At 38.0% G+C, this 72,089-nt stretch overlaps 2 protein-coding genes and 1 pseudogene across 3 annotated transcripts; 1 reads left to right on the forward strand and 2 right to left on the reverse strand.

Annotated features, from left to right (window-relative positions):
• Window positions 1-2,057: 2,057 nt before the first annotated feature.
• Window positions 2,058-2,866, reverse strand: LOC149258191 (arabinogalactan protein 20-like). The gene is made up of 2 exons (XM_089370944.1): window positions 2,611-2,866; window positions 2,058-2,510 (listed from the first exon to the last, which is right to left on the reverse strand). The coding sequence occupies exons 1-2, from the start codon at window positions 2,726-2,728 to the stop codon at window positions 2,407-2,409; spliced, it is 222 nt and encodes a 73-aa protein (XP_089227070.1). The 5' UTR covers window positions 2,729-2,866; the 3' UTR covers window positions 2,058-2,406.
• A 31,333-nt stretch (window positions 2,867-34,199) lies between these two features.
• LOC149258192 (E3 ubiquitin-protein ligase PUB23-like) lies at window positions 34,200-34,715 on the forward strand. The gene has a single exon (XM_089405687.1). It carries the CDS (start codon window positions 34,200-34,202, stop codon window positions 34,713-34,715), a length of 516 nt encoding a protein of 171 aa, XP_089261813.1.
• Window positions 34,716-44,307: 9,592 nt separating this feature from the next.
• LOC149258193 (MD-2-related lipid-recognition protein ROSY1-like) lies at window positions 44,308-45,432 on the reverse strand (annotated as a pseudogene). Its single transcript, XR_016246014.1, has 2 exons — window positions 45,008-45,432; window positions 44,308-44,885 (listed from the first exon to the last, which is right to left on the reverse strand). The product of XR_016246014.1 is annotated as an MD-2-related lipid-recognition protein ROSY1-like (transcript).
• Window positions 45,433-72,089: the final 26,657 nt, after the last annotated feature.

A 72,089-nucleotide genomic window follows, 5' to 3' on the forward strand; every position in this document is an offset into this window, starting at 1 on the left:
ACTTTGAAAAGCTCATGAGCCTTTATCTATTTCTTGAATTAGCAAAAGAAATGTCCACTTATTCTCCTCCCAACCAAGAGTCATTTCTTATTTTAATGGAGTGGCTCAAGGAACCCCTTTTTTGTTCTAACTCTTATTCCATCTTATTCCATATAATTTTCAGCTATATTGAGTTCCTTTTCAAATAACTTTGAAAAGCTCATGAGCCTTTATCTATTTCTTGAATTAGCAAAAGAAAAAGGCCTTCACTCCAATATTCTTTTTTGGAGATTCTCATGTGGCTATTTATTGGAAGAGGGTCTAAATTATTCTCTTCATACCCTTTTTCAAAGGGTTACATGTTTACAAGCAATTTCACTTTCACTCTTCAAACTAGATTGCTTTGGATAGAGATTGCTAGAATTATTCCATGCCTCCTAGATTAAGGCATGTCTCCTTTCAACAACTATTTTTCTACAAATAAAAAATAAAATATGAAAAATTTAAATATCCCATTTCATTTATTTAGATCATAATGAATATTTTATTCCATCTTATTTGATATAATTTTCAGCTATATTGAGTTCCTTTTCAATATAACTTTGAAAAGCTCATGAGCTTTCATCTACTTCTTGAAATAGCAAAAGAAAATAAACCTAAATTCCATTAAATTTTTTAGAGATTCTGATTTGGCTATTTATTAAAGGAGGGTCTAAACTATTCTCTTCATACCCTTTTTCAAAGCATTACATATTTACAAACAATTTCACTTCCACTCTTCAAGCCTAGATTGCATTAGATAAAAATTGCTAAAATTATTCCATGCCTCTTAAATTAAGGCAGGTCTCCTTTCAACATCTTCATCTTTATGATAAGTTTATTTAAAATTATTATAATTTTGTTATTATAAAAAATTTACAATAAATTTAATATTTTTCTACAAATAATAAATAAAATATGAAAAATTGAAATATCCCATTCCATTTATTTAGATCCTAATGAATTTATTTTTACAAATTAAAAACATAGTGTTTAAACTTTTAAAAAAATAGGCATTACACATATCATTATTTAATTTGCTAGGTTGGAAATTAAAGGCTATTTATTTCCCCAAAAAAATAAAAAATTAAATATGGTTGTGTGTGAGAGGTTCACACTTTTAAACTTATCAATTTATAATTAAGGTTGTATTTAAGTTTATTGGATTATTTTAATTTGAAATTAATTTTAGAATATGGTTTAAAATGATTTATATAGCACTAATTATTTATATTGTTTTAAATATTATAGTATTTAAATTATAGGTTTAAAATTATTTTTTGCTTACTTAAAAGGTTTTTTTTTTTTCATTTGGTAAGAGTGAAAGCTTGTCTCTTGAATAATAGTGATAAGTTAATTTACATTTACTAATAAGAAATACTATTAGTATGACTACTAAATTATAATAGATTTTCCCATTGTTTAAGAAAAATTATCTTTTTTTTTTTATTAATTTAAATAATTATAAATTAAACCACCTTTTATACACCCCTACAACAACAATTCACATTATTATTATTATTTATAGCATTAGGGCTAACCCTTCTTAACCTTAATTTAAATTGGGGAAGAAAAACAACTTGGTCTACTAACGCCGAGGATTTCCCAAACTCTTGCAGTTTTGATGGTGGAAATAGATTCAGCACCATCAAAAACCTCTGATGCACGCAAAATCTTAAAATTTAAAAGCTGTAACCTGGATTTACAAAAAATCTTACCTGATTTTATCAAAATATTACAAGAATTTACATTATTTTCCAGAAAAAAATTTATGTAATTATCCTGCCCGATTTTATCAAAATACTGGAGGAATTTATATGAGTTTTGGGGAAAAGAACAGTATAGTTAGACTACTTAAATAAACCAACATACAAAATTCGAGAGAAACAATTCTGAGAGTAAAGTGGCATTCGTGCCCAGCGATAATATTCTTCCAAAGTTCTCAACTTCTGACGTATCTATATGCCACATATCACAACAACTGCACAGGATTTATTATGATGGCGCATCAATAATTTATCATGTCTACGAAATACACGTATCCAAACAACTGCACAGGATTTATTATAATCATGTATCAATAATTTAACACGTCTGCGAAATAGCCGCAGTAAATGAAGACTGAACTTTGAATATCATTCACTGATATGTCTGGCCCAAAAATTTGTAAAGATTACATGGCAATGTGAAAAATAAGTTTAAATCAGATGCATGTACATACGCAAAACAAATAAAAATGGCAAAAATAAAATAAAAAAAATCAATCCGTCGGATCAGCCGGGCACAACATCGATGGGTAAATCCAGTGCTCATGGTTCCATCTATAATACAAAGGGCCAGGCCCTTTCCCCTTCTCTGTCGAGAAACGGATAACGGTTCGCCAGCAGCTCAGAAGATATTGGAAGGGAAGGCGTCCAGGGGATGGATGAGGTACGTCAGAGCCAGCGCCAGGAACATGAGCACGTACGCTATCCCTTGGTCGATGGCGGCGCCTGCAACAACAAGATACATCCGTTAAATTATCGCAAGATCGCGTAACGAATCCCGTAAATAGCCACATTGTCGAAATAAAATGGAGGGGCGAGATGTTACCGTCGGACGTGGGAGCAGGGGCGGGAGCCTGCGCATTGCCGTAAGGTGCGAACAGATTCATCACCAAGAATGCCACGAAGAGCACCTGTAACGCAACGGAGACTCTGGAGAAGGCCATCTCTGAGAATAAGGAGAAATGTCGCTGTCTAATACCAAGAAAATCAAGAAATGTCGCTATCGGATACCAAGAAAATCAAGAAAGAAGATCCCAACGCCAAGAGAGCGCAAGAACACCCTTGCAAAACACACACAAATACGCTGCCTCTTCTCGCAATATAAACCATCCAACTGCCGTCTTGGCCAGATACTGGAACAGCGCAATTCACGCAATCATCTTCCCTCACACGCTTACGTGTCAGACCCACGATGTCAGACCCAGCGAGATGGGTTCTGTAAGTCCGCGTGCCAGCTGTGTATTCGTTAGAGCATCTGGAATGGGGTGCATGGATGCCATGCCTCTCTGTTTGCAGGCAGGCACTCATGTGGCCTTCTTCCCATTAGCTGTTCTCATTTTATTTTTTAATGTATATTCTTGACAGCTGGAATTCCTGCGTCTGCCAACGGTTACTATTCCAACGTTCATTTCTTCATTCCAACTTCATCAACACGTGGTCGATAGGGCAAAGAAATTTGAATAATTACGCACCCAGTTGTCAGGGGTGGGCGAGGTATATTCTGCTTTTCGTGTTTTAATTTAATTTAATGTTCAGTTTTGATGGGATAACTACTAGTCTGAAAACGGCTGTAAATGCGCTAAATTTGGATTTGCAAAGCGGTGAATCACAACCGCCAGCTTAGCGATACTTGCGACTAAAGGCTGACTCGTTTTATTTATATGATTTTATAATATTGTTCTAATCTCTTTACTTAATTTAAGTGGAGTAGTTGAGAGCCAACTAAAACCTGGCCGTCAACTGAGTCATCGAAATTCGAAATTTCAGTTGCTAGTCATTCTGCATATTTATCTTAAAAAATTAAAATGTTTAATATACTTTTTTATTTAATTATAAAATAAAAATTAATAACTATTGAGATTAAATTTAATTTATCAAGCTTTTCAAAAATTGATGTGATTTAATTTATTTTAAAATTTCATTTATAAAAAAATTAAAAACACTCTTATAACACTGTAATTTCAATGAATTAAAATGTTAAGTTTAATAATATTTTGAAATTAAAATTTAATGTGTATTTATAAAGTGTTTCATTATCAATCATTTTCTTGTTTCAGAGATATAATTTTTTTTACTCACTAATGTTTTAAGAATTATCAAACATCTTTTTTTTTCTTTTTTCTTTTTGGTAAAAAACTCAAGAGGGCTCATTATTATTTTCATAATAATTTTTTTGTTTTTTATACTATTTAAAACAAAGACAGTTTTTTTTTTAACTTGAAGTTATTCGATTTTTTAAAATATTTTTATTGTATATTATTTTTTAATTTTATTATTTTTTCCAAATTTAAATATAGTAGATTTTGATATTTTCTATAATTTATAAAAATAAGTTTTTTTTGAAAATTTTCAATGATTTATTCAAAATTTAATATTTTAAAATCAAATTATAAGTGATTTTGACTATTTTTCCAACTCAAAATACAATTTAAAAACAAAACTAAATACCTATTTCATTTATAAAAATATAAATAAATATAATACTTATTAAAATAAAATTATACAATTACATAACTATAGTTTTCTAATATTTCTTTAATATTAATTTTTTAATAACAAAAGTGTCTTGCCCTCTTCATTAGCTAAATATCTCAAATTCGAGTTCAATATTTTTAGGATGTTTATGGGTTACTACAAATCCAACATCAATATTTTCTCAAATGTTTTTAGTTATTTTACAAGGAATTGGTTTTTATCTTAATTTTTTCAATGTTAGTGTATTATGATAACTTCACATAAAATATCATTAATCAATATTTTATAAATAACATAGGTAATTTGTTAAATGTTTTGATTTATCATTTTAGTTTAAGATTGAGATTCATATGTAATTAGTTGGTCATAAATCTGTATATGATACTTAATTTTTTCGGTCCTAGTGTATCATGATAACATCACATAAAATATCATTCGTTGAATTTTTATAAATAACATAGCTACTTTGTTAAATGTTTTGATTTAATATTTTGATTTAAGATTCATATTCATATCAATAAGGGTTGGTTTTAAGTTCAATCCCCACACTCATGCATCATTACAATTCCACATAAATTTTATTTGTTAAATTTCTACCAATACACCTGTACCCTAAGAAATTCCCTATTATATCTCTATTACAATTCCATATTACAATAGTTTGATTAAGTGCTTGGTTTTACAAATAGTTGATATTGACTTTGATACTCATATGATGTTAATATATAATGTTCCAACTTTGCATATAACACCATGGACTGATTTCTACCAATAGTGTGGGTATTTAGCTAAATATCACATTTTTATTAAAATCCCATATCAATAACAGCATGATCTATCTAATAGAGTAAATGGTCCTTTTTGAGTTTTTTTTGGTCAATTTTGTTTGAAATCCAATGAAGATTTTTAAGAATCATAAGTTTCACTAATCCAGATGTTTTTTAGGGCACTAAATTTATTTATACATTTAAAAACACTTTTAAATAGCAAGAAATCACAAATTTTCTCATCATCAAATTCTAGTGAAAAAAACCATTTCATTTATTAATTAAACCACCTCTATCAAAAAAAAGTTAAGTTAACCCACACACTTGTATAAATAATTCTTTTTTTTTACTAGGCCAAGCCTAGGTCACAGTGAGTTTTCTCATAAGAATGAAGGATTTACTCACTAATGGGATGCTATTCACTAGGTTTGTATGAGGCTCGAAGTCTGACCCTGGACGCCCCTCATGAAAGTTTTTAACTACTTTTCTCCAAAAGTAACTTCCACCCCTCTCGCTCTCCATAAAAGTTGAACCAATAACTTAGTATAAACTAAACCCCACACAAACCAATTAATCTATACCTCATAATTACAAATAACTAATTTTATTTTCATTTTTATATAATATTTATAACCACTACAACATATCTAACATAAAAAAATTAAATATTTTAACCTATAAAAAGTTAAAACCAACCATATAAAAAGTTAAATATTTTTACTGATAAAATAAATACTTTACAAAAATAACTCAATCCAACCGAATTGTATTTATAATTATGGCAAAGAAAGAGGGGGAATTTTTAAAATTAAAAACATTGGATTAAAAGTGAATGTAATGATAGATTCAATTTTTCAAGGGACAACCATGCAGTTACGGAAATTCTTTTTATGTGTAACGGTCTCCCTACCGGGTTACAAGTCAAAATTCCACAACGCAATGTGAAAGTTAATTGTACATTCCACGAGACAATGGCCCACCAACATAGTACACATGTTGTTGTTTATATTTTCATTGATAATTGTTGAATGAACGTTGTTGATGTTGTTAATTTAGTTTGTCTTCATATATTTTAAATGAAATGATGGCGTGAAATTCAAAAATTAAGCATTTGGTTCATGTGAACACAACGAACAAATTTTATAAAATTTATTTTGACATATATTTAAATATTTCACAAATTTTATAAATATATGTATTTATGAAATTCAATTATTATGTCACTTTGTGACATTTAGGATTGATAAGGAGGTATTACTTTACTTGGATGTAAGTTTTTTTGGTTTCTTACAAAGTTGATATTGGTTGTGTATATAAATTTTTAGTTGTCATCATTTCGTTGCTGCGTCGCGACTCCAATAGTCGAGGGATGATGACACTTGCTTTTTGTTCCTATTCGCATCAATCTAGTCCCATTTGTCAGTTCACAATTTATAATATTTGATGTTTAAACCTAACTGGTCTGACGACACCTTGAACTCTCTTAGCCACACATTTGGGAAGTTTCTGTATATCGGGGAGACAAAACACTCCTTTCATGATAAGAAACAATGATTGTTTTATGGGCAATGGCTGCAGAACATGGTTAGATCACTGCTACACATACGCCAATCCATCATCCAATTGACTGATCTACAATATGCATCATTGACATTTTCATCAAGTAATATAGTAACAATTGTTTTTGTTTAGGTACATGTTTAAATATAGATGAGCATATAATGTATACAGTGGAGACCATATAAATTAACAATTTAACTGACCACAGCTACTGAGAGTTGAGATGGAAGACAATGGAGAGCTTCTTTAGTTGTTGACTAAAGGATTATAATGCTTTCTATTTCCGTAAATGGGTCTCGTGAGTAGATACATTTTTCAAAAGAAAAAAACAAACTCTCTTTTCATTAAAAAATGAATTTTACAAATACATATGATTTTTTTCAGTAATATCCTTCCCACCATGAACCCTTTTTCTTGTAAATAAAAAACGAGAGACTTGTAAATATTTGATGCTCCATCTATAGATATTTAAAAACATTTGCTAATCTATCTAGTATCAAACTATGATAGATCTTGAAACAGTATCCAGAAATAAAAAGAAAAATGACTTTCAACTTATTGATGCAGATAGGGTTGAGCCCCAACAACATAAAAAAGACAAAAAATACAAAGAGACTACCCTCATATCTCTATTTGACCAGGCCTTTGAAAAGTGTCATTAGAGAAAACGTGGTAACATATCTTGCCGAGGATTTCACTGCACCCTCTTTTGACAATTAATCGACCACCACGTTCTATTCTTGGAATATGTGTGAGACCAAAATTCTAAGGAAAGACAACATCAAATGCCTAATCCTATTCATCCAGTGTGAAAAGGTTGGTACCTATAAAGTGGATCGTTGATTAGCCCACTTAGTGACGCCTTGGAATTTCCAAACACAACAATATCAACAATGTCCAACCACTTGGCATAATAGAGGATTCCCCATAATGCCAATGACTCTGCTCTAATATTAGAACCACTTATGTTGTACCATTTAAACATGTAAAATTCACCAGGCCTCATGAAAATCATCATCCCATTGCCACATCTCCTTGAAGATGATTCTCCATCAAATAAGCCAACCAGGAACCTACTCCAAATAACCTTCATAATAATGCATCTTTTTGGATTCTTGACAATAACAAGACCCTTCATTAAAAATAAGATAGAGATCTTAATGTTAGATACCCTCACATCCTACTCCTTTTGGTCAAAATTATTAGCTTTTCTCTGTAACAACCCGAGTGAAAATTCCATGTAAAAGTTAATAAAGGAAAAATAAGACCACGGTTAAGGGACACTTATTCCAAATTGAATATTGGGCAAATATATCCTAATAGGCATCACTTGATGTGTTTATGGCTAAAGGAAATTAGCAAAGGCAAAGGCAAAGGCATTAAAAAGGCAAAAAGGCATTTTTTGCACATTTATATATGAAAATAAAGGAAAATAGGAGAAAAAGGAGGTGAAAGGTCACAGGTTGCATGTGAGGAGGACAATGAAGGAAAAGAATGGAAATTGAAGAAAACAGAGGCCTCATGAATAAAAAGGCTTTTGAGGATCAGTTCGCAAGATTTTGTTCTGGCTTGGTTAGTGTAAGCTTGGTCAGATCAATTTTGAGCTCTCACATTATTCTCTCTCTCTCTCTCACTCTTGGACACTTAGAATTTTCTCAGAGCACTCTAGCTTCAGAGCAAGGAAGGAAACACAAGCAAAGGGAAAGGATGGAAAGAAAGGAGCAAGCAAGGAAGAGCAGGATCAAGAAACTCAGGAGGAATAATTGCAGGTAACATGTTGCATGTCTAATTTCCTAGCTGGTTTTGAATGTTGGTGTATGGTTCTCTTGTTGTTGGTGGCATGGTTTTGTTGAGTTATGAAAATGGTTTTTAGCCTAGCCTTGCCTTTTTTCTGGATGCCATGGTGTGTTGGGATTTTGATCTCGATTTTGAGCTTTGGAATTGCCAAATGGATTTTGGAATCTCAGGCAGAGGTGGTCTCAAGGTTCATTCCCAAAGGCCTAGGAATCCCTCGACTGGTTTTGGCAGAATACACGGTAAATCTCGAGGGAGGTGTCTCAATTTAGGGCCTAGTGATCCGAGATTGGACTATGGTAAAGCCTGAGAGACAAGGAGATGGAAAATTCCTCAAGGATAGTGATGGATTCCTGATGGCATTCCAAGTTCGGTTTGATTTTGTGATCACAGAACCGGTTTGGGTGTTATCACAGTTTGGTGAGGGTGGAGGTGGTTTAACCTTTGGATTCCCTTGGGTGTTTTTGGATTGTTTTATCCATGAGATCCCACACTCATGCTTGGAGTATGGCATGGGGGTGACTGGCTAAAAGAAATATTTGGTTCAGCAATGTCTACAGTCGAGTGGTATGTGGAAGTCCTGAACCTGGTCGAATTTGCTTATGTTTAATAAAATCTAAGTTCTCTTGATTTTGTACTTGTTTATGTGTGGATTTAATGGTTATTATCTCACTATTATTTCCATGGTTTTATGTTGGTTATAAGCATGGTTAATTGACTGGTTCATGTCATGGTTATTTCATGTATTTACTTATAATTGTTAAAATGATGGATGCAAGACCTAATTGATATCAAAACAGTTCAAGGGAGAAGGTGGTGATCCTTCTTTTCATATCCCATAAGAGTTTTCAGTCATTCATGCTCTCTCTTGTATCCTAGACCTGCATATTGCATTGATGCCAAGTGTTTGACAGAATGTCAGTCCTAGTTGGGGATGGTTAGGCCTAGTCCTGGAGTTAGTTTTTGGTTTATTAGTCTCGTCATCATGTGTTTAATTGATTCTGAAAGTTACATCAGGTTCTGGGAAGTAGCAGAAATTCTGGGCTTGAAAAGTGCCTTAAATTTCGTGGACTTTGGCACAAGTTTGCTGGAAATAGTCCTTGGACATAGACATGGAGGCTTGTGGGAGCATCCAAATCTCTTTGGACGTTTGCATGCCCATAGCATGGGAGCGTCTAGAGGTTTAATAGCTTAAAAATTCAGTGCGACCCAGAGCATGATACCTGTGTGGTTTGGGTGGCTCTTGGGAGTGTTGTTGCTGATGTGGAAGGTATGTTGGATGGGTTTCCATCAATTCCACTTCCTTGAGGATACCTAAGAGGTTGAATCATATTATAGTAGCCTCTCGTCACCCTTTTACCCTGATTTGACGGTTACTTGGATAGATATGGGAGGAGGGTGTTATAGAGTGGCATTAGAGTAGGTTGCACTCTATTTGGGTCATATTTGATACCATAGCGTGGTATCAGAGTGGGTTGTGATTTCTTTGGGTCATATGTGATACCACAGGGTGGTATCAGAGAATAGTTCACCCCTTGGACTAGATGGGCGTTGTGTTGGCCATGCATTCATGTCGGTTGCATATGTGTTGCTTATGCTTGTAGTCCATATGCGTGTTGCATTTACATGGTGTTGATCATGGTTGTAGTGATGTCACCATGTGAAGGTTGAGGGCGTTGTTGTGGGAAGTGTTGTCATGAGTGTATAGTTGTATATGCATTTGTTATGCATGTATGGTAGGTTAGACATTCATTGTGAGGTCATTGTATTCACTTTGGTCATCATGATGTTGTTGGTTGTTATGATGCTGATGTGTTGGCTGAGAAAGAGTAGGAGATGCAGATAATTAAAGTGAAGTTGCAACATTGGACCTTGAGGCAGGAGCATGTCATCATATAGGTTTGGATGTTGGGCATGAAGGTATATTAGATAATGGATTTTTGTATGCATTAGGGTTATATGCATTAGGTTTATGTACATGTCTATTGATGTTATGGTTACATACATGATAGATGCTAGTTGATTAGTGTAGTCATATGCATATGTGTCAGATAGTTATGAATGATAGTAACATGTGGTTGTATGCATTTCTATTGTTGTTTTATGTTAGATAACTTGATGATTATGTTATATGTTGTTGATGAATATGTTATAGGTTAACTTATTGTTGTTATATGATAGTTAGCTTAATGATTAGGTTATATGTTGTTGATGAGCATGATATATAACTTGTTGTTGTTGTATGCTATTAACTTGATGATTAGGGTTATTGCATTAGGATCTTGATGTTATATGTATCATGCTAAATTGGATTGGCCTATGTAGATGGTTAAGGTTATGACATTCAAGTATGAGTCGACTTATTTGTGACATTTTGTTGTACTAATCTAAATTGATCATACATATGTGATTGTTATGTGTGAATGACAATTGTTATGAGCTTATGGTGTGAACATGTTAGTTAGTTACTGTTATGAGTATCATGACCTTATTTATTTTTGAGTTGATATGTCATGAAGTTATATCATGCTAATCTGGATTGATTGTGCAGACAACATAGCCTCCCCTGAGATACATTAAGGTATGAACTTGCTTATGTCATCTAATTTGTGATTGAATGTTTGATTATGTTGTTTAATTGGTGTTTGAGTGTTGGTGTCTATTATGCCACCTATCTATTGTCTGAATGTTTGATTACTTGCATGATATGAGTATGTGTCTGTAAGATTGCCTGAATGAACAATCTTGTTTTAAGATGATTGTACTAACACATATGTGTTGATATAGCTAACATGTACTTGAGTGTAATAGGTGACAGTCGTAGTATTATGTCTAATGAACATGCAATGAATATAAATTATGACATGATTTCTAATCTTGGTAAAGATTGATTTCAAATTGATAGATATGACTGTCCTGATATTTGGAACATGTGTTTGACATGTGTAAAAGTGCAGGAAACATGCTTGGTATTAGTATGACAATGTAATAGTTGATGTGTTTATACAATTACTAGTTGGGTGATGTGATAGTGCATAGTAACACTCAATTGCAGCAAGGAAAAGGTTAAAGAAAGGAATTGGGCAAGAATTCTCTTGGCTATGTTTGGAAACCCTAATTTCAAACGAATGAGTGCTTCGCATATAGGAAGTCTTTTTAACCATAATTTTTTTGTAATTATGTGGATATGTGATATGTTCATGGACATGTATTTGACATGTATAACAGATGGTGTCTAGTTATAGCTACATTTGTCAAGGAAATTGGAGTTCCTTTAGAGATGGTGTGCATGGGTTTAGTTGCAAACAACTTGCTTGGCACAACATGATAAGATAACTAGTATATTGTTATATTTATTTATGCACTGACATTTATGTGTTGATGGCAGTATGATGCAAGGGATTGAATGGAAAAGAGGCTTCCATGAAATCTCGAAGAAGGCTCAGGTTGAGCTTTCCCTTGGAGGCTTTGGGAACCATGGGGATGAAGTCATGGTGTTTGTTGCTAGTCTTGTGCTTTTGGTCTTTTGGTGATCTGTTGTGCTTGATTGCAGTTTTGTTTGCATCTTGTGCATGGCCATGGCACCTTATTTGTGGTGTCATATTATTGTTGGTTTGCCATTGGTTTCTTTTTGTTTACTTCTCGGTATTGCCTATATTATTTTGAGAATCTTGGGAATTGGTTGGGGAAGGAGGAAGTTAATTGAGTTCGGTGATATTTGTGTAGTACCCAACCGGTGATGTAAGGCCCAGATGAATCTCGATGCATGATTAAGGGAAATTGAAGGTAATAATATGACAATTAGTTGTTTTGGTTCAGTCCATTGGTATAAATGGAAAGTGGCAGTACAATCATGAGAAAGGTAATAGAAAAGGTGAAATAAATGGATCCGAGACATCAAATGCCTTGGCTATGTTGGGAACGATTGTTCTTAATGTTGTGCGTGGTGTGCAGAGATAAAGGGTGTACTCTTAACCTTGATCTTATGTTATCTGGTAATTACATTATGATCATGATTGTGCTTATTTTTATATATGTATACATGTATGTATGTATGTATGTATGTATGTATGTCATGTCTGACAGGGTCGTCATGGATCCTGGTTGTTAATGCTAATGTTTATATGTATATGTGTGTGTATGCATATCGTAGTATGAGAGGATCATGATGGTTGTATGTTAATGTTTATGTATATATATCCATGTCTCTATGTATCTATGTCACTATCTGAGAGGGTTTTCAAGGATCATTATTGTGTTGGGTGTGGAGCCTGATTATCTTCTTTATTCAGAGGTATCGCCACATTGGACCCTAATTCATAATGGGGTAGAAAAATCACCTATTTTTCATCACCAAGGGGGGCGACGTCGATTTTTAGAGCCCCCCTAAAAATAGATGTAAAATTGCCTTGTAAAATATTGCAATTTCGTAGTCAATCTGGGTTGTTCATTAGGCGGATGATATGACGGTAGAAGTTATTCTTAATTTAGGGTTTTTTTCCCTATAAGGAAACCCCTCGCTATATATGAGGGAATTGTATTGTGTCTATGTATATGTATATTCTGAGCGAAAAAAGAGAGAGGATATTGTGTGAGAGCGAAGAGGAAATTACAATGGATTTGATGTAGGTTGTATCTCTCTTGTTTTATGTGTTTCTGTGTTTATATTTCTGCAATATTTTGTGTGTTCCATTTCTCTGTAATATATAATTTTCTAACAACTGGTATCAGAGCCAAAGGCCTATTTGGATGATAAAATGGCAAGAGAGAAGGGTTTCTAGTTCGAGTGGGAGCAATGGCGGGAGATGGTAGGTTTAGGGTCGAAAAATTTAACGATGAAAATTACCAGCTGTGGAAGATGCATATGGAAGATTATCTGTATCAGAAAGATATGTACCTACCATTGTGTGGAAAGACAAAGAAGCCAACGAGTATGAAAGACACATAATGGGATATTCTCGACATAAAGGAACTTAGAACAATACGGTTGTTCCTAGCGGTGTTGGTAGAATTTAATATTTCAAAGGAAATGACAACAAAGGGTTTAATGTTGGCATTGGCCAAACTATATGAAAAACCCTTGGCCTCAAATAAGGTATTTATTATGAAGCCTTTTTTTGATATGAAAATTTCAGAAGGTGATCTGTTGTTGATCATTTAAATGAATTTAGTACGGTTACCAGACAGTTAAGTTCTGTAGGGGTAACTTTTGATGATGAAGTTAGGGCTCTGTTATTTCTGTGCTCATTTCCAGAAGTTGGAATGGTTTAGTTATGGAAAAGATCCAGTGAGACATCGGGTGATGCTTTGACTGCAAAGACTAGGGGAAGAAAAATGGAAAGACGAAAGAGCCCAAGATATCGTAGTAAGTCAAGGAAAGGTAGATCCAAGTCTAGATCGAGGATAATGTGCTAGAAATGTGGGAAGAAAGGACATCTGAAGAAATATTGTAAGTCTCGGAAGGAAAAAGAAGGAGATGCACAACAAGAAAACAATCATGAAGCTATTGTGACAATTGATGTGTTGCAAGATGCTTTGATTATTTCATTAGAAAATATTATTTATGCCTGGGTGGTAGATTCAGGGGCTTCATTCCATGCCACACATGATAGGAAACATTTTCATGTTTATGTTCAAGGATATTTTGGACATGTTCGTTTGGGTGATGATAAACCCTATAAAATCATTAGAATGGGTAAAGTTTTCACAAAACAGAAGAATGGAAACCAATGGCTATTAAACGAGGTAAGGCATATTCCATATCTAAAGAAAAATCTAATTTCAACAAGGCAATTGGGAGGTGAAGACTGTGTAACTACTTTTACATATAAAACTTGGAAGGTCACTAAAGGAGCCCTGGTAATAAAAAAAGGGGAAAAGGTTGGTACATTGTATTTATGCAATGGTATTTCTAATTCTGTTAATCCTTTAACCTCTACAAGAGAAAATGCAACATTGTGGCATCATAGGCTCAGACACATGAGTGAGAAGGGGATGAATATTCTTCACTCAAGAAATTTGTTGCGAGGTTTGAAGCATGTTGATTTGGAATTTTGTGAGAATTATGTTTATGGAAAATATAAGAGAGTCAGATTCCTCAGAGTTGGGAAAGAAAAGAAGAGAGGAAAATTAGAACTTGTGCATACATATGTATAGGGACCTGCTAAGGTATCATGTCTCTGTGGCTCTCACTATTATGTTACTTTTATTGATGATGCAACCAAAAAAACCTGGATTTATTATATTCGAAATAAATCTGATGTATTTGATACTTTGAAGAAATGGAAAGCTTTGGTTGAGAATGAGATAGGAAAAAGGTTGAAGTGTCTCAAATTAGACAATGGAGGTGAATATTGCATAAAAGAGTTTTATAAGTACTGTTGAGAGCATGGAATTTGTAGACAGAAGACAGTTCTAGGAACACCACAAGAAAATGGTGTGTCAGAAAGGATGAACAAGACAATAATGGAGCATGCAAGGTGCACAATATTGCATGCAGGATTGCCTTTACAATTTTGGGCAGGTGCTCTAGATACTGTTGTTTATCTAATAAAGAGATGGCCTTCAATTTCCTTGGATGGAGGTATTACAGAGGAGGCATGGACAAGTAAAAAGGTAAGATATTCATTTTTAAAGACTTTTGGTTGTGAAGCCTTTGTCCACATTAATACAAAAAGTAGAACAAAGCTTGAGGCAAAATCAAAGAAATGTACCTTTATTGGAAATGGTGTTAATGATTTTGGTTATCGCTTATATGATTATGAAAATCATAAAATCATTAGGAGCAAAGATGTCATATTCAATGAAAAGGTTTTGTATAAGGATCAAATGCGGGAAAAGAAACAAGAAAAAGAAAACATAGAATACACAGTGCTTGATGAGATCATAGAAAAAGTAAAGGTTCCTTAAAATCATAATGATCAACAACTAGACAACAACAACAACAACAAGCACCTCAAATACCTGAAAGTGGTGTTAGAATATCTACCAGGATAAGTAGACCCCCTGAATGATGCTCCCCTTCATTATATTTATTGTTGACTGACTCTGGTGAACCAAAATGTTATGAAGAATAAGTGCAGGTAAATACTAGGAAGAAGTGTGAGCTAGCCATGAAAGAAGAGATGAACTCCTTGGTACATAACTAGACTTGGGACTTAGTCAGGTTACCTACGGGTAAAACAAAATTGTAGAATAAATGGGTTTATAGGTTGAAGGAATAAGATGGCGGTATAAAAAGGTATAAAGCTAAACTTGTGGTGAAGGGGTTTGCACCTAAAAAAGGTATAGACTTTGATGAGACATTTTCTCTTGTTTTTAAAATGACTTCAATCAGAACTATTTTAAGTCTAGTAGCAGCTGAAGATTTAAATCTTGAGAAGTTAGATGCAAAGACAACCTTTCTCTACGGGGATTTGGTGGAAGATAGCTATATGCAACAACCACAAGGAAATGAGGGCAAAGGGAAGAAGAAACTAGTGTGCAGGTTGAAGAAGAACTTGTATGGATTAAAACAGACTCCAAGGAAGTGGTATCTAAAATTTGATAGGTTTATGTCTGAACAAGGTTATACTAGATGTCACTTTGATCATTGTGTTTATCTCAAATGGAAAAATGATGGAAGTTATATTATATTGTTATTGTATGTAGATGACATGCTTGTTGTAGGTTCTAACATGTAGGAAATAAATGTGCTCAAAAGAAAATCAACAAACTCATTTGTAATGAAGGATTTGGGTGCTACAAAACAAATCCTTGGTATGAGAATAAGTAGAGACAGGAAAAGTCGCATATTAGCATTGTCTTAAAGTGAGTACATACAAAAGGTGTTGAAAGATTTAATATGTAGAATGAAAAGCTAGTTAGTACACCTTTCTCTAGCCATTTCAAACTAAGGAAGGAGATGTATCCCAAGAGTCAGGAATAGATGGATTATATGTCTAAAGTTCCATATGCATCAACAGTTGGAAGCTTAATGTATGTAATGGTCTGCACAAGGCTTGATATTGCACATGTAGTGGGAGTTGTAAGCAGGTACATGAAAAATCCAAGAAAAGAACATTGGATGGTAGTGAAGTGGATTCTTAGGTATTTGAGAGGTACTACATATCAAGAATTACGCTTTGGTGGTTCAAACATTTCTCTATAGGGATATGTTGATGTAGATATGGCAACTGATAGAGATAACAAGAGGAGCACCACAGGGTATGTGTTTGTTGTAGGTGGAACAACTGTCAATTGAGTTTCAAAATTGCAAAGTGTTGTTGCACTCTCAATAATGGAAGCAAAGTATGTTACTGCTACAGAGGCTCGTAAAGAAATGATTTGGTTACAAAGGTTTCTGGATGAATTGGGTAAGAAGCAAGAGTTAGGCAGGTTATACAGTAACAGCCAGAGTGTCATTCATCTTGAAAATAACTCTACATTTCATTCCAAGACTAAACATATACAAATAAAGTACCATTTCATACGATTAGTGTTGGAAGATGGACAATTGAAGTTGGAAAAGATACACACTAGCCAGAATCCTGCAGTTATGTTAACAAAAGTTGTAAATAGGGAGAAACTGAGATTCTGCTTAGTTTTAATTGGCCTTCAAGTATGATGATGAAGATGAGAAAAAACCAGGTCCAAAGTGGAGTCATTGTCTAGAAAATGAAGCAGTAGTGGAGTTGCTATAATCAGTCTCTAAGTGGGAGATTGTTGGGTGTGGAGCCTGATTATCTTATTTATTTAGAGGTATCACCGCATTGGACCCCAGTTCATAATGGGGTGGCAAAATTGCCCATCTTTTTGCCGCCAAGGGGGGTGATGACGATTTTTCGAGAATAGATGTAGAATTTCCCTATAAAATATTATAATTTCATAGTTAATATGGGCCATTCATTAGGTGGATGATCTGATGGTAGAAGTTATATTTAATTTAGGGATTTTTTCCCTATAAGGCAACCCCTCGCTATATATGAGGTAATTGTATTGTGACTATGTAGATGTGTATTTTGAGTGACAAAAGAGAGAGGAGATTGTGTGAGAGCGAAGAGGAAAATACAACAGATTTGTTGTAGGTTGTATCTCTTCATTTTGCTAGATAATATAAAGGAATGGTTGTTTCTCCATGGACATAGCCCAAATTGGGTTAACCACGTATATATGTATCTCCCTTGTTTTATGCATTTTTGTTTTTGTTTTTTTTGTTTTGTTTTGTTTTGTTTTTTTGTTTTTTTTTTGTTTTTTTGTTTTTTTGTTTTGTTTTTTTGTTTTTTGTTTTGTTTTGTTTTTTTGTTTTGTTTTGTTTTGTTTTGTTTTGTTTTGTTTTGTTTGTTTGTTTGTTTGTTTTTTTGGTTTTTTTGTTTTTTTGTTTTTTTGTTTTGTTTTTGTTTTGTTTTGTTATTTTGTTTTTTGTTTTTTTGTTTTGTTTGTTTGTTTGTTTGTTTGTTTGTTTTTGTTTTTGTTTGTTTGTTTTTGTTTTTGTTTTTTGTTTTTTTGTTTTTTGTTTTTCTTTCTGCAATATTTTATGTGTTTCATTGCTTTGTAATATATAATTTTCTAACATCTTGTGCAAGAATGATTTCTTATATAGGTGAATGACATAACAAGGTTCCTAGTCTTATGGGGAATCAAGTGGGGAGAGTAGTCATGAAAAATATACGAGGTAAATATCATGTGGATATGAATCGATGTCGTATGCTTGTATTATGCCTATGTTTATGTTATGATAGGTAACGCTAAAGGATACATCAGTAGAATGAAAAAAATCTACTCATGACATGCTAAGATAAGCATGGATGACAAAGAGACATTGTAAGAAAGGTTGCTTGGTAGGGATAGTGTGGTTTTGGAGGTGTGGTACTACTCTTGTGCATATGTTATATATATTATACATGTTGCATCTGTGATGTTGTTCGCATATCACTGCATATCCAACATGTACATAGCATCATATGTTCATGTTGGATATGCAGTGTTGTGTACATATGATGCTATGTACATGTTGGATATGCAATGATATGTACATGTTGGATATGCAATTGTATGTACATGTGGTGTTGTGTGCATGTTGTACATGTAGTGCTTTGTACATATGGTGTTGTGTGCATGATTGTACATCTGGTGCTGTGAGCATGTGATGTTGTGTATATGTTGTACATATGGTACTGTGTGTAGGTGGTGTTGTGTACATGTCGTGCATATGGTACTGTGTACATATGGTGTCGTGTACATGCCATGCATGTTGTGCTCTGTACGTCTAGTGTTGTGTACACTTTGTATAGGTGGTACAATGTACATGTGGCATTGTGTACACATTATATAGGTGGTGTTGTGTACATGTGATGTTGTGTACATGTGATGTAGGTGGTGCTGTGTATAGGTGGTACTGTGTACATGTTGTACATGGAGTACTGGTGTACATGTGGTATTATGTGCATGTCATACATGTTGTGTTGTGTAGATGTAGCATTATGTAGTCGTGGTATCATGACATGTGTATTCATTGTGTTGTACTCTGTGTATGTATATGTATTCTATTATGGTGTACAATGGATGTAGGAGTATGTATTGTGTTGTGTTGTACACTGGATGTAGGTGTATGTGTTGTTTTTCAGGTATAGGTGCATGTATTTCATGGTGTTGTATGCCATGAGTGGTTGTATGTGTGTGATGCACACTATGTGTATGTGCACATGGTTGAGGAGAAGGAACTGGGTGTTTTTCGGGTGTGGAAACCGATCTGGAGTGCGTATAGAATAAAGACAAAGGTAGAAGCTAAGGATTGATTAAAGGATAACTATTTGTGTTTTATTTCAGTTTTATTATGCATGTGAATTATGATTATGGTTTATGCTGGTTACATGTGATTTATGATTTTGTTCTATGATGGTTGTGTTTTGAGCTAACCTAATGTGATATATTTATACATGATGTGTTAGCACTCTGTAATTTAATAAGGCTGAGAAATAATTGTAGAGGTAACCACAAACCTACTTTGGAAGCTGGGATCTAGCCCTACCAGCTTCAGAGAGGGCTCTCTCTATCAAATTTAACTTTGTTTTGATTATAATTTTAGGCTAGTTATTGGGCTCAGAGTTTGGTTTTTGAATTGGTTTGGTTGGAACAACAAGGGAAGGCCATTAGGAAATGGAGTCAAAAGAGCTTGGGGTGATCAATTTGCAAAAGTATCAAGCTTAAGTGAAACAGGGAAAGGTAGGCATACTATTGGATCTCTTAGATTTAAATGAAATGAAGTGGAAGAAGAGAAATAGATTCAATTGAAGCTAAAGAGCAGTTAAGCATTCTTTAACTTGATATCAGAGGAAAACATTTAGAATTGTCAACGCTAAGTACATAGTGTTAAGAAATGAATTATGAACTTATACTTTCTGTTTAACAATTAAGAATAGAGAATGCATAAGCATGATAGACCAAGAAAATAAACAAAGAACAGTAGATGCACTTCACCAAATAGATATGACACAGGAATCCTAAAACAACTTGTCTTGTATTACTGCAAAAGGTCACTTGAACTCAGTGAACAACTTTAGAATGAATGGTAGTCTTTCTCATTACAAATCCCAACATCTCTTACTTCAAATGATGAAGTATTTATACAAATTCTTAACTAAAATATCTTCATAAAAATCTCAAGATCTTTTTTCAAATATCTTAAACTATTTTACACAAATAGAAATGAAATTCAGGAAATTCAAAACTAATATATCTACTTGGCACCATCATTATGGATTTATGTTGACAAAGAAGAGAAATTCAAATTTGATTCCAACTCTTAGTTGATGAGGTGGATAACTGTCTTTGAGCATTTTCCTCCCAAATTTATGAAAAATAGGGTCCAATCATCCCTTTTTATATCACAATACGATATATATATGTAAAAAGTGAGAGAGGTTATCATAGATAAATATGTTCTTGAGATAAGCCTCTCTCAAGTTCCCAAAATGCAGCTCCAGTTGTACCCAATATTCTCTGCAAGAATATGTCTAAAACAGGACTTTGCAAAGTCCGAAAAAAAGTTGTAAAGATGTAACTATATCTGTCATTCTATAATATATGTGTAAAATATGAAGCAGGTTATTGTAATTTGGCATCTTAGGAACCCCAACCTCCTCCAGTTTCTCAAAAGTCATCTAAGATTGGCCTCAATCTGATCTTCAAAAGTATGACTAAATAGGAAACTTTGGGAAAATATGTCTGCAAAGCTTCATCTGAATATCACAAACCATAATAGATGTTAGAAAAATGAGAGAGGTTTCTATACGTGAGGATGTTGGAAGCAAAAACCTCTTTCCATTTCTAAAAATTCATCCTCATTAGTTTGGAAACCACGTTTGAAATAAATGTGGCGTATAGGATAAAGCATAGTTTCAACTTATCATGAGACAAATGAATGACGTGGATGCAGGAGGTGACATGGCAGTTGGGGAATAGAGGGTAACATAACCATGAGTGTGTGGGAAATATGGTGGGAAAGGACAGTGGTAAGAAGTTTTCAAGGGGGGTCGAAGTGGTAGGCGGTATCGTGAGGGGGGGTGCGAAACACAGAGGGAGAATACATGTAGCGTGGGATCGGTGGGGTAAAACTTCCTTTTTGGACACCCCCCTCCTCCCCCTGGTGGTAAATATAGGATGGAGAAGGGGGTCCGAAAAGGATTGTGAGCCATCTATCTATGGAGCGGGAAATATGCAACTGTTTAACCCCATGTGACAAAATCCCTTTTTGTCGTTTTCAACCTTACAATAAAATCAAACTATAGTACCAAGGCCTTTATTACAGTTTTATTTAATCACATTTAAATGATGTGATTAATTTAATCTAAACATACTTAATTATCCTCTAATGCTACATTTTGTCTTGCAAGCATATTTTTTTATTTTTCTTAAGGTTTTGACCTTTTTTGGAAATAATTTACAATATGGAATATTATTTACAACATTTGAAATATAATAATCATCGTCAAGTGACCCTATAATAATTATAGGACCCTAACAGTGGCTCCAGCTAGGGATGACACTTCCTGGTGAAGTGTCAAGAACACCGTAGACTAGTAGACTTATCCCTTGGGTTGATCCCAAATTTGCAAGATGCTTTGCCATAAAATCTCTATGACTGAAAATATCAAACTGAAATCAAACCTTTTCTACAAACTGAAATCTGAAACACATTGAATTGAAACTGAAACTGGAAAGAATGCTTGGAAAAATGCTCAAAGTACTGAGCTTATTTGCACACTGCTACCTACCCTACATTGCTGAAAATCATGCTGACTCAAATAATACAAAAATGCCAATGAAGCCAGTCAAGTAGTTGCTGAAACAAGTGGATTGCTTGACTGCCTATTAGCAAAAACAAATGGATAGCTTGACTTTTTGTCCCCAAAATCAAGGCTGTAATATGTAATGGAAACTATAGATGGATCTTGTTCTTATAATGAAAACATGGTTGAACACTTAAGCTGAAAAGAACCTCCATGTAGTCTGCTACATGATCAATAAAGGCATGATTAACTAGTTTACCTTGCAGGCCTTCAATGACCAGTAGATCATGGATGATCTCATCCTTTGTATCCTCAACATTAAACCCTAATTCCAACTCTTCATTTTCAGCCACATATTGTAAAACAAAATTTTGATAAATCTACAAATTAAAAGGCAATAGAATCTCCTCTTGTTTTGGAGAAGGAAGATTTTCCAAGAATTTTTGAGGATCTTGGAAACTATAGGACTAAATCTGAAGATCCAAAAGTTCAATATCCTTCTCAAATCTTTTAGCAACTAACTCAAGAAAACAAATTTTACTTTTAGAAGGATATTTGCTCGATTTCAAATGATGAAACACGACCGTTAAAAAAGCTTCATCAATTTGAAATTCTACTAATTCATTCCTGATTCCTTTTAAAACTTCACAAGATAGAAGATTTTCCATATACCCTGTCATCTTGTTTAGCAAGAAATCTTATCAACGTGTAGTGAATTCACCATGAATGCTCTAAAATCTGGATTCTTTGATAGTGGAGTCACGCCGAAAACTTTGAAGCTCTGGATACTTTGAACATGGAGTTTCCAGGTGAATAATTTAGCCTTCTTATGTCTGATCACTATTCACCATCAAAAAACAGATATAGAACTTGATACACTTTTCTGAGGAAGATAAAATATTGTCCCCAATATTGTCGCCACTATGTTATCGTTCTATAATTTTAAGATTTGGGAGAATAACTATAGGGGACAACATCAAACCACTTTTGCAGCTGGGATCTCTCTTTATGATTTAACTTTATTTTTTAAGATGATTTTAGCCTAATTATGATTATGCTTGGTTTGTTGTTTGAATTTATTTGATTGGTTTGGTTGGTTGATCTAATCAAATTACTTTCTTTCCATTGGTCTATGGAGTCAAATAAAGTTGGATGTTGCACCAAATGTTTAAAAGAGTAATCACAGGGCAAGCTAGTTACATTTACTGGATCTTTAAATTGAATTATGAAATGGAGAAAAAGAGTGATTCAGTAGTGATTGAAAAGCATTTAAGAATTTTTCAATCAGACTTCAAAAGAAAACATACAGATTGTAAAAGCAGTCCAAATAAGGTGTTCAATTAACAAATCTTATTTTTCACATTTCCTATTTTACAATTAGATTTCAGATGATTAACATGGAGAGAATAACAATGAAAACAACAATTACAATAAGAAAAACATCACCAATAAATCGCAACACAAGAATCCTGTGAAGAGTCTTTTTATTAATGATGCTCCAGCAGCGTGGGAAAAGTACAATGCTTGATAAAAAGAGTTACAATGATCAGGAACCAACCCTTAATACTTCGACTGAATGAAGTATTTAAACAAAATTCACAAAAAATATTACAATCAATTCCGCATCGACATGGCATTCTATTATTAACTTCAAACTAAAAGAATTGACTAATATGACGAAAAGAAGTGAATTTAGTGAAGTGATTTGGAGGTTTGGCACTATTTTGGTGGAGAATAGTTGCTGAGTTGCCACGATTTGGGTGTCGCGTTGGGTGTAGCTGATCTTTTCTTTAGTCCTGAAATTCACACAATTTATCCCACCGCTCTTCAATTGGAATGATGATTTTTGTTGCCTTGCGGTAGATTTCATCTACCTCAGTATTGGCGAGTTACCAAGGAAATAGTTCAAGGGAGAAGGTGGTGATCCTTCTTGTCATGTCTCATAAGAGTTTTCAGACATTCATTCTCTCTCTTGTATCTTAGACCTGTATATTGCATTGATGCCAAGTGTTTGATATAATGTTAGTCCCAGTTGGCGATGGTCAGGCCTAGTCCTCAAGTTAGTTTTTGGTTTATTAGTCTTGTCATCATGTGTTTAATGGATTTCAGAAGTTACAAAAAGTTCTGGGAAGTGGCCAGAATTTTTGGCTTGAAAAGTTCCTTAAATTCGATGGACTCTGGCAGATGTCTACTACAAATAGTCCATGGATGCATGCATGTAGGCTTGTGGGAGCATCTAGAGCTCTCCGAATGATGGCATGCCCATAACATGGTAGCGTCGAGAGGTTTAATAACTTAAAAACTCAGTGGGACCCAGCGACATGATACCTGTGTGGTTGGGATGGCTCCTGGGAGTGTTGTTGCTGATGTGGAAGGTATTTTCGATGGGTTTCCATTGATTCCACTTCCTTAAGGATACCTAGGAGGTTGAATAATTTCATAGTAGCCTCTCGTCACATGTACCCCCGTTGGCCGGTTACTTGGGTAGATAAGGGAGGAGGGCATTACATTCTCACTCTCTAAATTCCCCAAATAATGTAGAATGGAAGAGATCTATATTCCTTCTACTCCATGGACCACTTTGATAGGTAAGAACCCACTGAGGATTTTTCCCACACTGCATATATATGGAGAATATCTTGGACTTCTTTCCATACAACAACAACAAAAGGGCACATAAGAAATATATGGTTTATGTATTTCGAAGATATCTGACAAAGAGCACATCTTCCAGGCCCATGAAATCCTCTCTTGAGCAGATTTGACGTTGTGAGGATTTTATCGTGGACCACCAACCAAAAAAAACATTTAAATTTCTATGGGATACTAGCATTGGAAATGTAGAATTTGAGCACCAATTATTGGAATTCTTGAAAACTATATACTGTTCAATTACACATAAAAATGTAATAATAATAAGCAATGTCATATTTGGGGGTTTAATTTTGACTATCTCAAAATTATTGTTAATGTAGCATCAACCTCTAAAAATGTAGAGTGATGCAAAGGCTTTTTTGTATTATTATTTTGCTATAGAAAGTGGAAAATTTTAGTCCAATATGGCACTCGATTATACCTATTATTGCTAATAAGTAAATTATAAAACTCATTTTCTTCTTTCATGTTTCAATTTTAGTCTCTTAGGCTTTGTTGAATGGAACATTGATATGACTATAAAAATGTTCTAGTTGGGAAAATTGGGTCATGGCATTTCTAGATATTTTAAATAAATACTCCACAAAAATTTCTTGTTATATAGATGTTTATAAACCTTTAGTTAAGGATATATTTGATTTTATATTTGGCTAGCCAAATTATATAAGTTTAACTAGTCAGCCATTTAAAATAATTTTCAAATGATTTCATTTCTAACTCAACTATAACTATTTCTTTTTGAATTGATCAAAATTTTTAATATAAAAATATAATTGAAATTTTAAATATATAAATTTTCAATGATTTTTTTTTCAAATATTTTAATTTTCCCACATGACATTGCATACAAATAAACTAAAAACTATATGCACACAATTCATGTATACAAATAAGCAGTAACATGCCACCACGTGGCTCTTGTTTTAGATAATATTGTGTTCAATTATTTTTTCGAAGTAACATTTATAGTGAATACTTTATCCATTATTAATAACAATAAAAACTTTAATAATAATATAAGAAATTGGTGATAAAATCTAAAAGAGAAAAAATATAAAATATAATTATTAGAAAATATATTTTTCGATAGAGTGTTTGATGGGAGATAGTTGAGGGTTGTGTTGCCATTTTCCCACCAAGCATTTAAGATGAGGAAATTGAAATCCATTTCTCCCTTGATAATCAAGTCAACATGCACTATTGCATGGCTTCTTATGGAGGTTAACACTATCTAATTATGGGCGAGGGGAGCTCTAGTACTAAATTAATGAGAGTTTAAAGAGTTGTTTCCTTATATCACTACCCTGAATGCTAGTTTGTCCTTTATTGCAGCTCACTCCACTCCTATTTGGTCTCTCCAAGAGTTATCGTCCTTTAATGGCAGGGAAAATATTCATGGCACATGGTGCCAATTCTCTGCACGATGGGTGGCTTCGCAGTTAACATAAATGTAATCTGAAGGCCAAATTATGTTACATGATGGCTCCGTTCAACTCATTACAGTTGGGTCCTATGTTGGTAACCTCTTGGTCATTCTATTTATATCTCTTGATTTATGGATTTTTTTATTGTAGCTCTCCTCGTTCTTTGATATGTCCTCAAGTTCTTCTTTCATTTATTGAGCCCCAACTTTACTAGTTACAAAGGCTAGGCTTTACTTCTAGGTTTGTCTCATTTGGCTTCACCTTTATTACCATTTTCCCATGTCTCCCTTCCTCACTATTGATGCTTGTCCTCTCCCTTGTTAATCGAATTCTCATTAGGATCCCAATCCCTTCCATTTAATCATTTTTTTTCATCTTAATAGATTTCCCTTGACCAATTCATAGGGCATGCTCTACTTGAGTAGTAATTTATAAGGTATTTGTTGGTACTCATCCACCATGCCCCCAAAAACAAGCATGCAATGGGAAAGGTCTGACATGCTATAGATAGCAAGAAGACTCTTATGCCCAACAAAGCATCAAGAGATCTATCATCAATACAAAGAGCATACTCCTAAGCTGATCTGAGAAGAAATAGAGATGATGAAAATAGGAAATGCAAAGGAAAGATATTTTCTAATGAATACATAGGTTTTAATTAAATTTTTTGACTGGGTGTTGAATATGGACCACACCTAGGGATGCTACAACTAGTATATGTACATAATGGGCATCTACTATTACTTGAAGCTATTGCTGGATAGAGTTTTGCGTAACAAGAATAAGGTAAAAGAAGAATTTCTATTAACATTGGATGAGATGCATTTCATATTGAGCTCTATGGATCATAGGCTGGATTGTGTGGAGGCTCACCTAGGCATCCCCTTGACCTCGACTACTCCCATGATAGGAGCAAGGAGCCTATTCTAGTGGAGGTCTCCAACTTCGATAAGTCGAATTGGAAATCTTTATGTATTAGAGAATGTCTTTCAAATTAATCACATTATCATTTGTTGTTGGACGTTTTGAACCATCCAAGTGGTTCATCCTCAAGGATGAACCAAATTAGATGGTTCGAAACATAGAACAAAAAATGATACTGTGATTAATATGAAAGACATTCTCTAAATCTATATGGATCACAAAAGCCTGAAATCAATATTTATGTCATTTATGTTTCTAAATTGTCTTTCTATGGTTCTGTTAGTTAAATATGGTTATGCCCCTAAAGGAGATATACTACAAATAATTTTTTTTCCATGTTGATGTGACTAAGTAAACTATTTTTTTGGATGTTTCTAAAACTTTAGTTATATCTCTAGTCTAGTTTCTCGAGTGGGAGAACATGACATACCTAACTTTATTTTGATGTGTCTCTTAATTTATGGAAATATAAATTTACTTTACAAAAGAAATATGTTAGAAAATAAATTAAATGAAAATATAATTGTTAAAAATAATCTTGAAATAGGATTAAATAATTACAAAATAATAAAATTTCCCATTAGGGGTGGAAAATGGCGATGTCATATCTCATTAAATAGCAAGGAGAAGTGTTTAGCGAAATAACACCTTACACACTTGGTCTTCGAAAGGAAAAACAATTCACGCAGATGCTTTGATGATGGTTCTTAGGATGAATGGAGTTTGGTTAAGCGATTTGATGGTCTCTCCAGTGCTTAAAACCTGGAGTGTTGGTACTTATAGTGATGCCATATCAGTGATGAAAGGGAAGATGGAGTCAAGAGTGGGAGGTGATAAGAAAGGGTGGGAGCAAGAATGTAAATTCACATTGTTTTCGAAATAATTCCCCTAAAAGATCCTATTTGTATGGTTTGAATAGCTAGGTGATAGTTTAGAAAGCACAATAAGTCTGTTTCTCCTATATTATTTCAAATTTAGACTGAAATTAAGAAGTTGTTGGAAATTTGAGCATGATAGAACTTTATTTATTTGGGAGGGAGATTTACTGGAATTGCTTCCTTGTCATACCTCTTTCCATTAAGTTGTACCTTCAACCTTTCCATTCAATTTTCCTTTGGTGTTTGAAGGTTACAATTGTTTTTACATTGATTAATTTTTCCCCACTTTTTTTGGCATTCTCTAATTCTATTGGTTTGTTGGATTTTGTCTGTCTATTGGTTGATAAGGAAAATAAAATCAAGGTTTCATTTATGGGATACCATAGTCTTGTAACTACACAACGAAAATGGTATTTTTCAGTGTGGTTAAGGAGGATTTCTTCACTACTCCTTCCTAGGTCTCATTGGCACCCCTATATACTCTTACCTTCTTGTGTTCTCTCATTTAGGTTCTACAAGGCATGATTGTAGTATTCATATTTCTTTGGTTTAATCATCCTAATTTTGGTTCCTAAATGTTGTTTATCAACTCTTCCTCTAGGACTTGAGGTTTTCAATCGAATCAACCACCTGTTGATAGTGTTGGATCCACCAACATTCAGGGGATCTCCTCGGTATGAAGTCCCAACTAGACCTCACACCATTTGGTGTAGGAGTCCCATCCTGTATGATGGCCCGATTTCCATTATCTTAAATATTTGCCTGAGCTCTTGCATGTTAGCACATGAGAGTGGTTTTATTTGTCTTCGAACAATGAGGTTCACATGCTTGGTGAGTGCTTAGTTTCACTTATGTCAAGGTTATTTCACTACAGAGGGAGAGGGTGAGAGTGAGTCTCAAGTCAAAAGGGAATAGTCCCAACTCTGTTAGAGACACACAACACAAAAGGACATGTGCAACTTTCGGCGGAGCAGTCCACACGGATGCAAAAGTCACAAACACAAGGTGAACAGATATAACATGCAACACCCAACAGAATAGTCCACACAAGTGTGACGGTCGTTATAACAAATTTATGAAAATGTTTTTTCTGAGTGTCCAACAAAATAATCCACACAGGCGAGACAACGTCAACAACTGATACAACACATTTCCAAGAGCATATATACTAAAACAACTGAAATAGTTCAACTGTCTTAATACAGGTTAAATAAGCACGCATTACAAGCTTCCAAATAATAATATTACAAACAAATACAATACATGTGTGAAAATGTGATGGCTTGTTAACAGGCTTCTGAATTAAGCAAAAGTTCCAAGACACATTGGTACACCATTACATCACTAACTCTGATAACGGGGCGTTGGAGCCACTGCTCACTCCTCAAAGAAGAGACTACAGACTCTCAAGGATATGTGGGAGGAGCCAAGGTGAAAATTATTTTTCATTTACAAATGAGGGGTATATATAGCCAAGGGGTGAATCTGATTCTTGTGACTGTTTGAATTCCCTCTTGACTATTTGACTTACATGACTCTTCAACTTTACATGAATCTTCAACTTTACATGTGGGTCTCTTGGACTTCCACATTACATTACATTTATTACAACAATATGGCCCATAGTAGTGATGTGGATGAGATGACTCATGACATGACACGACACGACAATGCTGGGATGTTCATGCTGATGGCGGTGTCCATGTCGAGCTGTAGTGCTATTGAGTGATGAGTGTACACTTGGTGTATCACAACTTCACCTCCACATGGCAAGGTGTGCAGAGTCTTTGATGGTATTGGTGTTCACTTTATGTTGCATGTGCATGTATCCCCTTCACTTTCACTTGGCATGCTTCATGTGTTCATCCGTTCGCGAACAAGTCTCCTATCATGCACTCCTTGTTCATCATGTTCATCATCGCACCATGTCTCATCCATGTACCTATATCTGCTATCACTCATGATGAGACGACATAATATACAAAAATCTCCTAGTCTACCACGATGCATAATCTTTCATTTTCGGGTGCAGGTGACTGGGAGAGAGGACAAGGCTCTGAAATTACGTAGAGCACATTTTAGGTCGGGATTTAGGATCCGAGGAACTGTCAAGAAAAATTGCGTAGAGGTCAATGGGAGGTTGAGATGAGAATTTGGGAACACATTGACCATCTGCGGGATCTGGCTTGGCTGGAGGGAAAAACTGCACAAATTTTCAAGGGAGGCAGTGCAAGTAATAGGGAGGATACTAGCAGTGAAAGCTGTGTAGATTCCCCAAGGAGGTTGATAACGGGCCACGGGAGCTTGTTGGCCAAAAATGTGAAGAACTGGGAGGCTGGCCTACAAGACATTTCTACATAGTTTCTGGGTTGAGTGGGATGTCAGGCAACTAGAGGATAGCCCAAGAAAATTGCACATTTTTCAGGAGGAGCAGCAGGCTAGTTGACAAGGGGACTGGCTGACACAACTGCGCAAATTTCAGGGACAATGCAGTGACATGCAACAGGTGTTTTTCCTTCATGTCCATGCAAGTTATTCATTCAGAGGAGGTGGCGATGTTGGCATCTTCAGTGCAATTTTTTGGTGGAGTGAAGCCCGGGGTCACTGCCCAATCAAACTCTCCGGTTGACTTGTGGGAAGTTTGATAGATTTGATTGTGGGCAATGCAGATTGAGATGGATTGCTGAGAAAATTCTGCGTTGTTATGGGTGACAACCAGTTAGGCCAATTCTAGGATTTCACAGTGCAAACTGCCTGGGAGGCAGCCTCAAGCTCTATGCACTTATGGGCAGCAGTACATGATCACTGAGGGATGGGACTACGCAGTGCAATTGAGCAGAGGTCCGACTATGGGAGGGTTGTTCGGTTGATAGGGTTTCAGAAAAAATGACTAAGTGTATGAGTGAGCGAACTTGTGCATGCATGACCTTGTGAATAGACACTCAACAGAACTTGACGACAAGACACCTCAAACCAACAAGACAACATGTTCAGTGTGACTAACCAATGGGCATGAGCAACAAGTGTGAAACTTGAGATAGATCGTTGAACGACCGTGACTACACTTGCATGACATTCAATACAACTTTGTGTGTGAGTGTGACATATGCTTACATTGCGAGCACAACTTGTACACACGAAGACATACCTTCAACATAGTGAGAACATGACGGTAAGCATGACATTGTGACATGTAAGCTAAAATATGTCCGATGAACGGTTAAGCGAAGAGAGTGAAAAGACTCGAAACGAGCTCATGGGATGAGATCGAGTGTTTACAAATATCAAAGAAAAACAAGGAAGGGTTCGAAATTGGATGCATGCAAAAATTTTGGAGGGTGTTGTAGCCGCTACAACACTTGGTGACACACTGGTTGAATCCCAGCTTCTTTGTTTTGGTCCATTAACAGCACAGGGCCTTGGTCTATCAGGGAGTATTGAATCGTTGTGTAGGTTACTTCGGCTTTCCCACTTACTCGATGGACAAGCATGGTTCACCTTTTTCCAACTCATTCAAACACAACAACAAGTTTCAACTTGATCACGGTGTTTGAAAATCGGGAAGGGAAGTTTGGCTCATGTGTTTAAAATTTTCAGAGTAAGTTTTCATTTCTGGTGTTGCTTCACTTCCAGTAGGCCTATACAGTAGCCCGACAGAGTCACACAGGAACACACGCATTGCTCTACTGCCAGTGAGCCTATTTAGTACCCTGGTGGAGGTGCATGATTCATCTCTCTGTGTAGGAAGCCTTTCTCTTCTTTCGACTTTGTATTTTTTAAAAGAGGACTGTGCATAGGCACTTATTTAATTTTGGGGCAGAAGAGGAATCTTGACTTATTGAGAGTAGAAGAGGTTGTTCCTTCAAAGAAGCATGTAAGAACTCTGATATAGGTTTGCTCATTTAGATTTTCCCCTTTTGCGTTTCTACTAGTTGGATGAGCTTGAACACACATAGCAGAAGACTGAGTATAGGCATGGGCTTTCGCAGTGTGGATACATGTTCATTGTTGGACCAGAGCTTCCCTTCCAGACGGCTTGTGTTTTCCGTCAAGACTTCATCGGCCGAAGGTTACAACCAAGCACAGAGAAAATGGACACATGACCGGCCAAGTGTTACAATGTTTCAAGACTCCTTGGATCTTAGCCACATACTCATTCAAAAGCCAGAACTTAGTAGAGGGAAACACTTATTGGAAAAACCAAAAATAGTGTGATATTAAGAAAACAAAACAAAACGAAGAAAAAATAACAAAGTCAAGGGAAAAGAAAACAAGCAAGCAAACAAACTAAACCAAGTCAGCAAGAAAAAAACATGCACACTAGAAAGCAAAGGCAAGCAAGAAAGAAAACACTACTCCTACTCCTACGCTAAATAGTTAGGGTTATGTGAAATAAAATTTCCAGTGAAGCCACTATAGGCATACACGACCTGCAAACCACGAAGATACAAGCAATTAAGATAGATAGACAATAGTGTGCAACAAAAAATACAAAAACGTGACAAACTTGGATACGGGAGAGAAGGCCTCGCCTGTGGGAAAAAATATGTGTCACAACCACCCAAAACACATGCTTACCTCTTCAATGACTATCGTTTTTCAACAAACCTAGGAGGCCTCTTGCAAGTGTGTTTTGTTATGCACCAAGTTTCTTAGCGAGTGTGAGGAAGGACTGAAGGTTGTTACCTGCAACACGACTTGCCAAGTAGGATTGTTCCACCCATTCGACGATTGGATCATAAAATTCGTGATGGATGTTTTGAAAGACTTGTGATCTTTGAGAAGATGGGTTCCCGATTTGAGAGAGGGTATCATGATGGGAATTTGGTACATATAGATAGATCTAATCATTCTTGTTGCTCATGTCAAGACAGTGAGGACCTTCCATAGCAATCAAAGCAGGTCGAAGTGCCTCACCTATGTGACAGAAGTATGAGAAGAAATATGTTATACAGTGAACATCATAGTGTGTGAAGTGACTTTCATTGGATGTACTGTTGGGAAAATGTTAAACTACATGATAGTCACCCAAGATAGAAGAAAGGTTAAACGAGTTGGTCAAGATATCGAATTCCAGTTTGACATGAACAAAAAGTTTTTTGAACAAGCTTGCGAATGCTCTGAAAGATGGAACCAAGTTCACTGTGTGCTAGATATGATAGCCTATTCAAAATCCATAGCAAGGACTTGCTACCCTGCAGTCCCTTTTGTTTAATTTATGAGTAAAAGACATCTCATCCATTTTGTATACGACAACCCAACTCATTATATCATTTGGTTTTTTTATACTACTACATTTTAAATTAAACAAATTTATAAAAAATATCTCAGGAAAACAAATTGTATTAAATATTTTTACCAAAAAGTAAATTCAACAAATAAAGTTATCTATTATTTAATTCTTATATGTTTTGACATTAAAATTGTATTAAAAAGTTTTACCAAAATTTGTATTCCTGTAATAAAAATATATATTATTTAATTATTATATGTTATAAAATTTTTGTTTATAATGAAAACGTGTATTTTGATTTAAAATGCTTTTTTAAATGTCTAAATAAATTCGATACCATGAAATCTTTAAAATACTCATACTCTATTAAAAGAAGCTACAAATTAAACTAATAATTCCAACAAAATTTTATCAAAATTTAAAGGAAAAAAATATATATATATCTATATATATTAAAAAAATAAAACAATTAAACAATAAGACTACTGCATAAAATTAAAACTCAAAGATCCTATTAATTTTACATTAAAAACAAATTCCCAAATAAATCCCACTACTTTCTAATCCATAAAGTACTATACCAACTGATATAGGTAACCGTCAAAATTTGTAGCAATGGAATAAAATTACAACTTGAAATAAATCTATTAAATCAAAATTAAAATGCTTGAACACTAGAATGTTGAATTTTCCACATTTAACTTACTTTTCAAGTGACAAATATCTTAGTATACTAGTATATAAACGTGGACGTACAAAGATTGACTATTAAATCAATCTTCTGCTTTCTCTCTGGCTCATAAATAGAGATTTAGTCGAAGCTCGAATATCTCGGCCCTTTAATCGTTTTAAACACTGCATTGCGATACGATGGGCTTTTAATGATGACTTTTCCGCTGTTTCCATCTTTCTAGATTTTCAAAAGTCAATAGTCTCATATGTGTGGTTACAGTGGCTTATGGACTGGATCAAAATATTACCACCATTAGTGTTTGCGTTGAAAGCTGAAAGAGTCTGCTAATTGGAACGTTCGTACAGTGGAATTGCAGACTACAGGAATCGACCGCCTGACAGTTGACTGTAAAACCTAACCTTGAGAGAGCGAGTGCGTTGACATTTACAATTGTGCAGCAAGAGAGACTACATATTCATAGACGCTAAGCTTCAATTATGTGAGTTCGAGAATAGCTCAGGTCGGCATTCAAGCCTTACAACGTCTCCTTATTTAATAACTGAAATCTCGTCGATCTGATTAACTGGTTATCTCGCTGTATTGATACCAACGTTACTATGTTAAGCTTCAATAACTCACCACATGATTGTTCGGAGGTGGAGGTGCCTTCATACTTCAGCTTATGAGAGACCCCGTAACTGTATGATCGAGAAAGCATAGAGCACTGGATTTTTTCGTGCAACAAGAAAACATGTCCTGCTACCATGCAGCCGCTAGAGAATTTCGATTTAACTCCAAACCACATGCTGCGTCGCCTCATTAAAGGATGGTGTGTTGCAAACAGCTCCAAGGGCGTAGAGCAAATCCCCACTCCCAGGCCGCCCGTCGACTCTCATCAAATCTCCATGTTACTTCAAGCTGCACTCAGATCTCCAGCAGTCGAAGGCATCAGTGCATTGAAAAAATTACAATCCACTGTGCGGGAGAGCGAGGGAAACAGAAGGTGCATGGCGGCGGCCGGTTCGAGTATCGTTCTTGCATCTCTGATCAATTCGTCTTGCTGCGACGAGAATGAGAATGAAAAGTTCAGGGCTTGTGAAGAAACTTTGGGTATATTGCATCTGCTTCCTATGACCCAGGAAACTGCAAGATCTTTGTCAGAGGCAGCCTGCATTAGGTGCACGGCCAGCCACGTCGCCCAGGGCTGCACCCCGACGACCCGACGAGTGGCCAGGCGGCGGTCGAGTGATTCCCAGAATCGCCTTGTGCGGTTCGGCTAAAGGATGGTGCCTTGCAAACAGCTCCAAGGGCGTAGAGCAAATCACCACTCCCCGGGCGCCCGTCGACTCCGATCAAATCTCCGCGTTACTTGAAGCTGCACTCAGATCTCCAGCAGTGGAACGCATCAGTGCATTGAAAAAATTGCGGTCCATTGCGCGAGAGAGCGAGGGAAACAGAAGGTGCATGGCGGCGGCCGGTTCGAGTATCGTTCTTGCATCTCTGATAAATTCGTCTTGCTGCGACGACAGTGAGAATGAAAAGTTCAGGGCTTGTGAGGAAACTTTGGGTATATTGCATCTGCTTCCTATGACCCAGCAAACTGCAAGATCTTTGTCAGATGCAGCGTGCATTAGGTGCATGGCTAGCCACGCCGCCCAGGGCCACGCCCCCACGAGCGGCAGTGTCACGCCCCTACACCTGCGGTAGTCTTTCAACCGCTTATAGCGAGGTGCGGCACTACCAACCATTATTTTTTCACCAATACTTACAATTCTAGACTACGCCTAACATTCCATACTTAGTTTATTTTTCATTACCAAGTATTATTTTTATCCTTTATACATGTGAAAGTCCATAACATTCACATAAACAACATTATACAATAGAAATGCACAATATTATAAAGGGAGGGGCAACTCCCTGCAGTAAGAGTCTGCCCGAATCAATACATATAATCTTCTTTTACAAGTACAAGTTAAATCTTGGGAAACCCCAAATTTACACTTAGCCAATTTTCCAACTTCGGCAAACTCGGTTGCCCAGCTCGTCGACGCCTCCACATGGTCGCCGCACGACTGACCAACCCTTTGTTCACATCGTCGCACGATCGTGTTGTTTTCCCAAGTTGGGCGCGTCTCGTTGTAACCAAGTTGCCACACACGAACGCCTCCGCACGAGTCCAACCTCCGTTCACAATCTCAACACTTCACGGTTTCCACCGTTTCGTCATGCACGGCGTGCCCTCACCCGATCACTCGTCTGCACGATTCTTCGTTTCGGAATGCACGACGCACCCTCGCCCGGCCGCCCATCCGCACATCCACCCGTTCACCTGACTCATTCACCCAAGCTCGTTCACCCTAGTTGCCACACGACTTCACCTGGGTCGCCACACGACTTCACCCGGTTCGCCCGAACGACATCACCCGGGTCGCCACACGACTTCACCCGGGTCGCGCGAACGACGTCACCCAGGTGGCCACACGACCTCGCCCGGGTCGCCCGAACGACCTCGCTCGGGTTGCCCGAACGACCTTCCCAAACGAATTTCCTGAACGACTTTTCCAAACGAATTTCTCGAACGAATTCTCAAACGACTTCCTCGAACGACTTCCTCAAACGAATTCTCGAACGACTTCCTCGAATGAATTCTCGAACGACTTTCTCGAACGACTTTTCGAATGACTTCCTCGAACAACTTCTCGAACGAGTTTTTCACCCGAGTTATGCCCGTCGTGCGGGCTCATCCACGCACTGCAGAACTCCTTGTTTGAACCCGTGTTGATCGAATGATGGTCGTTTGCCTCCAAACACCCTTCAATATATACGAGCGGGTGGCAGGTTGTGTCACCTGGCAAACCCACACCAAACGCCCAGCCGACTCGTTCATAATGCGAACTCTTGCCCATGAGGTAGGTCGGCCTGCCCAACTCGTGGGACTGCCCCTCATCGCTCGCCCAACACCTTATAAACTCCTCCAAGGTTCGTTTCGTTTCATATTTCGCACGTCCTTCGCACGGTGGAGTCACCTGCCCATCGCACGGACTACGGGTCCTAACATCCTCCCCCACTGGAAGTCATTGTCGTCCTCGACAATATCTCATCCCAACAACCATCTGTCACCAAGATCACCATACCAAGGTATACACCCCATCAGTATGTCATACATCAGAAATCATCTCAATCCATGACCATCGACTACCCTGTCACAATCTCCACATGCTGCTCCCCGTCGTGGAAGGCTAGTCCCTCCATCTCAAGCTACATGCCCACTGCAACATCTCGTGTCGACCCCGTCATGTGTCGTCCTCGTGTGAACTGCTGCCATGATACTCCAACATATGCTAACGCATCTCTGTACACTTCTGAACCCCATGTTTGAACTAGTCGGGTGATTAATCCAACTGTCATGCTCAAACCATGAGAGTGAACATCCTCATGCCATCATCAGCTGTTTCTCAGAACATCTCATCACATCCTCAACTCGATCAAGAATCCATATCCATATAAGTGTAAGCCATGCTCAGGTCCATGAAGTAGCCCTCATCTCATCTGCAACATGCTATCCATGATGTTTGGTACTAATGTGCTGCATGAAATCAGCCGCATCTATCTCAACATCATCCATCCATCTGCAAAACATCCATCTCCTCAAAGTGAAGAGATCATCTCATCAAACTCAAACTCTCAATGTGCCACATCCAAGTCCATGAAGCAACCTCCATCATATCTAGAATGTGCCATCCTTCAAGTCTGCCATAGAAACAAGTATATACCTGTCTCATCTATCCGTGTGCTGCCCATGATCACAGATCAATAAGCTCCCATGTGTCGAAGGTGGATAAGTCTCGGCTCAACCCATGCCCAAGTGTTACCACCAAGGCATCATCATCATCGTAACTCCATCACTCCAAAGTGTCTCGTATCGATCCTCCACATCAAGTCACTCTTTCAAGCCATTCCCATACATGTACTTGAAAGTATGCACCCCATCCTGCATCAAAGTCTCTGACCTCAACTCCTCAATGCATCAGATCCTCTAAGTCCACCATATATGAAGTCCCTAAAAGTCACAACCTCATGTCATCATGAGCTCCATGAGTCATCTCCAACCAACATCTCAGCAAGCATACAAGTCTCGGCCCAAAGGTCTCTGCAAGATGCCTCAGCTCTCCATGTAGTAGGAATGCTCCATAGCCTACTCAAAACTCCATCCATGTCCATGGCCTTGTTGTACAAGAGTTCACAACCTCTCCATCGGCTCATAAATAAAACATCTCCATGTCACATTAGCAAACCCACCTGCACAACATCCCTGCCTTGCACTCCTCATTGGATGCCCATAAGTGACACCTCTACAAGTGCTCCTGTATAATGTCCCTGCATAAGATTGCCATGCTCCATGTCTCCAACCTGATGTCCATGACTAAGTTGCCCATGTAGTCAACCAAGTAGACCCATCACAACAATCAGTCATCCTCATCCAAGTCTGCAATCTTCAGTCTAGTGAACTCGGTCACCCAACCATATCATAATCATCACGAGTCCCTTCCATCATAGCTCCCCCACTAAAGGTTCCACCAAGGCTTCCTCTCTTGGTCTCGGCCATGAGAAGTCCACCCAAGTATCATCATACCTCAAGAGTGTGCCCTCCAATTTGTCCATGAGTCATGTCGGGCACTTAGCCAATTCTCCATGTGGCTAAAGCATGACCCAATTCTCCGCAACGATCATCATGTTCCTCCCTTGTCACGGGCTTTTGCACCTTCCATCATAAGGTCACAAACAACCCCAACAAGTCCTGCAACAGTCAACAATCCTTGCTTCTCCATACAAGGTCTCATCATAGACATCCATGGTAAGATCCTCCCCAGCATTGGCAAACTGATTTTGCCCTTCCCTGCATACGGTCCATCTACCGAATGCTCAAGTGAAACACAAGTATCCTTCTTCATCACCATGAGGTTCCTCCATGTGAGTATCCTCATCCATCCATGTCTGCAAATTGCACGATCCTGGTTCAACTTGATCGATCTCAAGTTCATCCTCCATCGTTGTCACATCTGCAACATCCTCAATCATCACGGCTTCCTCTTCCTTGTCAACACAATCTACAACTTCATCTTGCTCCATTGTCCAACCAAGTTGAAGAAGTTCGTCTTCAACATTCCTTTCCAAGACTTCAATTTCCTTTCGAATCCGGGGATTCTCTTCTTTCATCCGCTTCAACCTATATAAGGTAAGCAAGAGCTTCCCTTCGCATTCTTCCAAACCTGCCATGCCTTGTTGTTCAGCTTGGTCCAAGCACGAAGCTTCTCCTCTGCTAACCTGTTTCACCATTCACCTGAATCACCCTGATATTCCACCTGTTACCTGCAAAACTTGAACTCCCTTTCAAGTCTTCGGTCTTCGTAGAATCAGCTCCTTGATTCAGTTCACCAGCTCTGATACCACCTGTCACGAAGTGCAGGTGTGTATCAGCTTCAATGCTTCAACACCAGCACCAGCTCCCCAGGCACTAGCTCTGATACCAATTGTCACGCCCCTACACCTGCGGTAGTCTTTCAACCACTTATAGTGAGGTGTGGCACTACCAACCGTTTTCTTTTCACCAATACTTACGATTGTAGACTACGCCTAACATTCCATACTTAGTTTATTTTTCATTACCAAGTATTATTTTTATCCTTTATATAAGTGAAAGCCCATAATATTCACATAAACAGCATTATACAATAGAAATGCACAATAGTATAAAGGGAGGGGAAACTCCCTGCAATAAGAGTTTGCCCGAATCAATACATATAATCTTCTTTTACAAGTACAAGTTAAATCTTGGGAAACCCCAAATTTACACTTAGCCAATTTTCCAACTTCGGCAAACTCGGTTGCCCAGCTCGTCGGTGCCTCCACACGGTCGCCGCACGACTCACCAACCCTTCGTTCACCTCGTCGCACGATCGTGTTGTTTGCCCAACTTGGGCGCGTCTCGTCATAACCAAGTCGCCACACACGGGCGCCTCCGCACGAGTCACACCTCCGTTCACAATCTCAACACTTCACCGTTTCCACCGCTTCGTCATGCACGGTGCGCTCTCACCCGGTCGCTCGTCCGCACGATTCTTCGTTTCGGCGTGCACATCACGCCCTCGCCCAGCCACCCATCCGCACATCCACCCGTTTACCCAAGCTCGTTCACCCGAGTCACCACACAACTTCACCTAGGTCACCACACGACTTCACCCGGTTCGCTTGAACAACCTCACCCGGGTCGCCACACGACTTCACCCGGTTCGCCCGAACGACCTCACCCGGGTCGCCACACGACCTCGCCCGAACGACCTTGCCCGGGTCGCCACATGACCTTGCCCGGGTCGCCTGAACGACCTTCCTAAATGACATTCCTGAACGACTTTTCTGAACGACTTTCTCGAATGAATTCTCGAACGACTTCCTAGAACGAATTCTTGAACGACTTCCTCAAACGAATTCTCGAATGACCTTCTGGAACGAATTCTCGAACGACTTCCTTGAATGAATTTTCGAACGACTTTCTCGAACGAATTCTCGAACGAATTCTTGAACGACTTCCTCGAACGAATTCTTGAAAGAGTTTTCCACCCGAGTTCCGCCTGTCGTGCGGGCTCATCCACGCATTGCAGAACTCCTTGTTCAAACCCGTGTTGATCGAATGATGGTCGTTTGCCTCCAAACACCCTCCAATATATACGGGCGGGTGGCGGGTTGTGTCACCTGGCTGACCCACACCAAACGCCCAGCCGACTCGTTCATAATGCGTACCCTCACCCATGAGGTAGGTCGGCTGCCCAACTCGTGGGACTGCCCCTCATCGCTTGCCCAACACCTTATAAACTCGTCCAAGGTTCGTTTCGTTTCATATTTCGCACATCCTTCGCATGGTGGAGTCGCCCTACTCGTCGCATGGACCGCAGGTCCTAACAGGTAGGGCAGTGGCTGGGCGATTCCGGGAATCGCCTGGCCACCGCTCAGCCGCCCGTGGGGGCGCAGCCCTGGGCGGCGCGGCTACAAGCAGCGGCGCTACCCAAGGCCGCGCCCCCATGGGCGGCCAGGCGGCGATCGGGCGATTCCCAGAATCGCTCGACCGCCGCACTACCGCCCGTGGAGGCGCGGCGCAGCTGCAAGCAGCGACGCCGCACAAGGCCACGCCCCCATGGGCGGCCGGGCGGTGGCCAGGCGATTCCCGGAATCACCCCGCCGCCGCCCTGCCGCTCGTGGGGGCGTGGCCCTGGGCAGCGTGGCTGTAAGCCTCGCTCATTTAAAAAAAAATTGATATTAGGAAAAAACCGAATATTTTATTTAAAAAATGAATTTATTTTTTTCAAACAAATAATATTTATTTAAAAAAAAAAAAATGTTTTTCTTTGTTTTTAAAATAAGTTTTTTTTAATAATGTTGTTGGGTGAAACTATGTTCGTTTAATTCCGTTGTAGTACTTACCCAACTATTTAATTTATCAATCCGAGGTCCGTAGACTTACGAGACACATGCACTGTATATGCAGGACTGAAGTGGAACTAATCTAATCTAATCTAATCTAAATTACTGAAATCAAATTAAAGCATTGAAACACTAACTAGGAAAGCATGAAATTGCATGAAGGAAAATAAATACAACATGTGAAGAAGTGAATGGCAAACAACAGATATGAGCTCATGACAATAAAACTATGTCAAACTATATTACAATAACTAAATTACAAATCAAGAAAGAGTCAAAGTTAATCTCCATTCTCTATTATTCATTATTCACCATCACAATGAAGAGAGAGCACTCTCTTATATACATGAGGAAGATAACCTTTCCATAATTACATTCAAATATTCTCTCAAGCACTCTCAACTAGTTTCCCATTATTACAAGATATCATCGCACAAATCTCTCAACATGATCCCACAAATCTCTCATATCTTGGATAAGATATGTCTTCATGATTTTCTCCTTACGATAAGATATGCCTCCATGATTTTCTCGATATGCCTCCATGATTTTCTCAATAGAAAGAGGCTTGCATAATTATCTCCTTGATATGGTGGAGGAGATATTAATTCTTCACATATTTCCTACATCACAAAACTCACATATTCTTGAGATATATATATAAAAATATGTACATTTTCTAATAATTAATCATGAATTCACTTATAATACAAAAATGAATAAAATGGAAAATAGGAAGGTGAAACCCAAATGTATGTATGAAAGTGATATGATAATAGGTTAATGGGATGATGAGATGTAAGGAATAGTGAAGAAAAAGGTGGATGAAAATATGACATTTCTGAGTCCCAACATCCTCCCCAACTGAACTTGTTGCATGTCCTCATGCAACTTAACATGGCGCATGAAAGGAAATGCAGCATGGTGAGGGAATTTTCCAAAATATTCAAGTTAGCATATAAGGAATTGCATGATTAAAGATTAGAAAACAACATACCTCTACTTACCCAAGAATGATGAAGTATGCAATAGGAATGTAGCTGCTGCTGCTGCTGGATCAGGAAAATGTGACTGATGTAACCGGATCCTAGAGAATGAAGGAATCTGAACTGCTGATGCTGAATCATGGAAAAGATAAATGTTGAGAGTGGTACTATGGTACTCTCATAGATCAGAATGCATACTGCTGTAACTGCTGAGGGAGTCATGAAAAAGTGTATAGTCTTCACCCGCTACAAACCCGATGGTACAATTCTAAACATGCGAATGAATGTGTCGATGTCGAGCATGAATAGAAATCATTGGATTACCGACCATTGATGTATGCCGTTAACCAATGTGAGGCAACTCACCATTGATGTCAATGAGTGCCAAGGTACCGGAGTACATCTTGCGAAGTGCGAATGGATGTGTCGAGGTTGAGCCACTTGCAAGATCTGAAGATCAAGGGACATTGATGTATTCCCATGATCGCCAGCGAGAGAGCTTGCCATTAAGGCATGCAAGCCTCTAGGTACTCAAAATGAACTCTAGTCTATTTCCCAGATAAGGTGCTGATGTCGATGGGGCAAGACTTGTTGAAAGGTGGGCCTTAAGGAATCCCACATCAGTCAACGCGAGTTTGTACAAAAAGATTTGGTAGGACTATAAATGGAAAAAACTCACGGACAAGCAGTGTGGATTAGCATGGATAGGAAATCAAGGTAATGTGATCATGGAAAGGGAATGAGTTTTATTCAAAAGGCAAACTGAAAAGGATAAATGGATGTATGCGATTCAGATAAATAGGCGTGCATGAAGTCGTGAAAGATAAGGAAATGGAAGATGGGCTACAACACAAGGATGGTGAATAGTCATGACGCAAAAGGTGTGTAGTGGAAAATGTCATGATATGTGCAGTGAAGAATTTGTTCCTTCAAGCGTCCAATGATGCATGTTTCATTGTGATTTGGAAAAATCACTTTGCATACTCTGAAAAACTTAGCACCATTCCTGCATAAAAATTGTCATCTTCGTGTGCCATCTCCATCGATCATTCCTGTATGAAGTGACTCAAAAACAAATTAGCGCATTTCAAGAATTTACAAAATGTCCATTTTTTTTTTAATTATTTTCCGAAATAACTCTAATTGTGGATGAAAAAGGTGTCGCATCGTAATGTTGAGCTTTCTGCATAAGCTTCTCGTTGTCCTACACATAACACCAATCTCATTTCACTTGTTAGTATATGCATCCTAACTTTTGCCCATAAATTCACAAAAAAATCCAACATACTTTGATTTCCCCCCAACTAAAATTATTGCATGTCCTCATGCAATTTACTCATTGATTGTGCAACACTTTTTCAAAATGTTTTTATTGATTTGCAGGAAAATTGACTGAAAACATTCAAAAATGTTGTTGTATTTCTGAGGGAACAAATAGTTAGTTTATGAATGAATGAGGGCAATTGATTTTTTTTATTTTTATTTATTTTTTTATTTTATTTTTTTAATTTTATGTATTAAAAACAAAACTAATAAAGAATAAAAAAAAAATTAACCCTGATTAAAAAAAACACCCATGAAAGAAAGTACTTGCATAACTATAGAACACACATATGGCCCAAAAAAAAAATTCCCCATTACAAACCACAGGAGGTCATAGGAAAGATGCAATTGAATAAGAGGCTCTGGAAGAGGAGAGTTTTAGGAAGGCAGGGGATTGATACAGTCTTGACATTCCGATCACATTACTTCAGGTGAATTTTCAGTTGTTTTGGTTGAAATTCCAGTAACGGGAATGCTGCCAGCAGCGCACGCTCGTCGATGGTCTTATCTCAGAGCTGTCTCTTCAAATCATAGCCAGAATTCTGGGGCCGCTGGAAAGACAGGGTGTGCCGTGCCTTTTGCTGATCGCGGAGCTACAAGCAATCCAATGACAAGACCTATAACCCTATACCAGACAGGACAGAATGATAATGATCTCCTCAATGAGGTTATACTGGAGGCACGGGAGCGATTGGAGAAGAGACTGAGGGCATCATCAACATAGAATAGGAGGGATAGTCATGTTAGGCGGGTTAACAATAGAGAACAGGTTTATGTTGGTGGTTTAATTGTTGAAGCAAGGCAACCATCGGAGCTTTGTGAAGGACCTGTTATCGGCGAAATGATGGGATTGGCCGAAAAGGACCGTGTGTTACATGACTCGGGCAGGAGGTCGTGGGATCGAAGCCGTTCCAAGAAATTATGACATGTTTTTATTTACAATTTGTACCATGCATAAGCAAGAGGATCAACACGTGGAGGGAGGATCCAGAGCCATAACAGTCTCAGTCAAAATATTGCCAATCAATTCTCCATGGATATGTAACACAAACCAAAGGATACATTCTAATTATAATGATGTCGCAGGAAATCAGATGCATACAAGTCAAATAAATAACCAATACATTCTGAGATCCAAAACTAATCGAAAATTTCAGATCAGAATTCAGCAATAAGTAATCAAATTGTCTCTAGCAGTCCCGTAGTCACTGTGCCTCAGATTTGGTCAATTAGGCTACCATGAACAATTTGGAAGCCGACATTAACACAAGTCAATTGATTGTCATCGGCATCAATCAGCTTCATCTTGAGCGTATATGAGCCAGGTGGAGTGAATCCTGGCATGTTGTCTTGGTACAAAGATCATGACTTTTCGTATGGACAGTACTCCATAAAAAAATACATCAATACGCAATTGTCCACCAGAAAGGGCCTCGTCCGAAATTGCAGAAATCTTAAATGTGGCCGGAGCACCGCTCACAACTGGATTAGGATTGATATCCACCGATTTAACCTTCACCGGGTAGCTGGTATCCAAATCACAATAAGTAGACTCCGATGCTGCCGCATTTGCTAATGAAATCAACGAAGAGTTCACCACGAAAACCAGAAGTACCCAACAGAGCGATTTTCCGTCCATTTGTACGAATCGATGAAGAATTTCTGGATGAAAAGTTCAAGGAAACAAAATTTGATCAGAGAAACAAAATTGTAATCAAAAGCATGAGCACATTGGCAACAAGAGACAGTAAAGTGTATCCACATCGCTCAAACAAGAACCATACTGTTGTTGCAACTGCAATGACACCACTGCTAATATTTCTTCTCCTCCAAAGGATCAAATCAAGAGCCTTTCCTGGTCCCAGGATTTCATGGAGAGATCCCTTTAAATTGAAGAGTGGGAAAGGCCGTGGCTTTATTATCGATTCCTCGGCCTCCAAAGTATTATTGTTCTCCCCTGCCATTGTCCACGCAACGAAAGCAAGGATTCTCCACAAAAGTTGCCAGATTGGGCTTAAATAACAATTCTACGTCCGTCCCGTCCTAAGGCCAAGCGCAAACTTCTCACAGAAAATCTTGAAATCGGATCGCGAGTCAGAGGAATGTGAGCTTTTATACAAAGAGAAATCACAACCATGTGGCTGCAATCATCCATTCCGAATAGTAAATTTACAGCAGGGAGTCGGGACCGCCTTCAATTAAGTTTGTCTTGGTCCCAAAAGGGCAGTTCAGGGGGTATGGTGTAAACAATCGTGGCACTCCCCGGCTGCTGATGAACAACAGCTGGATTAGCAAGGCGTCGGAGCCACCGTGCCTTTAATTTGGTTATCCAAAGCGGATACTGGGATGTAAATTGTGTTTGCTCTGCTTCATTTGCAGCTTTCCCTCATTTATGGGTTTGAAGTTTCAGAGGTGAAGATTTAGGAATATGTGTTTGTGCAGATAAAGAAAAGCGAGTCAGCTGTTGGTAGATCGAATTGCGAGGAAGAGATGTCAGTGTGAAGACAAATAAAAGCGAGTCAAAAGGTGGGAAGGGGTGTTACAGAGGAGAAAGGACTACCTGAATGGCGGATTTGAGTGGGCATTCAACAACTATTTTGTTATTTTTTTTTATTTTGTTATTTTTATTATTAACAGTCTAGAAAATGAAATTAATTCTATCTTTAAAACAAAAAAATGGTTAGTTTTAAATTTCTTTTTAACAAATGGACGCAAAGATTTGCATATTGAAAGATATTTTCAATGAAGCATATTGCAAAACATTTATTTATTCCTGAAATTGGTTGCCTAAATCATCCCTATTTTCTGATCCTCAAGATCGTACAAAGACGCAGGAGGAGAGCATACTTATTCTAAGCAAAACTGAAACCTATTTTCTGATCCTCGAGATCGTACAAAGACGCAGGAGGAGAGCATACTTATTCTAAGCAAAAGCAGCACTGAAAATGAAAGCAAAAGCTAAATCTAAAAGCCTACCTACTCTATACTAATTAGAATTTACAAATTAGTTACGTGTAGTTAAACTTCCAATGAAGCCATTCACGTAGCAGTGACAACAATAGATTCAGTAGCAAGTTTTCAAATGATGGATGAAAATATTTGACAGTGAATGAGCCTGGTTGCTGTAACTACAAATCAAAAAAATTAAAAGATGAATCTAATCTAATACTTACCTGGAACCATTGTTCGATGAAGCTTTGATATGCACAGTTTCTCTCACTCAGATCATGCTGTAACTTTTGTTCTTCTTCTCCAATTTGCTGCTCTTCTTCTTTGATCTCCTGTTCGAATGGTTGTTCGCCATCAGATACGCAGGATTCTTCAGATGTTGAATCTTCATTTATTTCTTGGGGAGTAGTTGAACCTTTAATTCTTGTTAAGATCTCCTCTTCCAAGGAAGAAGAGATCCCAACTTCTGCTAGGATCTGAGTGAGTAGTTCCAAGCTGAAACTCATTGTTAAGTCATGTTAAAAAAATCAGCACACTAAAAACAAAAAGGACCACAGAAATAATCTTGAATTCAATACTTCAATTAAACCCTCTTACAAGTATTGCACATTAATTGAGTAATTGAATGTTTCAATTATAACCATGAACCATGAATTCATCACACATTCTTCACAGTTGCGAAAATCAAACACACCTGCAGAAATCAAAATTCACACTTGCATAAATGTAAACACACCCTACATGCCCTGATCCATAAGAGGTCGAGCCCATTACGGTATCTTGAATGCGATGCGTAGGCTGTTCCCCACGTCTTACCGCATTTAACACCTCGGAGTTAGGAACATGTCTAAACACACTTGCAGAAAAATCAAACTAAACTTCAATCCATCGTGCCTCCCCGGCAACGGCGCCAAAATGTTGGGTGAAACTATGTTCGTTTAATTCCGTTGTAGTACTTACCCAACTATTTAATTTATCAATCCGAGGTCCGTAGACTTACGAGACACATGCACTGTATATGCAGGACTGAAGTGGAACTAATCTAATCTAATCTAATCTAAATTACTGAAATCAAATTAAAGCATTGAAACACTAACTAGGAAAGCATGAAATTGCATGAAGGAAAATAAATACAACATGTGAAGAAGTGAATGGCAAACAACAGATATGAGCTCATGACAATAAAACTATGTCAAACTATATTACAATAACTAAATTACAAATCAAGAAAGAGTCAAAGTTAATCTCCATTCTCTATTATTCATTATTCACCATCACAATGAAGAGAGAGCACTCTCTTATATACATGAGGAAGATAACCTTTCCATAATTACATTCAAATATTCTCTCAAGCACTCTCAACTAGTTTCCCATTATTACAAGATATCATCGCACAAATCTCTCAACATGATCCCACAAATCTCTCATATCTTGGATAAGATATGTCTTCATGATTTTCTCCTTAGGATAAGATATGCCTCCATGATTTTCTCGATATGCCTCCATGATTTTCTCAATAGAAAGAGGCTTGCATAATTATCTCCTTGATATGGTGGAGGAGATATTAATTCTTCACATATTTTCTACATCACAAAACTCACATATTCTTGAGATATATATATAAAAATATGTACATTTTCTAATAATTAATCATGAATTCACTTATAATACAAAAATGAATAAAATGGAAAATAGGAAGGTGAAACCCAAATGTATGTATGAAAGTGATATGATAACAGGTTAATGGGATGATGACATGTAAGGAATAGTGAAGAAAAAGGCGGATGAAAATATGACATTTCTGAGTCCCAACAAATGTAAAAAAAAATTCAAATGCAAATATAAAATTTAAAATTTTTTAATATATAATTTAAAATGCTTTTTTATTTTTTATTTTTTTTATTTGCAAATACATATAGTTTTTTTAAATTTTAAATGCTTTTTGGTTTTTTTTAATAATTTCAATATATTTTTGTTTTAATTTGTTTTTTTTTAAATGTTTTTAATCTTTATTTTAGTAGTTTTAAAAAAAAATGTTTATTTTTTAATTATTTTTTTAAATCTAGTTTGTTTTTAATTAATTTATTTATTTTTAGATTTTGTTAAGGTTTTTATTAATTTTTCTATTTTATTTCTTAATTTTAAAGTTGTTTTTTCAAATTGTAAATACATAATTTTTTTTTTTTTAAGTAATATTATATATATTTTAAAATATATTTGTTTTTAATTTTGCGTTAATCATATAAAATTAATTATATGATGTATAGGTATAATTTAAAATATCTAATTTAGAAAAAAAAAAATTAATATTTTTAAATATTATTAATAGAAAACTTTATAAGTATAAAAGTATAATGATTTTAATAACTTAACAAAATTAATTTAAATTGTAAATTCATTTAAAATGATATGTATTATATTTTCCAAAAAAAAATAACATATCACTATTAACCAAAATCAAAATTCACATAGCTATAAAAAATAATATTATAAAATTAATTATGATTTTATAAAATATTATGATTACTATATTATATTTATGAAAATAATTATATTGATTATAATAACAATTTATAAAACTTACTATTATATTATAATAAATTTGAAATAAAATATTTTAAATTTAAATTTAAAACAAAATAATTTAAAATTTATTTTTTTAGTTTAAATCAAAATTATATTTATATTGGTATATTGTTCCTTCATCTATTAAATAAAATGGTTAAAGAGTATATATATCTATATATATATATATATATATATATATATGGGTATGATGTATGGATATAAACTAAAACATTCAATTTAAAAAACATACACATAATGTTAATATTTTTAAGTATTTTTAATGAAATATGTTATGAGCGTTATAGAAAACAAAAAAAAAATTAATTTTAATTTTTTTAATTTGAATGAAAATTATATTTATATTTTTATAGGGTAGTGTGAGTCTTTTTTTTTTTAAATAAAAATTATTTTTTTTAACAATCTTAAAAAAAATTAAATCAAAATTTTAAATTTTAAATTTGGTTTTACTCGCATTTTTTAAAAATGTTGAAAATTGACCCTAAAAAAAGCCATCATTCCAGTATCAACACTTTTCATTTTCAGGGTGTTTTTTTGCACAATTTTTCCACAAAAAAATCGTTTTCACTGCCATTTTTAAAACATGTTCAAAATTGACCCTTAAAAAAAAAATCATCCTTCCTGTATACACACTTTTCGTTTTTAGCACTGTTTTTCATGTTTTTTTGGGGGTTTTTGGGCCAGAGTTCCCGTTTTGAGTTTATAGTTCCTATTTCAAAGTTTACATTGTTAAAAGAAAATAGAGAGCTAAGGGAACAACTAGCAAAGGGAAAGGCAGAGGCAAGAGCCCCAGGGCTAGACACTTTGGCTGAGGTCGTGGACAGGGCCAGAAGGGGAGATGTCGGGCACTATGTGCGCGGCATGTGCTAAGAAGCTAGTGGCAGTAGGGTTCAAATTCTATGCAATAGACACCACCTCGAGGGAAACACAAACTGAAATATGGGAAGCTAACACACAAGAACCCATTGAGGAAGTTATTGTTACACAAGAACAAGCAACTGAGATGACACAGTACACAAAAAGTGATCGGATGGCGGATACACAGGAACCCTTGGCTGACACTGTAGTTACACAAGAACCAGTGGTGGAGACGGAAGTCAGCCAAGGAAAGGAAGGAGAAGCTAACATCCATGAGCCTATGGTTGACACTGCTGTTACACAAGAACCAGTAGTTGAGATAGAAGCCTACCTAGGGAAAAATGATATACAGAATTTTGTTGATGACACTGCTGTTACACAAGAACTAGCAGTGGGAATGGAAGATGACCAAGGAGATAAGGAAACTATAACAGAATCCACTGATGATGTTGCTATTACACAAGAACCAGCAGCCGAAGTGGAGCAGTTTCACCCTTAGGAGGTTGTTACAACCTCAATTGATAGTACATGTGGGAGAACACCGGGTCCTGATGAAGGATCGTGTTCTGAAAAGATGTTGTTGTTACCAAAGCTACAAAAATGGAAGTTGCAGGTGCCATCTCTACAAGAGGGGTGATCTTGCTCAAGGAACGTAAAAGGATGATGGATTCCCTTAGGGAGAATTGGCTAAAGGAAGAACGGGAGAGAGAATGGGAAGCACAGAGGCACAAGGAAGCTATGAAGAAGAAAGATGAACAGCTATATCAGCTAAATCGACAGGTCTTGGACCTAATGGATGACAAGACCAAGCTCTGTGACCTTTCCCTAAACCTACTGGCATGCAGGAGGCCGTCCCCGTCGTATCCAGTGTTCCTTTGGGAATGATATTATTTATTTCAATTAAAAGCAGTTTTTGAGAATAGGTCTTATTTGGGTTCTTCAACCTATACTTTTCTTGAGATTTTTCGCTCCTGCGACTTTGATGACGAGAGTTTGCTTTGCAAGCTATTTTTGCATAATATCATGTGTGAGTATGTCAGCACGAAGATAGTAGCAAGTGTCTTCTCCTATATGGGAGATTTGCATTTGTGGGCCTTCCTTTTATTTATGAGGAAGCAGATTGAGTGGCATCTGGCCATGAAATCAGCAAAATCTAACGAAGAGAGAACATCATTGTGGGTCAGAGCCAAACCAGGGATGGTTTATGAACTCAGGCGTGAGTTTAAGCTATTCTTGAGCACTCCAGAGATCAAGGAACAGTCGGTCATCTATAGGAAAAGGATTGTGAGGATCTGCCTCAACCTATATGCACAAATGAAAAGTCGAGTGCTAGCAGGATGTCTTAAACACACCGAGGCCTGTAGCACTAAGTTACAAGAAGGGGGTCCTTTTAAGTACAAGAAATTTCTGGTTGTTGTTACACGAGTACCCGAGTATGCTTGGATCGTGAAGACATTGGGGGCATTCTGGATTGGGCTCAGATGTAAGTTTCCTTTGATTTGGTTGCTAGTAGAAGAGTATCAGTCGGACTACCACCTATGTGACTATGAAGAAGAATCTTGGCCACGTCATTTGATGGCTATTCAAGGGTACAGAGCTCCGGGTGAAGACACTGCTGGCACCTACAATTTCACATACTTGCATTGGGGGTATAGTAGGAGAAGCTGAGATTCTGCATGGGGACATGCAGTTGCTACATTCGAGGGGAGATGTTGGGTGTGGCCTTTTACCTATTTTCTACACCTTCTTTCCCCAGTTTTAATCCTTTTATCCTCCAAGACTATGAGTTTGCATGATTAATTCCCCTGTTTTCTCACCTTTATAACCTATTCTATGTCATGTTAATTTTCCATATTTTACTAAATAATACGATGCTTTATTCCTTTTTGTGGCTAACTGCGGGAGCATTGAAGAAGTGTTTTGGAAAGCTCTTCTCCTTTTCAAGTGTTTCTCACGAGAACAAGGTTATGGAGCAGACAGGCAGCGCGGATTAACTATAGAGAAGGGTAAAATAGTTCATTGTTACACCCTGTATGCTGTTACAGGTTGCTGTTACACATTGGATGTTGTTACAGGTTGTTGTTACACATTGGATGTTGTTACAAGATGTTGTTACACTACGCGTTGATACAAAGGTCTACTGTTACACCAAGGGTGTTGTCGCCAGTGATTTCCATAACATCTCGAACCGCTATTCACTTGCAGGATGTTGTTGCACCAAAGCTGAAAAATGTGGGTATTATTCCACATAACAACTGTCAGCAGTAGGAATTATTTATTTTGGAAGCAACAAACCCAAGCGATTGCAATCCTAACTAATGTATATTTGTATTTAGAAATAGGTTGTAACTACTTTTATTTTTTATCAGCATGAGAATCATGAGATTCTCATGACTGATCTGTTTCTAATTTCGGGTATGTAATGACTATAAAGGAACTCGATTTGCCATGTACAAGAGACATCATATAGAAAAGTACTGTTACTCTGCTTCTGTAACTCTAAAATTATTTTTAATATTAATTAGCACAGTGATGTTGTTACTGCTCTTCAGCTGATTCATTAATTACTTTTGTGTTATTCCTGTGCCCTATTGAGGAGGAAGGGCCCTCCTCTTTGGCAGGGACTGCAGTGGTAGAGGTAGTGTACATTCTAGTTTAGCTAATTGATTTATGGTTTCTTGTTGTTGATGTACAAATTGTTGGTTACATTCATTGTTGTTTCAATTTACATTATGCTGTTACATTGAGTTAATCGATAAAATGGTAGTAACCAACTAGAGTAGATATTAGTCACTGTGTGGTGTGCCTTTACTTTCATAGTTGTGAACTGTGATTCAATTTTGTAGAGTGTTTTTATGTCTACATGAATGGTTTGATTCAGAAATTTGGTTCAGCAACATATTTTACTGTTTTCTTCATTTTTTTCATTCTTGGATGTAGAGTATCAGCACAGACAGTGTGAACTCCATTGAAAAAACAAGACCTACTATGGGTTGACAATTAAATATTGCAGTCTAAGTCAATTAGGATTGATTAAAACAACGCTACAGTAATCACAACTGAAGTGAAAGAAAAAGGTTGGAAATGTTGTCGAATATGATTTTTGCTGTAGTAAGAAGCATGCGAGTGGTCAATTCAACCCATGTATTATCAGGATAATGAAACTAAAAAGGGATAATATTGTGGTAAATTCATAAAGTACGCTGAGACTAGCTTGAATGTGAGAAGTAGCACATGTAAACCATCTTTTCAAGCTGAACTGAAAGAATATTTCACACTTGTTCGATGCATAGTTACAATTATTTGGATCTATAAACCATAATGATTGAATTAATATCATGATCATCCAGGAGGAGGAGTGGCGAACATGAAGAACTATAAGACATCCCCTAGGGGACGAAGAAGAAGAAGAAGAATTGCTAGGAAATATATTAGATATTAAGAGAATAAATGGGAGAATTGTAGTTGATAATCAGAGATAGAGAAGTAGCATGAGGATGGCACAAAGGATAAAGATTGTGACGATAATAATAGAGGGATTTGTTGGAGAGTTAAGGAGGGTTGAGAAAATGCTAAGAGAAATTGTCCAATTTGTTGATGGATATAAGGTGACATGAGTATGGAAGAGAAAACTGCATTGAGAGATCCTGAGATGGAAAACAAATAGTTGGGTAATTCATCCAAGGGGGGCGATTAAGTTGTGCTAGGTGGCTCAGATAAGGGAGGGCCCCTTAGCTATACTAGTTAGTCTAAACCAACATGGGTTATGGGAGGGCCTTATGGTTATATTAAATAGGCGAGTGTCGAGGCATCCCCCACCATGTGGGTTTTAGCATTTGGATGAGGGTTTGTCCCTATGCATGAAGGGGTGGCACATGGACACTTAGGGAAGAACCCCTCCTTTAGCAGGTAGAAGGAGGTGGAATCACTTTTAGGGTGCATGCGTAACCATTTGAAAAATGATGAACCACCCTTCACGCTGACCCTCGAGGTATCTTGGAGGAGGAAAGAAAGGTCAAATCTTTCCAAACTTGCCAAAGGAAGGATAAGGTATAACAACAAGAAGAGGGAAACTGTCATGAACAAACATAGAGCTCAGCCTTAGAGCAACAATGGTGACTCAAGCTCTTTTTCCAAGAGCACCAAGATGGAGAGATGGAACATGAATCTCCCCTCTTATTCAGTTCCAGAGTTTCAGGATAACCTGACCACCTGATCACCCCCGCAAGATGTTGTACTATAAGAAAGAAGAAAACCATAGTAAAGCAAAGGTTACCAAATCCATGGGGATGGAACAAGGATTGAGTGGCTTGGGACGAGACACAAATTTTTGTTGGGGCCCTGTTGGAAGCCATCAATTTTTTGTTAATTTTTTGTTAAGAAGGAACCCACATAGGACGATAGAGGGGTGCAGAATAGAGTAGACAGTGCACAACAGAGGGAGCTTATGTAGGAGGAAGAGGCACGACATAGGAGGTACCATGAAGGAAGAAGATTTTAGTGTATGAAGAGTGGGGACGTGTGTGAATAAAGTTAAGTAGTGTAGGAATTTACAGGGTAAGTTCCTCAGAAAGAATACCAAAAGGACACCGCTCACAACCAGATCTCAAATCAATACACCAGTATTTTTGACGTGGTTAAAACCCTCAAAGTGCAAGGAGGGAAACAGTCCACGGCCTGTCCCAACGTGGGTACTACAGGCAATTTATTAATCAAAGAATGAAAATTTACATAAGCTTCTCTCATGCACGGATTACCCGAACAATGACCCTCCATGCGCTTTAAATAGAACTCATAGACCAATCGGGTGTCAAGCCACGGATCAAGTGTCGGTAATACCGAGGTGAGAGTGAACCGTCGGATCACTACATATCGTGACCGTCGGATTGTAAGTTACAAAGTGTACAACGGTAAAGAAACACACTTTACCTAACTCTATACTAGTACAAGTTGAACTTAACTATATCCTATGTGTCGGAATATCCTAACATCCCCCCTTAAGAACAACTTGGGATAGGATTGAAGGATTTACAAATATGACACAATAGGAGAAGGAAGGAGGCACTAGAGCCTATCCCCCCTTAGTGACAACTTCCTGAACTCCAAGCATATATCGAAGTTTAGTGAACTTCGCCTCTGTGAGAGCCTTTGTGAAGATGTTTGCAACCTGATCATCTGTTGGACAATATTGCACTTCAAGAACATGGTCATGAATGAGCTTTCTGATGAAGTGCATGTGTAGTTCAATGTGTTTGCTGCGCTGATGCTGAACTGGATCTTTGCATAGCTGAATGGCACTTTGATTATCACACCAAAGTGTGGTTGGATGCTGCTGCTCAAAGCCAAACTCTGATAGAATCTGACGAAGCCACAAGGCTTCCTTACTAGCTTCCACGGCACCACGATACTCTGCTTCTACTGACGAAAGAGAAATGGAAGCCTGTTTCTTACAAGCCCATGTAATAGGTCCTGAACCAAGAGTGAAGACATAACCGGCAGTAGACTTTCGATCATCATGGTCACCAGCCCAATCAGAATCAGTGAAACCAACTAACAGAGGAGCTGCTTTGGCACTGTAATGAATCCCAAACTGTATTGTACCTCGAACATAACGAAGTATTCTTTTAGCTGCTTTCCAATGACTTTCACGGGGGTTTTGCATAAAACGAGCAACAAGGCCAACAGCAAAGGAAAGATCAGGACGAGTATGGGTTAAATACAAGAGTTTTCCGACAAGTTGACGGTATAAGGTAGCATCAACTTCAGGAGAAGTACAAGAGACTGAAAGTTTGACTCCAGACTGAAAGGGAGAAGGGGCTGGCTTACAGTCTTCCATGTGAAAATGACGAAGAATATCACAAGCATACTTGGACTGGGAAAGGAAAATACCCTCCTGGGATTGCAAGACTTGAAGACCGAGAAAATAGTGTAAGTGTCCTAAGTCTGTCATTTCAAATTTCCTTTTAAGGCTGGACTTCACATGGTTTATAAGGTTGGGATCACTACCAGTAAGAATAAGATCATCAACATAAAGAACAAGGATGATAAGAGAGTTGCCCACTTTCTTGGTGTAGACAGTATTGTCAGAATGACACCTAGAAAAGCCAGATTCTAAAAGAAAGCTATCCATTTTGGCATACCAAGCCCGAGGAGCTTGCTTGAGGCCATAAAGGGATTTCTTAAGTCGACAAACAAGGCTGGAGTCTGTTTGTATGAAGCCAATGGGTTGTTCCATATAGATTTCTTCCTGCAAGTCCCCATGCAAGAAGGCAGATTTAACATCCATCTGATGGACTTCCCATTTTAAAGAGGCAGCAAGGGAAAGAACAAGGCAGATAGAGTTCATTTTGGCAACAGGGGAGAAGGTTTCAGTGTAGTCAATGCCTTGAACCTGTGAAAAGCCCTTAGCAACGAGACGAGCTTTATGTTTATCAACTTTCCCATCTGGTCCATACTTGGTTCTGTAAACCCATTTACATCTAACAAGTTTGCGTCCCTTTGGTAGAGGAACAAGATCCCATGTATCATTTGTCATCAATGAATGATATTCTTCATTCATAGCTGCTTCCCAATGTGGATGGCCTGAAGCTTCTGCAAAAGTGTCAGGATCATGATTTACTGGAGCTTGAGCCAGTAAATAAGAGGCTCTTTCAAACTGAGAACGTGTACGTCGCTGATCTGTAGGATCACCGGCAAGATCACCTGCTGCATCCCGAGTAGCACGGACCCATCTTGGAAGTTGAGGATCCTGAGAAGGTGGGGGAGGATTATCATCCTCGCTTTCATCATCTGAAGAAGAAATGTTTTCAAAGGTGGAAGAGATAGGAAGAGGTGGCACATCCGCCGGACTAGGCTCGCAGGCCGATTTATTTTCATCAAATTTTACATCTCTTCTAATGATAACATTTTTGGACTTAAATGGAATAAGTCGATAACCTTTTACATCTTCAGAATATCCAACAAAAGTACATTTCTCACTCTTAGGTTCTAAAGCTTTATGCTTTTCATCTGGAATATGGGCCCATGCTTCACTTCCAAACACACGAAAGTGACTTACATCTGGTTTAATGGAACTCCAAGCTTCTTCTGGAGTGATATTCTCTAGAACCTTAGTAGGAGTGTGATTGATTATATAATTTGCACAATTAATTGCTTCGGCCCAAAAACTAAGACTGAGTCCTTTAGATTGCAGCATACAATTAGCCATTTCCTTTAATGTGCGATTTTTCCTTTCAGCTACACCATTTTGTTGTGGAGTGTATGGAACAGTATGTTGCATTTGAATTCCATTTTCAGTGCAAAAGTTGATGAATGTGTTTTTAACATATTCTCCACCATTATCAGTTCTTAGCTTAAGAATTTGATGTCCAGATTGTTTTTCAACAAAGGCTTTGAAGGCCAAAAAAGTGTTAAATACTTCGCTCTTGAGTTTTAAGAAGTATACCCAAGTGCGTCTGGAGAAATCATCAATGAAAGTTAAGAAGTACTTGCAGCCAAAGAATGAAGCAACAAGAAGAGGACCACATAAATCACTGTACACAAGCTGTAAAGGGGCTGAGGCGTGCCAAGAGGCACGTTTGTCAAAACTGTCCCGATGATGTTTTCCGAGTACACATCCGGAACAAACACCATCTCTGCAAGATACCATAGGAAGACCTGTCACCATATTTTCTTTACATAGATGCTGAAGGGAGCGATAGTTTAAGTGACCATATCGCTCATGCCAAAGTTTGCTCACTTCATCATTATGAGCAATAAATATTGAGGGAAGATTTGATGACCCAAAGTTGTGAAACTTATACAACCTTTTGGAATCATCAGCAAGACCAGTAGCTAGAATCTGTTTAGGATCTTTTAGATCCTTGATTACAACATCATGAGGTGAAAATTCAACAATTTTACCTTCACCTGAATGAGTTATCTGATAGACAGATAGAAGGTTGCAGGATAAGGTTGGAACACATAATACATCATTAAACTGACCATTGTCTAGATGAACAGTTCCAGTCCCTACAACATTAAGAGATCTATCATCACCAATATATATATTTTTGGTGTTACAATCATTTAAAGAAGAAAACATGGCTTGGTTTTTGGCCATGTGACAAGAGGCTCCAGAATCAATGAGCCACTCATGAGAATGAGAAGGAGAAGAAGATACATTTAATGCATAACCAGACTGAGATGATTGATAATGACATGCAGAAAGTGCCATTCCGGAAGTTGAAGTTGAAGTAGGCTCCACATGGATGTTATGTTTCTTCATTGCGGCTTCCAAGGCTTCCATCTTCTTAAAGCATTTAGATTCTAAGTGGCCATCTCGATTACAAAAGTTACAATGTCTATCAGTCTTCTTCCATTTGTTTTTATTGGTCTTATCATTTTGCTGAAATGATCTTTCATTTTGAGGCTGAGATGGTTTAGGACCATTCTTTTGAGGATATGACTTCTTAGGATACTTTGAATTTGGTTGCTGCTGGGCGGCTAATGCTTTCGTGGAAGAGTTTCCAAGATTAAGAAGACCAAGGTGTAAGAGTTTTTCTTGTTCTCTTATTAAGGAATCACAAAAGGAGTCAAAGGAAGGGGCCTTGTATTCTTGTCCTTGACAAATGAAAGCTTCCCTTGTAGAATGGAAAGTGGAAACAAATACAGAGTAAGTTGGTCCCAACTTAGTAAGGATGGAATAAATAAGGTTACCATCTTCTTTCTTAACTTTAACACCTTCCAAGAGATATCTAAGGGTCTTGAATTTGGACAAGAAATCTTCAATGCAAGAAAAATTATTAGGATCCAAAGTAAGCAGCTCATTTTCAAGTTGATGGGCTCTAATTTCATTTTTAATCCCAAAAACTTTAGCAAGTTTTTCTAATGCTTCATGAGGAGTCTCAAGTTCTGCAATGTGGAATCTAAGATCAGGAGAAATAGACATCCCTATCAAACCACGTGCTTGATCTTGTCTATTTTCCCATTTTGCCGCCTTGTCTTCATCTTTTGGTTTCTTCTCTTGGTCTGTGGCTATTCTGTAGAGACCTTTACTTCTAAGTAAATCTTCCATGTAGGCTACCCATTGGAAGTAGTTAGTGCTGTCAAGAATGACTTGGCATGGACTTTCCATTTTTTTTAAAAACTGAAGCTGAAGATGCTGAAAGTAAGTGTTCCAATGGATAGATCTCAAAAAAATAGGCGGTTTTAAAAAAAACAGCTCTGAAAAAGGCTTCCGGATGAAGAAGTTATGGCTTTTTGAAAAAAAATTGTTGACGTTGCCGGCAAAGTGCGGGAATGTGCGGGAATGAAAAAATCTGCCCCCACAAAATGGAGACTTGAACCCAAGACCTCTACTCTCTTAAAATAGCTTTGAACCAATTGATCTATACAAAAAATTTGAGAGAGAGAGAGAGAGAGAGAGAGAGAGAGAGGGGGGGGGGGGGAGCCTTAGTTTGCGTGCTTGCCTTGAGAAAGCTCTTTTTCCCTACAAAACAGAAAACAGAAAACCCAACACGAATATGCAAAGAAAAACGAACCTTGCGGCTCGAAGTTAGCTTTAGCCAAAAAACTAGAAATTAAAAAAAAAATAAAAAATCTCAAGGTTAGCTTTAGCCGAAAAACTAAATATTTTTCTCAATGTTTCTGATTTTCCGAGATCACACTAAGGTGCAGGGAAAAGAGCATACGCATGAGAAAAATCCTTCCTTTCTGTTTCTGATTTGCCCAGATCGCACAGAGTCGCAGGGCAAAGAGCATACGCAGAAATGAAAGGTATAGATCCAGTTAAAAAAAAGGCTAAATAAACTGAGACCGAAATAAGCAGAGAGAAAATAACAGTGAACTGCAAAAAAAACACTGTATACCTCCCGATCTGAAAAATGACGCAGCTAGGGCTACCGGAAACCTTTTCGCGTGAAACGAAAGGGGTTCCTCACTGGAACAGATGCTACGAACGCAACAGAGCAGTCCTCTCGGCCCGAAAGCAGTCAAAAACAACAGATCTAGGAAACGACAGCCGCATGCAGTTCTACCGGCTTCAGATTTGGATCACCAACGGACGCGGCCCTCAAATAGCTCTGATACCACGTAGGAATTTACAGGGTAAGTTCCTCAGAAAGAATACCAAAAGGACACCGCTCACAACCAGATCTCAAATCAATACACCAGTATTTTTGACGTGGTTAAAACCCTCAAAGTGCAAGGAGGGAAACAGTCCACGGCCTGTCCCAACGTGGGTACTACAGGCAATTTATTAATCAAAGAATGAAAATTTACATAAGCTTCTCTCATGCACGGATTACCCGAACAATGACCCTCCATGCGCTTTAAATAGAACTCATGGACCAATCGGGTGTCAAGCCATGGATCAAGTGTCGGTAATACCGAGGTGAGAGTGAACCGTCGGATCACTACATATCGTGACCGTCGGATTGTAAGTTACAAAGTGTACAACGGTAAAGAAACACACTTTACCTAAATCTAACCTAACTCTATACTAGACCAAGTTGAACTTAACTATATCCTATGTGTCGGAATATCCTAACAAGTAGTTAGGATTATGTAGTAGTGACGATGGAGGAGAGGGATGTTGTGGTAGGGGGGCTTAGAGATATTTACAGGAAGAAGAAGGTCGACGGAAGTGGAATGAATAGGCGAAAAATATTTATAGCATACGGTTAATATGTTATGGGCCAACTATGGGAGAATGTTAGACAATATCATAAGGGCTAGCTAGCTGAGAGGACAGTTGGAAGAGTGGAGGAGTAGGCTGAGAAGGTTCAGGAAGTCATCGGGAGCTAATAAAGGAAGAGGCTCAAGACATGTTAGAGGTTGATCAATAGATTAGATGACTCAATGATAGGATGATGAATACTCAGAATGTAGTTGTTAAAGACGAGAGTATTGCATTTTTCCATTTTGTGTCAGTTGTCTTAAGTGTTAGCGTCTGAGTTTATCACTACTTTTCAACCCCTAATGTAAAGTCAATCATATGTAGTAAAGGTTGGATGGTTTTGTACTATATGTGTTTCCCTTTTTGTACTTTGAACAGGGTCTGATGATTGGTGACCCGAATTACATAATATTTTCATTGTAGTGCCTGACGCCTTTACTGATTTATAATGAAGTAATAGAATGGGTGGTTGGGTTGCTACAAATATCTTGTTTGACACATATTTGTTTTTCTCTCATTATGGTGCATTGGTTTAACATATGCATAATATTAATTCATTGTTCTAATGATGTTTGATGTCTCGAATGACTAAGTTAGGGAACAATATGGTAATGAATTAATGTGTTATTGCATTAGTGTACCAAATGTTGTCCTGTGTTTTTGATGTCATCGTAAATGCCGAGAGGAATAAGTAGGGTTAGACCTCAACCTACTATCCCTAAAGACCTTCCTGTTAACTAGTGAACATACAAGTCCAAAGGTCTTGTGCAATGCGTAGTCCCATGATGGAAGTTAAGTGTCTATCTGGTGGGTATTTGAGCCCTACATTGTAAGTGAAAGCTTAGTGCTTTGACATAATAACAATATCGTCAAACTGTGGAAACTTGGTTTTGACAGTCACCCATTAGCATATCAGGTGAGACTTCATCCACTTTGTGGTTGTTACTGAAAGGGTCGATGTTGAGAAGATTTTGTTTGCCAATTGCAAAGTAAATCCTGGGTCTATCAATATCTCGCGTGGCAACACCCATTATATGGTTGTCAATATTCACACAAAATTCAACCCCTCTAGCATTATAGGCTCCAATTTTTGTCTTGGTGTCTCTCAAACAAGTGAAATTATTTATTTTAGCCTTTGAATCATTGGCCTATTAGTGTTTAGATCCTTTGCATTGACAATACTTTGCATTCCAAAGCATGCACTATGCTCAAGGCTATTCATGTTAAGAAGTGATAAATTTATGCTTATATACACTAGCTTCTCCTCACTAGTCTCCATCAAAACACTCATACTCGGCCTCTCCATGGAAATCTATCTATATTTGGTAACAACTCTCTTTAGTTTATAATACCTTTGGGTTTAATCATGGTCAACCATGATAAACCATGGTCACATTGTGACAAAAACTATCTCTTGGTCTAATGTCACATTGTCATAACCATGGTAATCCATGGTCAACCATAGTCTCAATATGGAAATCAACCATGGTCAATGATGGTCAGTCATTATCCAACGTTGCATTGTGACAAATGTCGTCTCAATACGAAAATGAATCATGGTCAACCATATTCCAACATTGCATTGTGACAATTATTTATCTTAGGGTTTATATTCCTTGGGTTTATAATTTTTATCCCTTGGGTTTAATGTTTTTCCCTTGAGTTTATAATATTTATCTTAGGGTTTATATACCTTGGGTTTATAATATTAATCCCTTGGGTTTAATATTATTCCATTGTGTTTATATTATCAACCTGTTGGGTTTTTAATTCGTTAGGTTTTTAGTATTAATCCCTTGAGTTTATAATATTAGTCCCTTTAATTAATCACGTATCTGAAACTGAATAGATCAAATCGAAGAGAGCGCAGCAGGAGACCATGGCGGAAACGAGGGTTTCTGAGTAACTGCTACAGTTTCAGAGCTGGAAGTGAACAGATCACGGATAGCAGCACTGTTAAGAAGGGGACAAAGGCTGACTGTCCAGATGGGTGCAGAGGGGTCCATTGGGACCCCCACCTATAAACAAATAATCATGCAGAAACAGAGACAACAAGCAAAGGAGGGAGTCAGAATCCCCGGGAATGACAGGCTCAAGCAGAGCGGCGGGAAAAACAAGGAGAAAACACAGGTGGAAGACAATGAACCAAGCAGTAATACAATAAACCAAGGCAAAGAAGATGAGGGTCTGGAAGATAATGAAGACAGAAACGCTTCAGGACAAAATCTGACAGGAAACAAGGAAAAACAACAAGGAGCAAACGGGGAGCCCACAGACAGCAGGCAGGGGAACAAAGAGAAGGAAGGGGACACAAGCTCGAACCCCAACAAAGACTCAACAGCAAATGGTATTTGTAAACCAAGGAAAGCTGACAGTCTTAGAGTTGTAATAACGGATCCAGAAATACAAGCCTATAGAGAGCACATGACAGAACATGCAGTCATTTGCAAGTTCATGGGAATGTGGCCAACTGAAAGAGCCTTGTGTCAGTGGATCAGACAGCATTGGAAGCCCAGAGGAGATGTCAAACTGCATTTGGGAGCCAAAGGTTTCTTTACAGTTGTGTTCACTAACCTGGAAGACAAGGACATGATTTTCGATGGAGGCCCGTATTTCATGGCTTCAGCTGGTTTATACATACGACCAGGGAAACCGAACTTTGTTCCGGAGAAGGAATCCTTCACTCAGGTTCCAGTGTGGATCTGCTTGTTTTCTCTCCCGATAGACTATTGGGGTTTGAATGCTCTAAAGCAGATTGGAGACCAGTTGGGGACTTTTGTTAAAGCCTCAGAGGCAACATTGCAGAAGAAATACACTTCCTACGCAAGAATATGCGTGGAAATGGATGTATCAGGGGCACTGTACGAGGGATTATGGCTCGAATACAGGGATGAGGATTATTTTCAGGCAATAGACTATGAGCAGATCCAGTTTCGCTGCCGGAAATGTCATGAACACGGACATCTAATAAGGGAATGCCCTATGAACAAGAAGGAGGAGGACATTAAAATAGAACCAGCAAACAAAGGCAAAGATAACTTTATAACCCCGAAGTCAAGGCAGAGAGCCAACAGAAGAAGGGCACATAGAACAGGAATAGAAAGAAACAACAACAGCAACACTTTTGAGCTCTTGGATCTGGAGACAGACTCAGAGGAGTTACAGAAAACCAAAGCAACAGTTAAGGAGCCAAGAGACAAGGAGGAACGAACCAGGAAAGAAGAGGAAGAGAACAACAACAACAACGAAGTCCAAATGGGGGAGCAACCAGAAGAGCCAGAGGAGGACACAGACATGTTGACCAGTGATGGAGGGATGATCAGGTGCTCAAGTCCTAGGCGTTGTAAAAATGCTCAAAACTCAAAGTGCTCAGAACTGGTTCACAGCTGAACGACTGGAAAGTGCTCGTCCTCCCGATTCCAGCGCCGCAAACGGTTCGGAAAACGGTCGCCGTATGAGGGAGATATGGCCAAAAGAATATTTTGCCCAAAACATTAGAAAATTTGAATATTTAAAAAAAAATTAAAAAAGAATATTCCGTAGAATATTCCCTCTGCAGCAGCCAATCACAGGCCGCCACGTGGCAGGTCCGAAGGGCGCCACGTGGCAGGCCCGGAGGGCGCCACGTGGCCCCATGATGACGTCAGCAAGATTGTTTGGGCGCATTTCAAAATTATTGTTTGGGCATCGGCGGGTTTCGAACACTAGACCTCCGGTTTATTACTCCAATGTTTTACCATTAGCCCACGCTTCCTTTTGTTAATGAATGGGCGGAGCCAACTTTAATTAACGTTTAAATTGTTTCAGCGGGAAAACAAAGGGGGCCAGCCCCTAAGGGCCAGCCCCCATACTCCATGTGACCACGGCCCGGGAACCAGGAGCCTATCCACTAACCGCCAGCCAAAACAGCCGGGCACGCACTCTGATGAAAACATTTAATGTAACTACAGTTAGCAGGGCGGATTATTTGGCGGAGCGCCAAATTTGGCGGCGGCCCCATAATTGGCGGACTTATCTGGCCATAACTAAAGTTAGCTGGAGTTCCTTTAGGGGAAACTGGCAGTCTGGAGTAAATGGCCATAACTTTGGCCCAGAAAGTCGGTTTTGGACGAATTTTTTTTTTGTTTTTGGGTAATTTTGACCTTCTGAAGCCATTGGTGCAGGTCTTACAGCCATCAGAGGTCATTTGCATACGTTTTGGAGCCGTGAAAGTTCTAGGAGCCACCAGGGGCCAGTATTGGGAAGACTGTACAGGGTTGCAGGTATCCATTGGAGGTGATCCAATAGTCAATCCTGAAGGATTCATGTGTTCTGAATCCATTTCTACCATCTATTTCTCCTGTAGATGCTTCTATTCAGCTGTATTTTCAATTTGAGCATTTAATAAAAACAAGGACAAGCCCATTTGGAGGCTTTGGACCCAGCAGACGTAGCCCTGGAGGGGGTGAACTGCTTTATCAACTTCTTGTGCATATGTGGTTGGTTTATTTTGCAGAACAAATTCGTTTTTATGTGTTAAACAGTAAAAGGAAATAATTCTGCTATGCTTAAATGGGTTGTAATCAGCTGAAATATTCATGTGTTTCATTTCTGCAAGACATGGGAAGCTTTTAAATATGTTTATTTCTGAATTGAATACCTTGCAAACGAATTTCAAGTAGTTTCATATTCAGATCAAGTTGGTATCAGAGCTCAGGGTTTTTGTGCAAAGATCTTCTAATTGTCTTGCAAGTATTGATGCTTACCAGGTTGAAACTTAAAAGAGGGGAAGGACAGTTGACTAGAGAACGAGAGAATCCTCAGTCAAGGAGGGCCAGAGAGCCATCACCTCCACCTTCAATTTCACCCTCAAGAGTCTCAGCAGAAGCTTCAAGGATGTCTGAGCATGGAGGAGAAATTCCTTTAGAGACAGATCCAAGAGAAGAAGAAAGAATCTTCAGAAAGGCTTTCTTAGATCTCACTGAAATGGTGAGGATATTGTACCAAGAAAGAAATGAGAAATTGGCTGGAGAAGGGTCCAAACATCCACCTGAAGGAGAAGGCTCTTCAGGAGGTAAGAAGGATGATGATCATTCCAAGAAAGGACATGGAGGAAATGGTGATCCACCACCCCCATCTTCACCTTCTTCCTCTTCATCTTCGTCTTCTTCTGTTCATAAGCATAGATCCTCTGGAAAAAGTCCTTTTTTAAAGCTTGATGTAAAATTCGAATTACCTATGTTTAATGGTGAAGTGAATGCAGAAAAGCTTGACAACTGGATTAGGCAGTTGGAAGTTTACTTGAGGATCCAAAATATGCATGATGATGCCACAAAGATTCAGTTGGCTTCTTTGAGAATGGATGGAGCAGCCTTAGTCTGGTGGGAAGCCAAGACTAAAGAGGAGATCAAGGAATTTGGTAAGGTTACCTTAACATGGCCTGAATTTCTGTTAGCCATTAAAAAACAGTTATATCCTCTTGCTCACATGCAGAAAGCCATTATGAACTGGCAAAATTTCAGAAAACTTAAGGGTCAGAGTGTCCAAGACTACACCCAAGAATTCAGGAGAAGAGCTCTCTTGTTAGGGGTAGATTTGCAGACCCAGGAAACCTTGCTGAAATACATTGGTGGCTTGCATAGCTACCTTAGACACACCATCTTGATGTTTAACCCTACTAGCCTGGACGAGGTTTGTGTCCAAGCTACCCATTTAGAGGCAAGGGGAAAAAACACATTTGAAGAGGGTAGAAACAAGCCCCCCAAGGGGAAAAGCAAAGAGAAAACCTCCAAGGGAAAGGGTAAAAAGAATGCATCTGTTAAACAGGAGAGTGAAAAAGTGATCTGTAAACACTGTTCTAAACAAGGCCATGAGGAGAAAAACTGTTGGAAACTACATCCTGAAAAAAGACCTCAATCTAACAAATCCAAAGGGAAACAGAAAATTGCTGCTGCTACATCTAGACCACAAGATTTAGGGGAAGATTCAGGTGATGAAACCAAAATTGCAGCCATGGGTTTGAAAAACTTGAAGGGAAAAGAAATTGAAACCCAAGCCAGCACTAGTACCTCAAACTGCCATGTACAAGCTCCTAATGAGGAAGAAAGACTTGAACTGTTTCATGTGAGGGTGATTTCAAAACATACTAAAATTGACACACTTTTTGATAGTGGGTCACAATCAAACCTTATATTAGAGGACTTGGTCAAGCAGCTTAAACTTGAGACCGTTCCACATCCGAAGCCATATCCACTTGGATGGATTTGCAAGGATGCAAATTTACAAGTTTCAAGAAAGTGCACATTGCGCTTTGCAATTACTGCACATTTTATTGATACAGTTGAACTTGATGTGGTACCTTTTGATATAGCAGGAATTGTTTTGGGAAGTCCTTACTTGTTTGACAGGAAAGCTATCTTTCATCGCCATGAAAACAAATATCATCTGTTCAAAGATGGCAAGGAGTTCATTGTTAGAGCTCATCGCAAGAAGACAAATATAGCGATGGTGAATGCAGGACAGGTAAAAAGGCTGGTCAATTCAAGTAAGAATTTTGTTCTTCTTATGATTAAGCCCAAGGTTGATGTGAATCATGAGTCATTTGACAATTGTGATCCAAAACTTAAATCAGATCTGTATGATGTAGTTGATGCATATCATGAGATGTTTCAGGAGCCAACAGGTTTGCCTCCTAAGAGGGAGATTCAGCATGAAATCCATTTGCATCCAGATTGTCCATTTCCAAACATAGGCATGTACCGCATGTCTATTATGGAGAATGCTGAAATAAAGAAGCAAATCAAGGACTTGTTGGACAAGGGTTTCATAAGGCCAAGTACTTCGCCATGTGGGTCACCGATTGTATTGATTCCAAAGAAAGATGGCACTTGGCGTATGTGTGTTGATTTCAGGGCCTTGAACAAGATAAAGGTAAAGAATCGTTACCCACTCCCAAGGATAGATGATTTGCTAGACCAGCTGAAAGATGCTCGATATTTCACTAAGTTAGACTTGCGTAGTGGATATCATCAAGTAAGAATTGAAGAAAGTGACATATGGAAGACAACCTTTAAAACCAAACAAGGACTCTTTGAGTGGCTTGTGATGCCATTTGGTTTGTGCAATGCACCTGCAACTTTCATGCGGGTAATGGATGATGTCTTGCGTCCTTTTCTTGATGATTTTGTTATTGTCTACTTAGATGATATCTTAATTTTCAGCAAGTCTAGAGAAGATCATGTCATGCATGTTAGAAAAGTACTTGATGTTTTGAAGAAGAATCAGTTATTTCTTAAAATGTCAAAGTGTGAATTTGGAAAGACTTCTTTGGTTTATTTGGGACACATAGTAGGAGGAGGTGCTTTGAGAATTGATCCTGCTAAGATTGAGGCTATTGTGAAGTGGCCTACTCCCAAATCCATAACATAGGTAAGAAGTTTTTTGGGTGCAGCTCAATATTGGAGGAAGTTCATCTCTAACTTCTCTTCTATAGCAGCTCCTATGCATGCAGTGACAAGTGTGAAGCATGCTTTCCAATGGGGAGGCAAGCAGCAAAAAGCTTTCGAATCTTTGAAAGAGAAGATTAGTTCAGCTCCAGTCCTTGCATTACCGGATTTGAGACAGCCATTTGAGATACAAACGGATGCTAGTGATTATGCTATGGGTGCAGTTCTTCTACATCATGGTAAGCCTATTGCATTTCATTCTGAAACTTTTAATGGTGCTGTTGTAAATTATCCTACATATGATAAGGAGTTGTATGCGTTGGTACAAAGCGTCAAAAAGTGGAAACACTATTTGATGGGCAAAGAAACTGTTATACATACCGACCATCAGCCCTTACAGTACTTGCAATCACAAAGCAAGTTACAACAGTCACGACACTTCAGATGGATGGGCTTCTTGCAACAGTTCCATTTGGTAATAAGGTACAAGAAAGGTACTTTGAATAAGGTTGCTGATATGCTTTCAAGGCCTATTATTGGTGCTGTTACTTTACTTAAGAATGATTCCATTGTACATGATAGTTACATAGAACAATATGCATCTGATGATGACTTTAAAGATGTGTATGCTAACTTGAGTAAAGGGAATCATGTAGAGGAAAATGATTATCACATGCATAACAATTTGCTGTTTCATTTGGGCAAGTTGTGTATACCACAGGGGGAGAGGATAAATGTCATGAGAGAAGCTCATTCTTCTCTTATTTCTGGCCACTTTGGTGTGAGCAAAACAGTTGCACATCTACAGAGGTATTGCTATTGGCCTCGCATGGTAGATTCTGTTTCAAGGTTCATAAGAGGTTGTTCATTATGTGCTACAAGCAAGCCTAGCAATAGGAAGCTTGGTTTGTATACTCCTTTGCCGGTACCTTCTAGACCATGGGAGAGCATCTCTATGGATTTTGTAGGAGGTTTGCCAACATCTAGAAAGCAGCATGATTATTTATATGTAGTAGTTGATCGTTTCAGAAAAATGTGTATACTTATGCCTTGTAAGAAAACTATAACTGCTGAACAAACTGCTGAATTATTTTTTCATCATGTATGGATTCACTTTGGTTTGCCTACTTCCATTATTAGTGACAGGGATTCCAGATTTGTGGGGAATTTTTGGTCCAACTTATGGGAGATGATGGACACAAAGTTGAAGAAAAGCACTGCTTTCCATCCACAAACAGATGGACAAACCGAAGTTGTGAACAGAACCATTGTGCACCTCTTGAGAGGTTATTGCAGCAAGCATCCCAAGCTTTGGGATGAACATTTGCACTACATACAGCATGCTTACAATCGTGCCAAGCACTCCTCCACCAACACCTCACCGTTTGAAGCTTGTTTTGGTTACTTGCCAAAATCACCTCTTGATTTCATTCTTGAGAAAGATGTTGCCATTGAGGGACATAGTGATATTGACAAAGCTCGTTCATTCATTGAAAGAATTCAGCAAATACATCAGCAAATTCAAGAACAGCTTGAGAAAAGTCAAAGCAAGTACAAGGAAAGACACGACAAGCATAGAGTCGATCACAAGTTTCAAGAAGGGGATGAGGTATGGCTGTACATTAGTAAGGAAAGAATGCAAGGAGAAGGTAAAAAGCTGAAGCCTATTCGTTATGGTCCATTCAAAATCCTCAAGAAGGTTGGAAATAATGCTTTTCAATTAGATTTGCCTTCCTACATGCAAATGTATTCTGTTGTCAATGTGGAGAACTTACGTTTGTATGAACCTCCTTTGATTGCTGATCATGAAAGTGCTGTTCAGCTGCCATCTATAGAAGATTTCTCGCCAGAATTTTTAGATGAGCTGAAAGAAGATACAATCCTTGACAGAAGGACACGCACTTCAAGGAGGGGCAGTGTAGATTATGTTCGGGTTGGTTTCAAAGGCAGCAAACCGAACAAGGCAAAATGGATGGAGGTGGAAAGAGTGAGGGAGCTGTACCCTCACCTCTTTAACAGGTAATTGAAGGCTTTTGGGGTCCAAAAGCTTCCCAATGGGGAGGCGTGATCAGGTGCTCAAGTCCTAGGTGTTGTAAAAATGCTCAAAATTCAAAGTGCTCAGAACTGGTTCACAGCTGAACGACTGGAAAGTGCTCGTCCTCCCGATTCCGGCGCCGCAAACGGTTCGGAAAACGGTCGCCGTATGAGGGAGATATGGCCAAAAGAATATTTTGCCCAAAACATTAGAAAATTTGAATTTTTAAAAAAAAATTAAAAAAGAATATTCCGTAGAATATTCCTTGGAATATTCCAGGGAATATTCCCTCTGCAGCAGCCAATCACAGGCCGCCACGTGGCAGGCCCAGAGGGCGCCACGTGGCAGGCCGGAGGGCGCCACGTGGCAGGCCCGGAGGGCACCACGTGGCCCCATGATGACGTCAGCAAGATTGTTTGGGCGCATTTCAAAAATATTGTTTGGGCATCGGCGGGTTTCGAACACTAGACCTCCGGTTTATTACTCCAATGTTTTACCATTAGCCCACACTTCCTTTTGTTAATGAATGGGCGGAGCCAACTTTAATTAACGTTTAAATTGTTTCAGCGGGAAAACAAAGGGGGCCAGCCCCCATACTCCATGTGACCGCGGCCCGGGAACCAGGAGCCTATCCACTAACCGCCAGCCAAAACAGCCGGGCACGCACTCCGATGAAAACATTTAATGTAACTACAGTTAGCAGGGCGGATTATTTGGCGGAGCGCCAAATTTGGCGGCGGCCCCATAATTGGCGGACTTATCTGGCCATAACTAAAGTTAGCTGGAGTTCTTTTAGGGGAAACTGGCAGTCTGGAGTAAATGGCCATAACTTTGGCCCAGAAAGTCGGTTTTGGACGAATTTTTTTTTTTGTTTTTGGGTAATTTCGACCTTCTGAAGCCATTGGTGCAGGTCTTACAGCCATCAGAGGTCATTTGCATACGTTTTGGAGCCGTGAAAGTTCTAGGAGCCACTAGGGGCCAGTATTGGGAAGACTGTACAGGGTTGCAGGTATCCATTGGAGGTGATCCAATAGTCAATCCTGAAGGATTCATGTGTTCTGAATCCATTTCTACCATCTATTTCTCCTGTAGATGCTTCTATTCAGCTGTATTTTCAATTTGAGCATTTAATAAAAACAAGGACAAGCCCATTTGGAGGCTTTGGACCCAGCAGACGTAGCCCTGGAGGGGGTGAACTGCTTTATCAACTTCTTGTGCATAAGTGGTTGGTTTATTTTGCAGAACAAATTCGTTTTTATGTGTTAAACAGTAAAAGGAAATAATTCTGCTATGCTTAAATGGGTTGTAATCAGCTGAAATATTCATGTGTTTCATTTCTGCAAGACATGAGAAGCTTTTAAATATGTTTATTTCTGAATTGAATACCTTGCAAACGAATTTCAAGTAGTTTCATATTCAGATCAAGTTGGTATCAGAGCTCAGGGTTTTTGTGCAAAGATCTTCTAATTGTCTTGCAAGTATTGATGCTTACCAGGTTGAAACTTAAAAGAGGGGAAGGACAGTTGACTAGAGAATGAGAGAATCCTCAGTCAAGGAGGGCCAGAGAGCCATCACCTCCACCTTCAATTTCACCCTCAAGAGTCTCAGCAGAAGCTTCAAGGATGTCTGAGCATGGAGGAGAAATTCCTCTAGAGACAGATCCAAGAGAAGAAGAAAGAATCTTCAGAAAGGCTTTCTTAGATCTCACTGAAATGGTGAGGATATTGTACCAAGAAAGAAATGAGAAATTGGCTGGAGAAGGGTCCAAACATCCACCTGAAGGAGAAGGCTCTTCAGGAGGTAAGAAGGATGATGATCATTCCAAGAAAGGACATGGAGGAAATGGTGATCCACCACCCCCATCTTCACCTTCTTCCTCTTCATCTTTGTCTTCTTCTGTTCATAAGCATAGATCCTCTGGAAAAAGTCCTTTTTTAAAGCTTGATGTAAAATTCGAATTACCTATGTTTAATGGTGAAGTGAATGCAGAAAAGCTTGACAACTGGATTAGGCAGTTGGAAGTTTACTTGAGGATCCAAAATATGCATGATGATGCCACAAAGATTCAGTTGGCTTCTTTGAGAATGGATGGAGCAGCCTTAGTCTGGTGGGAAGCCAAGACTAAAGAGGAGATCAAGAAATTTGGTAAGGTTACCTTAACATGGCCTGAATTTCTGTTAGCCATTAAAAAACAGTTTTATCCTCTTGCTCACATGCAGAAAGCCATTATGAACTGGCAAAATTTCAGACAACTTAAGGGTCAGAGTGTCCAAGACTACACCCAAGAATTCAGGAGAAGAGCTCTCTTGTTAGGGGTAGATTTGCAGACCTAGGAAACCTTGCTGAAATACATTGGT

The sequence above is a fragment of the Pinus tabuliformis genome, chromosome 6 (genome assembly GCF_031772625.1).
Source record: "Pinus tabuliformis cultivar Carrire ecotype Pingquan chromosome 6, CPIR1, whole genome shotgun sequence".
NCBI classification, from domain to species: Eukaryota; Viridiplantae; Streptophyta; class Pinopsida; order Pinales; family Pinaceae; genus Pinus; species Pinus tabuliformis.

What these genes read in the sequence shown, in the direction of transcription:
- LOC149258191 (XM_089370944.1), bottom strand. Translation starts at nt 2,728, where the DNA reads ATGGCCTTCTCCAGAGTCTCCGTTGCGTTACAGGTGCTCTTCGTGGCA. An exon ending in CCCTGCTCCCACGTCCGACG is followed by an intron (nt 2,511 to 2,610) that starts GTAACATCTCGC and finishes TTGTTGTTGCAG; the next exon opens with GCGCCGCCATCGACCAAGGG.
- LOC149258192 (XM_089405687.1), top strand. Translation starts at nt 34,200, where the DNA reads ATGCAGCCGCTAGAGAATTTCGATTTAACTCCAAACCACATGCTGCGT.